This window comes from Hemicordylus capensis, chromosome 5 (assembly GCF_027244095.1).
Source record: "Hemicordylus capensis ecotype Gifberg chromosome 5, rHemCap1.1.pri, whole genome shotgun sequence".
Classification (NCBI taxonomy): Eukaryota; Metazoa; Chordata; class Lepidosauria; order Squamata; family Cordylidae; genus Hemicordylus; species Hemicordylus capensis.
In genome coordinates this window covers 82,825,396-82,897,484 of record NC_069661.1, presented here as the reverse complement: position 1 = coordinate 82,897,484, position 72,089 = coordinate 82,825,396, and the positions used below count along the sequence as shown (strand labels likewise).

The window sequence follows — 72,089 nt, the reverse complement described above, 5'->3', positions numbered from 1 at the left end:
CTATCTCACGATATCATCTGATTCTAAGGAGCCAGTGAATGTTCTGAAATAGGGCCTGAACCTGGTGATGGGCTAGATATAGACAAAAAAGCCTCTTAATCTAGCCTCTGACTTGCTACTAGGAGAGTCAATTGTTGAACCTCTTCTAGATGGGATTGTACTGCCTCTAAAAAGGTGAATACACAGTTTGGGGGTTCTCCTGGATCCATCTTTGTTCCTGGATGTCTGGGAGTACCTTTGAAAAACTTTGGCTTGTGCTCTAGCTTTGACTCCTCCTTGAGAAGGCAGATCTGGCTACTTGCCATATCAAGGTTGGACTATTACAATTCACTCTACATTGGGATGATCTTGGAAGTATTCAGAAAGTTCAGTTAGTGCAGAATGCAGTGACTAGGCTGCTTTTTCTGTCTGTGTCAAAATTACTCCGAGAAACCATATTACTCCGATCCTAAAAGACATGCACTGGCTGCCAAGTAGTTCCTGGGTGCAACTCAAGGTGCTGGTTATTAAGTTATAAACAGCTTGAGATCCAGATACCTTAAGACCCTAGGGATGTGTGAACCAGTTTTACGTCGAACTGGTTTGATGTAGAACCGGTTTGGTTTGACGGTTCTAGGCCAGACTGAAACCCACACACCCCAGTTCAGTTTGGCCTAGATCCAAACCTCCCTGATGGTTCGGGGTGTTGGCTAAATTTCTGAAGTTATTTTTTGTTAACTTTATAATTGCTCTTCAAGGCAGTGGGGGGATCGTTGGAGGTTCCCCCTCCCCCTGCCAGCCTTCGAAATGTCTCCCTCGGGCCTTTTCAGCCTGTTTTTTGGCCCATTCGGGCCTTTGTAAAATGGCGTGGCGGCCAAAATGGCCACCACCGCACATTCACAAATGGCCTCTGTGAGGCCTAGCATGGCCCAAGGCCATTTGTGCATGTGTGGTGGCCATTTTTAAAGAAAAAACCGCTGCACATGCACAAATGGCCTCTGCAAGGCCCTAGGCCATGCCAGACCTCGCAGAGGCCATTTGTGCATGTGTGGCAGTTGCCATTTTGTCCACCGTGCCATTTTACGAAGGCCCGAACGGGCCAAAACATGAGCCCAAAAGGCCATTTTGAAGGCTGACGGGGGGAGGGGGAACCTCCTCAGACTCCCCACTCACCGCCTCGAAGAGCAATTTTAAGGTAATGTTTAAATATAACTTTAAAAATTTCGTGAACCTACCCAAACTGAACTGAGCCGGGGGAGTTTGGGGGGTGCCGGACCAAAATGGCCCAGTTGGGTTTGAGTGATGTCCAGACTCGAACCAAACTGGGCCAGGCAGTTCTGTGCACACACCTATAAGGGCCACCTATTTCAAAGTGATTCTACTTGCTCAACAATATCTATGTGGCAGCTCTGCTCTGTGTGCCTGAGCCTCTTGCTTGCTTATTTATTTATTTATTTATTTACTTACTTACTTACTTACTTACTTACTTACTTACTTAATACATTTCTATACTGCCCAAAACACAAATTCTCTGGGTGGTTTACAAAACAATAAAAACAGCCAATAAAAGATTAAAACATTTCAACAATTAAAATTTAAAAGTTCAAACTATTACAACACAGTTAAATCAATATCTAATTAAAAGCCTGGGTGAACAAATGCTTCTTGACTGCCCTTTTTAAAGTTGTAAGAGATGAGGAGGCTCTTATTTCAAAGGTTCTTATTCCAAAGCCTCAGGGCAGCACTGGAGAAGGCCCGTCCCCGAGTAGCAACCAGACGAGCCGGTGGCAACTGCAGATGAACCTCTCCAGATGATCTCAATGGGCTGTGTGGTTCATATTTGTCTTGCACATGGGACCGGGCTTTATGTGTGGTTTTCCCCAGGCTACTGAATTCTCTTGCTTGGGAAATCTATTCCCTTAACTGCTTCCTTACCTTGTGGAAACAACTGAAGGCTTTTTATTCAGGTACATCTTTGGATAATGGGTCTGTTGTATGCCTTCTTTGTGTGTATTTTATGTGCTTTAACATAATTTTATTTTTAACTCAATGTTATATTGGCTCATTTTATTATATTAATGTTTCATTATGCTGTAAAGTATCTTGAAGGTTTTTTTTCTTAACAAGAGGTGATATATAATAAAAAATAAAACAATAAATGGAAACTAAATTTCATTTTACTCATGTTATCTGAATATTTAACAATTTATCAAGGGAACAGACAAAGAAACCTAGTGGATATTATTTTGATGGATAGAATGATGCTGACAAGCAACTAGAAAAATAAAGAGAACAATGTGCCAGTAAAGTATGGCATAGTATTCTGATGGTGGGGGGGAAACCCACTTGCCAATATCCTAACTAATGAAGTGCAAATACTCTGTAAAGATGAGCTGCTGCTGCTGCTGCCACCGCCTAATACAACACCAGCCATTTACATGGTGTGTGTGTGTGTGTGTGTGCGCACGCGCATGTGCAAACAAGCAGATTTCAGTGACTTCTATTCCCTGAAAGCCTTCTGTAGCAGCTGAAAACATGTCCCTGAGAGCAACCATATTTGCAGGTGACACAAAGGCATTCCAGGGGTCATCTAAATTCCTCACCCCTCATGTGTACCAGAGCTGCATTAGTCAAGCCCATCACCAGCACCAACACATTTCATGCTGCACTCATGCTCAAAGAACCCACCCCTAGCTCCACCCCTCCCCATTTTCTTCATAGTCTCCCTCACTCTGAGGGGCTGCCAGGCAGAGGAGCTTACATGGGCTCCCTCTCCCCTAGCTACGCCCCTGTTATTACCTACTCAAACAAAACTAGCCTTTTGAAACAATATGATCTGGGACATTCACAATGGTTTAATAGAAGACATCTGGTTTACAAGACTGGTCTTTTGTGTTTAGAACAATTTTGGGAATATTTTTATTCATGTTCTTCATGTATATTTGTCTAGTAGTTTTATATTTGTAGTATTATGTAGTATTTTTGTAACATTTTATAAGGTTTATTGATTATTAAAATACATTTTATAGTGGACTAATCAATACCACTGGAGATTAAGCAAAATATATATCTATATTTCACTTCCCTACATAATTACTATTCAATTTTATTTTAAACTATTCTTCTACTGTGTCACAGAAGCTCCTGAATTAATTGAATTACTTATATATGGCATGATCAAATATACACAGTCTATCAGAGATGTACTTTCTATTGCAAATTCCCTTGCAGTCCTTCAATCAGACATTTTTGAACATGCACTTAAAATACCGTAGCTGCTCCCTTCAAGGTGATACTACCCGCAGAACTGGGAATATCACCAAGCATTCTTGGTGATACTCCCCCTTCCTATGTGTTGCAAAAAAACAGCAAGCATATTGACATCACACCAGTGGAAAACTGCCAGGGGCTGCTTTTTCCTGTCATGATATGCAGATTATACTATGGTAATGTGTGAATGAAGAGAAGAGGAAATTCCAAAATTTGCACTTATTGAGACCAAAGTATTTTAGCTTGATGATTCTTTTGGGGGGCAACCATGTAATTTTCATCAAGAACCAAAGAAAACAATGCAGCTTGCCATCTGTTAAAACAGGTCACCGGTTCAGTTACATAAGAACATTAGAACCACCCTGCTGGATCAGGCCCAAGGCCCATCTAGTCCAACATCCTGTTTCACACAGTGGCCCACCAGATGTCGCTGGAAGCCTACAGGCAGGAGTTGATGGCATGACCTCTTTCCTGCTGTTACTCCCCTGCAACTGGTACTCAGAGGCATCCTGCCTTTGAGGCTGGAGGAGGCCTGTAGGCCTCCGACTAGTAGCCATAGACCTCTCCTCCATGAAGTTATCTAAACCCCTCTTAAAGCCATCTAGGTTGTTGGCTGTTACCACATCTTGTGACAGAGAATTCCATAAGTTGATTATGGGGTGATTCTCACGATCAACAAAAATCGGGCTAGCAGAGGCTACCCCGATTTTTGTTACCACGTTTTGGCTACCCTGTAAGAACCACCAGGCTCGCAGCCAAACCCAGTGGTTCTTGAGCAGGTAACCCGCTCGAGAACCCCTGCTAAAAAGCAGGTTTGCCGAGCGAGCGCTCCAGCAAACCTGCTTTTTAGGATTGTGAGTAGCTGCAGCTCGCCTTCACGCCGCGCCTACTCATGAGTAGACTCCTGGCCGGGAGGCGAAAAGCTGCCTCCCGGCTCTGGGGGTCTCCCCAGTATGCCCTGTGCGCTCGTGCAGGGCATACTGGGGCTTGCGGGGGACACACGGCCCCCCGCTCCCCCCACCCCCAGCCGGCTCCGTCACGGAGCTGGCCATCGTGTGGGCGGCTGATCCGGCTGCCCAGGGCTCCCTGCCCACTCGTGAGTGGGGAGAGCGGGCTTAGCCCGCTCTTCCCGCTCACTGCCCCAAACCGGGTCTCACTGATCATGAGACCCGGTCCTATGTGTTGTGTGAAAAAGTACTTCAGTTTGTTGGTCCTAGATTTCCTGGCAATCAATTTCATGGGATGACCCCTGGTTCTAGTGTTATGGGAGAGGGAGAAGAATTTTTCTCTATCCACTTTCTCCACACCATGCACGATTTTATAGACCTCTATCATGTCTCTCCACTGTTGTCTTTTTTCTAAACTAAATAGCCTCTCAAAAGAATTATTCTACCTCAAATATATTGGGCCTTTGTAACATTGATTAAACATATAAATAAAAAATGGTCCTGGACAACCTTTCCTCCAACACAACTATGTGCAGGATGCATTCACATTTGTTTTTTATATTAACAGCCATACTATATGATCAGCAGACTCCTGTGTGATACATTGTTGGGCGAGACATGTGGATCCTAGTGCTGCACATGAGCACTGCCCTAGTCTGTGTTAAAATGTCTCAGACCTAACCCAAACTGTCTGGGGGAAATTGTCAACCATAGCTGAATCTCTTAAAAGAACTCCCCTTTGGCATTTAAAAAGAACTTACAGGGGCAAAGAGGAGACATTTTCGATCAGAAGCCGCAGCAAAAGGCAAGTAGCTAGGCAACTGTCTGCAGTGCTCTGCAGGAGTTAAAGGGGCATTGTGCCTGCTGTTCCAGGGGGACAGGGAGAGGGCTGGGGAGCAGCAGGTCCCGTCAGGCCCAGAGATTAAGGTGGGCACCCTCATTTGCAATTTCTCTGCTTTTAGAGTATGAGTGAAAATTGATTTTACCTTGTTGCTGTGGGGTCTTCAGAGCTAATAACTCTGGAAATAGTGGATCAAAATTTTGCAAACTAATGGTTATGCTTCAGCATATACCTGAATTTTAAAAAAATATTAAAGGGATATTAACACACACACACACACACACACACACACACACCCCTAGTAAAATGGCTTGCAGTTTGTAAGCAGGCTTCCCGTACCATAAAGTCTGGCCTTTATGTGCTTAAAGTGCCCAGGAAAACGGCCAATTTCACCCCCAAACCCTATCCTGTGCTTTTCAATGGGAGACTTTTCCAGGAACTTAATGAATTTCCCAGGGTTTCTTTTAGTAGTCTGGGCAAGGTTCAGAACCAATCTGCAAAAATGGTATGTTTCTATCTTTCTATCAGGCCAAAGCAGGGAGAGAGAGTGAGAGAGAGAATATATGTTATCTGAGGGGGGAAAAAACTAAACAACATTTAAATATCCTCCTTGTAGGGGTTGATATTTAAACTGCTGTATCTCAGCCATTTTTAAAGAGATACTCCCTGAGACTTGGAGGAGTGGCGTCTCTTGTCACCTACTTGGTGTCTGCAAATCGTCAGTTTGCAATTATTATTATTATTATTATTATTATTATTATTATTATTATTATTATTATTTTGATTTCTATACCACCCTTCCAAAAATAGCTCAGGGCAGTTTACAAAGAGAAACAATAAATAAATAAGATGGCTCCCTGTCCCCAAAGGGCTCACATTCTAAAACGAAACATAAGATAGACACCAGCAACAGTCACTGGAAGTACTGTGCTGGGGTGGATAGGGCCAGTTATTCTCCCCCTGCTAAATAAATAGAATCACCACGGTAAAAGGTGCCTCTTTGCCCAGTTAGCAGGGGTCACCTAGACCCCTGTATCACCTAGATTGGACAGATCACTTAGATCAGTGGTTCCCAACCTTGGGGCCTCCAGATGTTACTGAACTACAACTCCCATCTTTATTGTAGCTAGGGATAATGGGAGTTATAGTTCAGCAACAGCTGGAGGCAGAGATATGCAAGCCACTTTGACTTGAACTGTAGTCTGAATTGAACTGGCCAGATTCAGCCTGTCCGAGTTTGAACTGGACTGGCCCAAACTGGTTTGGGGGATATAATTGTAAAGGGGAATCCGGCAGGGATTCCCCTTTACAAGTAAAGGGGCATTCCCTATAGTAAGGGGGGGCAGGGGAGAAAGGGTACTTTGTACCTTTATTTTTCAGATGGCGGGGATGGTGGAGACGGAGGTGCAGACATTGATGTTGGTAGCAGAAGTTCCTCCAATGTCCACCACCACCAGTCTCCCGAAGTGCAGCCCAGACCAGCTGCATTGCTGGCAAAAGTGTGTGGAAACGCAAATGGCCTCCATGCATGCACAGAGGCCCTAACTGGGCTGCAGCCAGCCTAGGCTGCTCTTTGGTAGGCCAGTGGGGAGTGGGTGTGGAGGAGCCACCACTGAAACCATCCCTGACATCCCTGCTGCCTGAAAAATAAAGGTACAAAATACCCTTTCTCTCACCACCACCACTTACTATAGGGCATGAACCTTCTAAAGGGAAATCCTCTTTACAAGTATACCGCCTGAACCAGCCCAAAAACTGGATCGGCCTGTTTCAGTGGCCGAACCAGACCAGACCCAGTTCAGCCACACCTGGAACCTACGTGGGGCAAATTTGGTCCAAATTTGAATCAAACAGACCAAAACGGTTCTGTGCACACCCCTGTCTGGAGTTCTCCGGGTTGGGAACCACTGCTTTAGATGGTATGATTAACAGAATGTTCAGGATTTGTAATGGTGGATATGGAAACAACATCTTAACTATACTGTCACTACTATGCAAGTATAATTCATGTATCCTAATTCTTATGTTTTCACCTGTGAGCTGACAACATGCCCCAACTTACTTCCTAGATTATTGATCTAATAGAATCATCGGTTGATGTCCTGATCTGACAGCTATTCTTGCAGTTTCTATATATGGAAAATGCAAGATGACCTTCCAACCGTTTGCATTTTTTCATCTAATATTGATCCTGGCCACCTTTTCAGTGAGTACCAATTTTATTCCTTAAACAACCATGTTGTGTGTGTATGTATAACAGAGCAGATAGTGGTATGGGTGTACTGAATACCTATTTACCTGGTTGAGCAGTTGTTTACAGGGCTGCTAATGAATGCACACTTAAAACTTGCTGATCCTGTTACATGAGAACTGGAGTGGTGATATGTCTCTTATGAATCATAGAGTGTTTGGAGCAAAAATAGATCTATAACATTCCCTGTTGCTCCAATTACAATTTTGAAGAACTTCCTTTTATAGATATTTTGCTGGATTCTGCCTTTGGCATTCAAACACCAGTCCTTTATTAAGCCTTTTGAAGTGAAATATTTTAACTGTTCTTTCACCTCATGAGATTGTATTTTAAAAAGGGTCAGTTATTTAAGAAACCCAACTTATTTGAGGTTGGCTGGTAACTTCATGCAGCACAAAACATTTGTTTCCTATGGCTCCCTAAGTAACCTCTTAACAGAAGAAGGAATTAAATACTCATCTCAGTTGAAAAATATTGAAACACATTAGTGTGTAATAAATCCCAGTGAATTACCAATAGACATCCTTTTGAATCAAAACCAAAGCTTGTTATTTAAGATAGCACACCTCTTGAGACCCTGATCTTTAACAGACAATTTTGTAGAAAGTGCATCATTTGTTTAGGATTATAAGACTATTTTATTAATGCAATACCATATGTTATTAGGCTCAAGGTGGTATATCCTCATATTCTTTGATAAACAAATCTTGTACCTGGTACTTTCACATGCCTCCAGGGAAAGCCTCAAAATTACAAAAAATGTTGTAATGCCTGAAAGTCTATGTAATTCTTCAGAATATTATCCAGAAAACCAATACCTGATGGGACAGGGGGTGGGATTAAACATAACTTTTAAAGAGTTTATAATGGAATGGGGAAGTACTGCCTAAAATAAAACAAATTAATTTAATTAGCTTTTACATGACATTTTGCATGTTAAAATGCTACATTGAATCATATTAGTAAAATTTTCATACTAGTAAAATTGATGTGGTGAATACAGTGTGGAAAATAGGGGGAAAGAGAATAGCTGGCTAAAGGTTGCAACATAATGAGGTGATCCAAAAAGCGACAGGAAAATCAAGGCCACTGAAAGTGGTTGAGGCTGAAAAATGTAGATGTACTTTGCCTTTATGCTACCTCTGAATGTTGCAAATGAGTCATAAGTTTCAACAAAGTGCCTGTCATATAGCTGCTTCCTATGTAAATACAAAACATTCTTATGTTTGTTTAACTAAGCTTTATTCATAAACATTTTTCTCCTTCTCCTTTCTATCCCTTTTCTTTCTGAATCCACCCCCCAAACTCTCTATAGGATCCCCCGCTGGGACAAACATCTAATTAACAAAACATAAAGGATTGATAGACAGAATACAATACATTCCTTCCCTTTATCAAAAACAGAATTGAATTCATGTAAAATTGTCTGACAAAGCCTTCAAGTCTTTTAGGGGGTCTCATGTAATGTGCAATTTTCCTAAATCCTGGGGTCTCTGGCACAAGAGCTGTTAGTGATTTGTTTTCTGTTAAAGAAAATTGCCCATCACTTTAATTGGCCTCATTGGTGAGGTCAAAACTAGAGGCAAGATCGAATTCCCCTCCAGTTCCGAGATCAGACTCCTTTCCCTCTTTTCTCATAGCTTGTGTGCTTGAAAGTCTCGAACTGTTCCATTTCTTTCCATCATTGAATATGACAGAATCTCCTCAGATCTATCTATCTATCTATAATTCTCTAAGGGGTACCTATGGCTGGCTAATCTCATTCATGGCGGCTCTCACGGGAGTTCATGAGGAGAATCACTGTGGTAATTGGGCATTGGGAATTCCATATGCAGAGAGGTAGGAGGAGCCTGTGAGAGCAGAAGCACCATGGTGATTGGGCAATGGGGATTCCAAATGGATTCCAAATATAGATAGGGAGAAGATTAGATTGATTTTAGAGGAGAGGAATATAGATAGATAGATAGATAGATAGATAGATAGATGGCAGGGGTCTGCGAAAAGAGAGGTCTTGTGGGAGGGAGGAGCTCATTCAGGAGAAGGAGTCTGCAGCTGTGTGAATTAGATGAGGAAACCAGATGAACAAGATCTGTTTATTCAGAAAGGGAGAAAGAGAAAGAAAAAAGAAGGGAAGGGAAGAAAGACAGAGGGGAAGAGCGAGTGTAGCAGAAAGAAAGAAGGAAGGGTGAGGAACAGGCCTGAGCCTGTCAGCGGTCTGAGGAGAACGAGCAGCCATGGCTGTGGTGGCAGCAAGGAAGAGCCCAGTCAACCACTGCTGCTGTTTGAGGCTACCAAGGCCATTGCTGGAGGGAGGCAAGCAGGCAAGGGACAGACCTGGGCCTGTCAACAGCCTGAGGGGAACGAGTGGCCATGGCTATGGTGGCAGTGAGGAAGGTTCTGGTCAAACACTGCTGCTGCTGCTCTTGTGGGGAGAAGCAGGAGTGGGGCTCGCATGAAAGTGGATAGGGGGCTGCAGTTTGGCCAATAGGCTCCAGCACCGCTGCAGCTGTGACCAAGAGGGGTGATGGGAATAGAGTAAAGGGATGGATGAGTGACCAAGTGGGGTGAGAGGGATGGAAACAATGGGATGGAGAAGGAAGAGCAGGAGTGCGGCTCAGGTGAGGGTGGAGAGATCTCTGAGGTGAGTGGGGCTGTGGCAGGGGGTGATGGGAGCAATCAAGTACTAGCACACAGATGCTCTACATGGGTTAAGCTAGTTACTATTATAATCTACTGATAACAGTGTGTGTGTGTGTGTGTGTGTGTGTGTGTGTGTGTGTCGCGCGCGCAGAAGAAGAACCTCCTAAGACTATGCTTTATCCCAGGCCTCAGATTACCTCTCTTCAGCCCTGGTTGAGTTCTACAATCCCCCCCACTTGACAATCTTTTATCCAGTGTTCCAAATTTTTACATAAGTGTAGATCAGAGAGCATTTGCAATTGCATCCATAGCTTTATCTTTCCAAAGACAAAATTATAGCAAAGATATTTGGGTAGACATATGTGCAATCTTATCCAGCAGAGTAAGAAAACACTCAGTGTTGGACACAGCAATGCAGGGTAGCAGATTAATTGATGATTTGCAACAAGCTGTTGTGATTAGTGATGCTGCCAAAGTTCAAAAACACAGGCTCAGAATACCAATTTACCCTGGTCGCAATACACAAATTATTTTGAGGCAAGCTCCCTTGCCCCTGGAAATTTGTTTTCTGCTCATCATTCAAACTGAATTATGGATTTATGTGCCAATTTTGCACCTGCACAGTTTGCTTTCCTTAGACTAGGCACTTAAGAAGGCAGCTGCTATATTGGTATTTGTTGATTGTTGAAATTGATTTTAGGGGTAATGCCAGTAGTGGCTTACAACAACCCTACAAAGTAGTTGTCCAGCGAGGCTGGCTGTCCTTACCTCCGAGGATGGAGTGGTGAGAGGGCCCAAGGGGACAGGGACGGGTGGCAGCCAGGGAGAGACGGAGGAAAGACTGCCAACAGGCAGGGACTCCACTGCAATGGAGGAGGAGCAGAACCCTGATAAGGCCGAAGGGGAGGTGTGTGAGGATAACATCAGTAGCATGCCTCCCAAAGGGAGGGGGTCTGAGCAGATGGAGGGATAAGGGAGGGAGAGGTATTGACAACAGCTGTAAAGGGTAGTCAATTACCATAATTGGGGGCGGACATGCATAGCCTGTGAGGAGATATATAAGGAGCCGGCTGGGGATGAGAGGCAGGCTGGTGGAGGGTGTCGGGGCCCCCCAGAGAGGGGCAGACACAAGGAGCAAGCAACCTGGCACAGAGGAGGCACAGGGTGACGCTCAACCCTCTCCCTGTCCCTGCTCTGAGGCTGGACCCAATAAGCTTAGTCAGGCTGGGTAAAGGAGACAGGGACATGTAGCTGGACAGTAGTCTATAATGCTTGCACTCAGATACCATCCCATATCAGCCAGCCACAGGACAGTCTTCCCATATTATTCCCAATTGCAATATCTGCATCAACCAGTCCTGGCCCACTACCAAGATCCCACACTGCCAATTACCTGGATTTGACACTTGAGAACTGGGCCAAAACTGAAACAGGCACAGTCATCACCTATCTGGTGGGTAAAACTGCTGATGTCTGCCCTATTGATGCTGTAGTGAACCCAATATTCTCTGGTACATACATGTTTGTAAGCATGGATTTTTAGTCTAAACAGTTCCATACCTTATATAAGGTCACAAAGTGTATATAGATAATAAGCATGGAGCTGCAGCCAAACAAGGGGATTGTCATCATTAGGGATGTGCAAAAGATTTCGGGCACAGATCGATCTGTGCCCAAAATGAGCAATTTTGGGTGATTCGGGGCCAAACCGAATCACCCTCGATGTCCCCCGATATTTTTCGGGGCCGAGCTGAATCACCCGAATTTCGGGGCAAAAAAATTCGGGTGATTCGGCTCATGACCGATTTTGGGGGATTTTTTGAAGTTTTAGTGACTTTGGGGCAGTTCGGGTGCATAGAATGGGATCTGGGCAAAAATAGTGGGGTGGGGTGGTAGTGCCTAATGGGTGCAGGCTACCACCCCAATTTCAGGGGGATAGGGCAAAGGGCTGATTTTTGGGAAATTTCTGAAGTTTTCGTGTCTTTGGGGCAGATTGGGGCAGAAAGTGGGGCCTGGGGCAGAATAGTGGGGTGGGGTGGTAGTGACTAATGGGTGGAGGCCACCACCCCAATTTAAGGGGGATTGAACAAAGGGCTGATTTTTTGGGAAATTTTGAAGTTTCTGTGTCTTTGGGGCAGTTTGGGGGCAGAAAGTGTATCTGCCCCAAAAGGGTGGGGTGGGGTGGTGGTGCCTAATGGGTGGAGGCTACCATCCCAATTTCAGGGGGATTAGGCAGAGGGCTGATTTTTTGGGAATTTTTGAAGTTTTGGTGTCTTTGGGGCTATCATTGAATGAGAATTCACACCTCAGAAAATAAGGGAATAACATCCCTTCAGAAAAACTTCTGAGGTGTGTATTCTCATTCAATGATACCAAATGAGATTTTTTTCAATAAAAGAACTCTCATGACCCCACTTTCACTTTTTCACACTCTCATTTACTATGAATATCAATCTAGCACACTGCACCTTATGAAGAAAAACCTCAGAAATTCACCTAAATCCTGCCCTCTGCCCAATCACTCTGAAATTGGGGATGGGTGGTAGCCTGCACCCATTAGACACTATCTACCAGCCCACCCCCACTCTTTTGGGGCAAATCCACTTTCTGCCCCCAATCTGCCCCAAAGACACCAAAACTTCAAAAATTCCCCAAAAATCAGCCCTCTGCCCAATCCCCCTGAAATTAGGGTGGAAGCCTCCACCCATTAGGCACTACCACCCCACCCCACCCTTTTGGGGCAGATACACTTTCTGCCCCCAAACTGCCCCAAAGACACCAAAACTTCAGAAATTCCCCAAAAATCAGCCCTTTGCCCAATCCCCCTGAAATTGTGGTGGTAGCCTGCACCCATTAGGCACTACCACCCCACCCCACTCTTTTTGCCCAGATCCCATGCTATGCCCCCGAACTGCCCCAAAGTCACTAAAACTTCAAAAATTCCCCAAAAATCAGCCCTTTGCCCAATCCCCCTGAAATTGGGGTGGTAGCTTCCACCCATTGGGCACTACCACCCCACCCTAAAATTTTTCCCCTGGACCCTTCCCCCCCAAATCGATTCAGATTCGGATTCGGATTGAATCCGAATCTGAAACGAATCAAGGGTGATTCGGGTGGCCCATATTCGGGCACAAAACAGAACAGGGGTGATTCAGTTTGGGTCCTGAACCTAATCACCGAAAATCCTAATTGCACACCCCTAGTCACCATGTTTGATGCACATGGAAGGAAAGTAAACATCACATAGCTGCTTAGACAATTATTTTTCTTCCTCCACCCGTGCCTCCTAATAACCAAGTAGCATTGGGGGAATATGTATGCATCCCAGAAAGGAACTGTACATACATGAACAATAATTACAAATCAATTTAGAATTTAGAATTCTAAAGAAATGTTTTTAGTATTCTCCATTGCCTCTCATAATTGTGATTTGAGTCAGGGGGCTTTTGCCCATCTCTAGCTGTGATGCAGTATTCTCAGACTTGCCCTGTTTCCTCATTTAAATAATTCAGAATTGACTTCTAACCCCTGTGATTTTGGAATAGCCTTTGCTTTGATTGAGTGAGGCAGTTCTCGTAATAGTGCTGTAATAGCTTTTGTTGACTGTAATTAGGTCTAATATTAAACCCATGTTTTAAACTGAATAAATCTTTTCATTCCAATGTGTACTCTATAGCTAGGGAAATGCTGTAATTTTTTTCTGGTTTTCTGATATGTATGAAGAATATCATAAAAGGTGATGGTTGTGAATAAGAGTATGTGGGCTGAAGACAACAACAACAATAATAATAATAAACCCACAAAAAAAAAATCCTCCCCCAAAACCAACCACCTCTACTGCTGAACTGCATAATATTTCCACGAAAAGACTGATTTGGAAAGAAAATTTTGAAGTCAAATTAATGCTAAAACTTACCATTGTATACATACTCTGTTTTCACTTACCTCCCCTATTCACTTACCTCCCCTATCAAACCTATTTCTTCTATCTGATGCATTTTAATATTGTTTAGTGTTTTGTTCCAGATTTTCCCTACTCTTTTAGCATCTACAACTTTGTAGTCACCAGGGAATTCTCTGTGTACACAAGATTCCTCCACATCTGTCGATTTTATTACAGATCCAAATGTAAAATCTAGTGCTCATAAACATTATGCGGATTTGTGAGTGACAATCCCTGGAGGGCTTCAGGTCCATAAACTAATGAGACATCAATATAGCAGGGAAGAGTTGTTTTTTATGTAATGTGCATAATGCGCTCCAAACTTGTTTGTCATTAAAGAAAACGTACAGCTTTCCTCCTGCACTGTATACTTTACGTTTTTGGAATATAATGATCATCCTTACAAAAAAAATTCGATTTTGTAATTCTAGGATGAGAAAATTTGATATTTCCCAAGATGTTTTGTTGGAGTATGAAACCTTTCTCAGGTAAGGAACACTGCAAATTCCAATGAAGCATTAGTGACATATGAGAAAAACAGACCCATCAGCATAATGAAAGCCATACACATTTCTGTGAACTTAGTCCAGTCATGTCATAAGGTAGTTGCAATGTGGTAGCATAGTTAACTGCCACAGTTAGCAATGGAACCACCTTTGCCTGCAGTTAATAAAAGAATGGAGGTTGACTCTGAAGATGTCACAGTTGGGTTATTGTCATATTCCAGTTATTGTCATATTCCTTTACTATGTTTTTATAACGATGTTCTATTCTATTCTTCTGTTGTGCTGGTCATAGGCTGTAATAAACCTTGAACTGAACTATATTATGTGATAATTCTTGTTGCCCCATTTATCATTCTACCCAAGCAACCAGTAATAATCCAGCAGCCTGTTCATATGCTTAAACTAAAGATAACAGCCTGTTCATATGCTTTAACTGAAGACACTTAAATACAAACATATGTTGAATGACCAAAAACAAATGTTCATGAGTTTTAGTCATTTATTTTAAACAGGGTTTTTAAGATAGTACATATTTTTCCAGAAATAACTTACTTGCTGTGAACTGTAGTACTCCTTATTGAGTAGTCAAGTAAAGAAATATAATTCATTGTGGCCCATAGGGTAACACAATGTTTGCTTGGATTGTATATTGGGTTGTTCCCTGCTCTCATGGATGAAGAACTAATGATGACGTGTTTACTCCTATTATAATCCAAATGTTTGGAAATCATATCTGATAGTCTAAAAACTTATCTCCCTGAATAATACAGATATGTGTGTGTCTTGCTGCTGCTGCAAAAACAGCTTGTTTGGGTGCTGCAAACAGCAACTCTATATGAAGACAAGTAAGTTTATGATTTTAAATTGTTTAAAGGTTTTTATTTTTAATCTGTTTTATGTTCTTGTAAACCACCCAGGGACAGAATTTGGGGTGGTATACAAATTTGGAAAAACAAACAAACAGCTTATCTTTTTAATTTCAGTGGGACTTCACTGAGTAAATGTAGCCAGGATATCAGTCACTGTCCTTTAAATATTAGAGGTTTTTAAATCTAAGTAATAATCTACAGAGGAGATGAAAAGAACAATGAAAATACTACAAAGGGTGTTCCTCCAACAAATCTTCATTATCTATTTATTAGCAACACCTATGCATATATTCACACTTTGAAACAGTGTTGAGGTGAAGAGAAGAATAAACTGGGGAAGAAAGGTGGCTTCTTAGTCATAAGCCACTAATAAGTTACTAAGCAAACCATTGTAGCAGGGTTTATTCTAATGTGCACATTTTGTGCATTGGGAAAAACTTTTGTGCAGTTGGGAATCTAGGAATTTAATAAGGAGCAGAGTTGTAGAAATAGATGATAAAATAATAAAAGAAATAGAAAATTAAGATATTATTTCCTTTCAATCTTTATAACTTTATATCAATAATATATTATTGGCAATAACCACTTGACTAGTTAAAATCATTTATTAACTCAGTGAATTCTATATATAAACAGTTAAACTGTGAATGATGTGTCAGTAGGTGGTGCATGAGGTATATCAGCTAGCAAAGCTCCTATAGGTGGTGTTGCATTGTTGGATGGTCTACTACGCCAGCTTTGCAGAAGGCCTGGTTTTGCACCAGCAGTCTTAGACTGATCCCTCCCCGCAAAAGTTGTATAGTTTATTTACTAAAAGGAATTTTTGGGTAGGAATGAAATTCAAGGGGTACAACTGACGGACCATATGATAGCAGAACAACTAAATATACATATGAATACCACACAGGACAGGCCTTGTGATTGTCTCACCCTAGCCAGTAACAAACTCTTTCTAAAGACAAAGAGGCTTAGAGAAAGATTGGCTTCTTTACAGGCGCGTAACAATGATAGGGCAAGGGGAGACAGTTGTCTGGGGGCCCCACTGCCTGGAGGGGCACCCCAGAGACACCTCATGTGACTCCCCATTGCCCCCTGCCCAGCCCCATAGCCTCTCAGCCACTTGCCCTCTTCGCCGTCTCTCCTGCTTGTTCTGCTGGCCGCAATCGAAGCAGCAGGCAAGCGGCCAAGAGCTCCTTTTCTCCCGCCTCTCAGCTGATCGGCGGGTGGGCGGGGCTTCCACGGAGGCCTCCGTGTAGGCCGCAGTGAAGCCTGAACTCGAGTAGGGCCCAAGCAAGCCAGGAAGGAGGACGAGGCAGCCAGAGTGTTCTCTGCAGCAGAAGAGCCCTTGCTGCACTGCTTAACCCAGACCAGCATTTGCCAGGTAGAGTGTGAACTCCTTTTTGTGGTTACCTTTCCCGCCCCCCCCCCATATATAGGGATCTGCTTGCCATAGGGCTTGGATATGGGGGGGGGGGAGGAGGGACCGAGAAGTCTCTGAATATTTATTTTGAAACAGCTTGGAAAATTTGCTGACTTAAAAAAAACTATCTAAAAAGTCCTATAAGTGGCTTGTTTCATGGCAGAAAATTGCAAAAACTTCTGGAACAGTATTTTATTAATTTTATTTATTCATTCATCCTTACCCATAAAAGCCTTGGGCGTGCGTCCGTGCCGCCCGTGTCTTTTTCGCCCGATCTGGGCATGCGCGGAGCGCATGCCCAGATCGGGCGAAAAAGATACGGCCGCCCAGAGACGGGCGGCCATGTTGGACCAGGCGGTGGCCGCGGCGGAGCGACTGGCTCCGATGGCGGCCGCCGCCGTTACGGCGAGAGGGCCGGGAGGAGCAGAAGCGGCGGGCCAAGGAGAAGCGGCCGCCGCCAACGGCAGGAGGAGAGTGTGGCCGAGGCGGCGGCAGAGCCGCGGCCTCGGCCAAAGGTAGTTGTGGCCGCGGTGGGGCGACTGGCCCCGTTGGCGGCGGCTGCGACGCCACCGAGAGTGCGGGTGAGGCGGTGGCGGGGCGACTAGCCCCGATGGTGGCCGCGGCCTCAGCAAGAGGTGGCAGTAGCTCCCCTTAAGGCTAGCGCCCGTTATTACAACGGGCTAAAAATTACTAGTTCATTCATAAATGCACTTATGTTCAAGTTGTTTTGCAACCCAGAAGGTCTGAGTGAGAACTGTGAAGCATGTGTGGTGCTTTTATTTTATTTTTCTTGTGTGTGAACTGCTCCCCAATAACTTGCAGGGACTTCAGGGTCAATCTGGCCAACATGTGAATGCAGCACCTCCATTCCAGAGGAGATGTGTCTTAAAGGGCTTTAAAAGCCTCCTGTGAAAAACCTCCTGCAATCAAACTTGACTGAATTTGTTCAGAATTCTGAGAAAACAAACATAGGCTCACCCTGCATGGTTGAAAGTCTCCTTTGCTAATCTGCAGCGAGGGGCCCATTTTAATAATTCATCTTTCTAGTGTGTTCTAGGCATTAAAAGTAATACAAATGTATAGTACTCAATGTATATCACTATATATTGTGATGTGTGTGTGTGTATTCAGTGAAATGTATTTGCAGGCAGCATACTTATTTTGGAATATCAGACTTAAATCCTTGGGGGCCTGGGGTGTGCGGAGGCCCTGGACTTTGGGGGGGGGGCCCATTTTAAAATCTTGTCTCTGGGCCCACTCCAACCTTGCTACGCCCCTGCTTCTTTAGCAACCTATTATGGACTCCAGCAACTCCTCAGCAGCAGCCCCTGAACTGACCTCTTCAAGTCTTTCAGCAGACAGCTCAAAAGACAGGTCAGGCTCACTCCACTTCCAGGTCGTTGTGTAGGCTTCTTGTCTTCCTCCTTTACTCTTCTATCTTCTCCCAACTACAACTGAGCAGCTACAGTGCAGTATGTGTCATACTACAATTCCCAGGGTCCTTTGTGGCCTTGTTGTTTCTCTCTAACTGCATTCATTTTGTTCCTCCTTCATTCTCTCTAAGAAATGTAGAATTCTTGAAAAACACTCTTGGATTCTTGAAAAATCACATCATTGGACTTTCAGAAATTTCAGTTCAGCACAGGTCCTTCACCAGGTAACAAGGTCATTCACAAAAGTGAAAACTGTGTTTTACCCAGGTTTGGGAGCTGTGTGTGTTCCCGGTTTTTGCTTGTGGGGGTGCAAACAACTAGGCAGGAAAAGGGAGAAGTGAGTTTTTTGAGGAGGGGGGAAGTGAAGAGAAAGGAGAGTTGTTGTTGTTGTTGTTGTTGTTTGTTGTTGTTACAGTGTGGCTGATGTATCTCACTCGGTTTTGCTTCTCTGGTAATCTGTAGAGTTGTCTGCATTCCCCTGCCTCCTAACTCAGAGAGGCCTTTTTCACTAGCAGCCAAACCTGGGCTTGGCTGCCTGTGAGAACTGCTGGAATTCACACTGGAATTCACACTGTGCTGACACAGAGATGGGCTCCTAGAGTGCTGTACCCTGGTGGGAATCCCCCAGTGTACAATGCTTGGTGCATGGTGCACTGTGGGATTCATGGAGGCCAGGACAAATCTGTTTACCAGTGCTGCCAGGAGTAACATAGTCATCCATGCAGCTGCCGGCAGCACTGGTTGTATGCAGAAGGTTCCAAGTTTTTTCTGAAATCCCACTGTAACCCACCGAAATCAATGGGAATGTATTTGTTTTGTTATGTTCAAAATACATTACAAAATGTATATATTTGTTTTGTTATCATGTGCCAATGTCTCAAGAATAACTTCCCAGGTAGCAAGATCCTGTACAGCACTGAGAGATTACAACATCAATATTACCAATTGGTAAATACAAAGGAGGCTCTGTTCTTTCCTTTTCCTAAATGTAGACAATTTAGCTTGAATTATGTGAATGAATTAAAAAGAATTACCCCATACAGTAGCAGTACTAAGGTAAAACAAAATCTTTTTGAAGACATTTCTGATACCTTAAGAAGATAAAACTTCAGCATGAACTGCAGGGCAGCCCTGATGGAGAAAAATTTAAGAATATGGAGCAGAGTTGTTTGTGCATAAACAACACTTTTGAAAAGTTGAGAAGAGAGATGAAGAAGACAGGAGAGGAAGAAAGAAGGAAAAATGGAGCAACCTGAAAGGTAGATGATATCAGTTGTCTAGTGTATTTTTTTAATTAAGGATAGAACAAGATATTCAGTGGAATCCTAGGCCAGGGAACAGAGATGCTCTTACCCCTGGACTTCTGGGCAGAAGTCCAGGACCTCCACACACCCTGGGGCCCCCCAAATCCTCTTTAGTCTGTCTTGGGTGGTGTGGTCACTGTGCTGCTGTGTGTTGAAATGTTTCTGCTAATGCATATTTGCATTTTATATTCTTACATTATTGTGAGTTCAGTTGCTGTCGGTGCCCTCAAGAACCCATGTGTTAAAAATACTTTGTGTGTCATGGTATGTTTGTGTAGGGGAATAAGGCTTAATTTGTGGAGGGTGGGCCTCCAAAGGCCTTTAGATCCAGGCTCCAAAATTACCTAGGTGCACCTCTGCCAGGGAATCTGGGATTCCACTGATGGCGACAACTGGGCGGGGAGGAACTACTGACAACAACTGGGAGGACCATAAAAAGGGGGAAAGTGCACAGAGCTTTGTCCTACATGTTAGATTTCTGAACAAAGTTTAAAATATATATATACTGACACTTCTATTTAATCATTAACAGAAGGGGAACTGCTCTTTAAATATGTTATTACTCTATGTTGACTGAGGATGATAATTTTAAAAAGCACTCTGAATATATGAAAAGTCACTTTCTTTCAAATGTAAGGAAAGGAGGACATGTGTGAACTATCACACAGCCATTAAATACACTGGGTGACTCTGAGCCCACTTATCTCTTAGCCTAACCCACCTCACAGAGTTTACATAAGCATATACACAATGCTGGGCTTCTTGGTGGAAGAGTGGGATATAAATGTAAATAAATAAATAGTTGTCTGGGGCACTTGCCTCCCTCTGGCACTACTTATGACGCCACCAAATAAGTGTGAGACTGCAGCACTATAGCACAATTTTGAGTAGATGTGGGCAGTTTGTTGTGTTTTACCTCTTCTGCCTAGTTGTGGCTCATGATGCAGTTTTGTGGAGAGAGAAAACTCCACCGCACACTGCCTTGCGGGTGAGAGGGGGGTATAGTTGTCACATGGCGGCACTGTCACAAAGGCAGTCAAAACGAATAGAAGAAATGAAGGTGTTTAATGAATCCTCATAAGGATTCATTGAGGAAACATTATTAATATACACCAAAGGATCAAAACACTTGAAAAATAGTGACCACACATTTTGCTCCATAACTCCAATTCTACAAGGGCTAGAGCTTAGTTTTTAAAACAAATGAAAGCTGGGAATCTGGGGAAATTAATGGGAGGGATCTGAATCTCAAATTAATTTGAATCAAATCAGGCACAATTCGATTTGGACCCGAATCTAGCCAATTGACTACAGGTGATTTGTTTTGTCTCCAAATCACTGAATCAGCTAGATTCGGGTACAAATCTATTTGTACCTGAATTGATTTGCACATCCCTAAAGTTTACAATAAAAAGCTGATCAACAGGATTACAGGATGGTAATGTTGAACTGATGAGCCTCTGGAAGAAGGAAGGTCTAATACAGATTGAAGAGTGTAATTATAAGGAAAATAATTAATTGTAGAATTGTCAGTTTCATTGTGTTAAAAAAAGTAAAGGTTCATTAATATAGTAGCAATATAAGCTACCAAGATATATGTCCAATGGTACTGTTGCATTTTTGTAACATCATTTGTTATAAGATGTGTTGTGTTCACAAGTGGTCTCTCCATATTGTTGAGCAGTCATATTTTACATGTGTTCATTAGGTCGTCTCTCAAATAAAATTATGCAAGTCAATAATAGATGTTAGGTCCCTGATAAAACTTGCTATTCATAATATGCTGAACTAGAATATCCTATTTTATTCTTTAACTAGGGAAGTAAATGGCAGTTGGCACTGTCCAAATATTTATTATTAAGCCTTTTATATTTACATCTTGCATGTTAAAATGTCCTCTGTTCTCTGTGTGTGGGAGCTGGAATCTGTATCTCTTATCTAAACTAATGCACAGTGAGTTAGGAACCTGCTTTTTAATGAAATAAAAATAAGAAAAATAATTTTTCAACACGGCCTGTGTGTGTGTGTATCAGTCAGTATATAAATATAACACAACATAACACTTTTTAAAATAAGGTTTGTTTCTGAATATTTCACTGTTCTTGTTACCCTTAATTCAGTCTTCATGTGTATATGAAGACTATGTACAGGTAACAAAAGCAGTGACATGAGTACATTTTTATGGTTGTTACATAGGTGTTGTAGTTTGGCCACAATCTAAGAGTAGTTTTTGGTATGTCCATGGCTAGCATATACTAGTGGGGCTTTCTTGACCTTTGATAAGTCGCAACTTAGGCATTAGGGCTGGGCAATTTTATTTTAAAAAATTCAAATTATACTGAGCACGAAGAGTTACACACAAGTGGCTTGTGAATTTGGGACATAATAGGCTTGTTCTCATGACCAGAAGCTGGGTAGGAGTCACACTGGCAAAGTGGGACCGCCGGCGGCCTGTGTGCGGCCGCGGCGGCGGCCCCGCTGACCCTGCCCCCGCGTCTGAAGTCAGACGTGGGGGCTAGCCATGCCCCTGCGTCGGATGTCAGGCGCAGGGGTGTGGTCTGGCTGAACGGAGCCTTGAGGCTGCATTCGGGACCAGTCTGGGAGAGTTGCTGTTTAACAGCTGAAGGGGCAGCGCGGCCCCTTCGGCATTTACACGAAGGCCGGCGCTGTTTCGCAGCGCAGACCAGGAGCAGCTCTTCCCTGCAGGGAAGAAACACTCCTGGGCTGCTCTGCAAAAGCAGCACCAGCCTTTGGAGCTCCTTAGGCTGGTGCTGCGTTCTCAGCGCACAACCAGGAGAGGCTCTTCCCTGCCTTTGCCTCCAAACTCTGTATATTAAGCAGATATTCTAAAATAGAAAGTTGTCAGCAAGGCATATCAATGATTTGTTGGGGGCGGGCATTAATGTTTAGTGGAGTTTGCCTCGACATATAACAGGGCTATTATTGTCAGCTGGCCCCAGAAGTAGTGTGCTGGACAGGCAGAGTAGGAATATTTTAAACTAGCTGGCCCAGGTGCAAAGCATCTGTGCCTCTTGTTCTCCCCCCTCCTTCCCCCCCATCCTCGGCTCTTCCCCATCCCTCTTGGCTCTCCCCCCATTTCATTCCCCTTCCCTCGTTCTTCGCCCTCCACCCTCCTCTCCCCTTCCTTCCCCCTCAGCTCTTCCTCTGTTCTCGGCCCATTTCGGCTTCCGCTTTTCCTCTTCCAACGCTGCTTCTCTCTCCACTGCCACTTTCCCGCCCCTCTCCACTTCATTCCCCGTTCACCCCTGTGTTTTCCTGCCTCCCCAGCCACCACTTTACCCAGCACCACTTCCTCTTGGCTGGCCATCCATTAGCCTGCCCGTTCGCTTACCCCACCCCCCCACAGTTTGCACCCGAACTCTTGTGAGAGCTGCCATGCAAGGGATTAGTGACGGGTCCGTTAAAGATAATTATATATATTTAGAAGATAATATGTAAATAAATAATAAATAGTTGAAGTCCTTCATCATTATGTATTCTTCCTCCTTTGAAACATATGTAATGTGTTTCGGGAAAGCATCATTTGCCTCATCTCCCTGGTGTGGTGGTCTGTAGTAGGCTCCAGCTAGTATGTTCTTATTTCACACTCCATTTATTTCACCCCGGATGCAGTTGAGTGGGCTACCATGTTCACTTCTTTGTATACAGGTGTACACAGATTTGACACAACCATGTTATTCTTCCTCTTTTCTGTTGCATCCTTCTTTTTGGAATAAGGAATATCCTTCAACTGAAATATTCTAATCTTAGGACTCATCCCAGAAAGTCTGTTATAACTATCAAGTCCTATTTACTTCCTGTACTAGGAGTTCAAATTCAGTTTCTGTATTTCACTGTGCAGGGGCAAAGCCTCAGGCGAAGTGGGCCAGAGTCCTCGTCTTGGGCCACTCCTTTGTATTTTGGGCCCTCAAGTGGGTGCAAGGCACAGATCCAGGAATGCAATTGGGCCTAGCGCAATGGGCCTCCATCGAGTGATGCGGGCGGCAGGGAATGTGAAGGGCCCAGCTGCTGCCGATGCTGTGGGAGTACCTGGAGGGGAATCCGGCACCGGATATCCTGCTCTTGCATTTCGGGGGGAATGACCTAATCAGTCAGTCAGGCATTTCACTGTCATAACAGATCATGCAGGACCTGGGGGTGGTCTTAGCTTGGTGCCCTAGCATGGTCCTCCTTTGGTCTGACATCACACAGAGCAGGGTGTGGAAGGGGCCCACAAGCAGAACAAGGTGGATAGGGCAAGGTGAGGGGTTAAAGCGGCAATGGCTCGCTTCCTGGCCACTAGAAGCGGTGGATGTATTCCGCATGATGATATCGTATTTTCTCAGTCCGCCCTTTATCGGGGTGATGGGGTCCACCTATCGGCCACGGGCATGAGGCTTTTTATCGACGATTTGAGGCTGAGATTGGCAAAGGTGATATTGGGCCTGTGGGGTGCGGGGCATTAAGCTAGGCTAACGCCCGCTGTGGCAGGTACAGTGCAGTGAGGAACAGCTAAGGAAATGGGTGTGGCACCTTAGGTAAGCTTGTAAGTCAAGGAGGAGGAGCAGATCCCTTGAGGCTTGACAGATCAGGGATGCTGCTTAACTCCTATGCAGACAACATCCTTTCCGTTTGGCTGTGCAGCATCGGAGGGGTGACGTTTGATAGTCAAAACCTGACCTTAGGTCGGCGAAGAAGGGTGCCTCCGCTTTAGAGCGGAGAAGCGGCCTGGAGCCAAGGTGCTATCGCCATGGTCGTTTAGGTGATGGCGGCCATGGCTGTGGCCAGCCAGCTAGCTACCACACTGTAGGGGGATGAACCAATCCCAGCAAATATGCCTGTACAATACAGCTATGCCTCAATAAAGATTTGGCTGATTACACCATGACAACGTCTCTGCGTCTCCTTGGTTCTGGGGGCAACAAGCCATTTATATTGTGCTTCATTGTCTCTGCTTGTGAAATTTTGTAGGCAACTGCACAGCTCTCCCAATTTCTCTTGTAGCACACAAATCTCTCTCATTAGCACTTGCCTTTGTACTTAGTCTCCACAGGATTAGGCTTCATAGGCTTTTCCCAAACACAAACTAGCTTTTCCCAGTTAAAGTAAAGTTGTGCTGTTCAGTCGGTGTCGATTCCTGGCAACCACAGAGTCATGTGGTTTTCTTTGGTAGAATACAGGAAGGATTTACCATTGCCATCTGCCGTGCAGTGTGAGATGATGCCTTTCAGCATCTTCCTATAGCACTGCTACCTGATATAGGTGTTTCCCATAGTCTGGGAAACATACCAGCAGGGATTTGAAACAGCAACCTCTTGCTCTCTAGGCAAGTTACTTCCCCGCTGTGCCATTAGGTGGCTAGGTGGCTCTTAAAGGTAAAGGTAAAGTGTGCTGTCAAATCAATTTCGACTCCTGACACCCACAGTGCCCTGTGGTTTTCTTTTGGTAGAATACAGGAGGGGTTCACCATTGCCTCCTCCCACACAGTGTGAGATGATGACTTTCAGCTTCTTTCTATATCGCTGCTGCCCAATATAGTACCAGCGGGGATTCAAACCGGCAAACTTCTGTTTGTTAGTCAAGCATTTCCCCACTGTGCCATTAGGCGGCTCTTAGACACCATCTATTTCCTGACAATAGCCCTTCCTTAAGGTAGCTTAGATCATGGCCTCAGAAACTAAATACATTTTTCATCCACTTGACGCACTCTTCTCACTCTTTGTAGCCCTCTATTTTTATAGGAAGTATTGATCAAAATACCACCTGAAACCCGGTCATTTGCCTTTCTTCCGAGAATCTCATAGTTTGATGTGATACATTCAGAGCTGTGACTGGGAATCTCATCCATTCCCATATGGATAAGCAAAAAGGGATAGGGCATATGTAGGACTCTTTTTACACCTTTTGAATGTGCAGAAGTTCGGGTGGGAACAGTAGGTATGACGCTGCTTCTCCCTACAATATGTTCACTAAACTCAGTGTTGCTGTCTGAACAACAGAAGCCCAGAAATAGCATTATAGACATATGGTAACTACACAGCCTACAGTGGGAGCACAGCCAAGACATATGTGGAAGAAATCAGGGTGGATATAGATCCATAAATATTTTCTCAGTAAGTCTGGTAAAGGCCACTTGACCCACCTAGATAGCTCAAAGAAACACTGGGCTTGTTCTCAAAACCATATGGGGATGGCCTGGAGAGAAGGCACACTCTTACCTCATGTCTCCCAGATGACCATAGTCTCCTTTGGGTGCTGCAGCTTGTGGGCCTACATAGACAACACAGCAGCATTCCCCATTGCTAAAATTGAAAGTCGGGGCTTCCACGTATCCTACAATGCATTGCAGGAGCAGTGGAGAGGCAGCCTTCAGTATAGCAGAAGCTTTTATCTCCCTGACCCTGCTTTCCACAAAACACTGTGATAAATGTGGTCACCAGCAGCCTGGGAACAGTTTAAGTCATGCTGGCTGCACAGATAACTAACCCCAAAAGGTAGGAGAGCTCTTTTTTTTGTCCTACCTCACTTTTAACCTGTTTAGTGAATCTGGTATGCCCAAGTTTGGAACAGTTGGGTTGAGAGGCCTCTCGGAGTCCCAGACAACCACAAATTCCTTGGTTAACCTCCTCCTACCCAGGAATCTATGGTCATGAGAACAACCATACTGTTTTAAAAGGAAAAGGCATGCATTAGGGTGGGTGTGGGTTGTTGTGACCTCTCTCTTCTATAGCATTCCACCATTAGGACACTATTAAGTGACTTGTCTGTCCATAAAATAAGTTTGTTGAGGCTTCTTATATGGTGACCAAAAGCCTGGAAGGAATGACATTGTCTGATAAAGAGCATCTCTGATCTAGCCACTGCACAATAGCCAACTTCTCTAGACTCATTTGTTAAGCTATAATTAGCTTATTCTTTGCTCAAAGACTTGCTTAATTAAATCAATTTAGTTTTTCTTTCTTATATGATGTGTAGGCAAATGCAAAGTAATCTGTTCTGACAGAGGGTCAAATTCCGACTTCCCCCATCACCACACACACACGCACATACACACAAATTCAGAAGCCTGTGCTCAGTAAATATCAGGCATACAGCCTGATTCTATGCAAGTTTATTTGGAGGCGGGTTCTGTTGAAGTCAATGGGATTTTCTCACAACAGTGAATAAGATACAAGCCTTCACCGTCTATCCTAACTCTACCTCACAGTTTAAGAGTGGGTGTCGTTAGGACAGAGATTCAAATACATGCAACCCGTATTCCCCACCATTTATTATAATTACATAGAGCCCAAGCGCTCACTATTAAGACACTCCAAGCTAACAGCTAATATGATTAGTTCCTATACTTCTAGGCAGCAATCTCCTTGCAGCAATGTTTTATCACATCTGCAGCCTTAGGATAATTGGAACCAAATTGCTGACAGTTTTTTGCACACATACCTAGCTTCCTCTCTCCCAAACAGATACACAGACAAAAGACTTTCCATTTCACCACCAAAGTCGGAATATGTTTTCAAATGTCCATATGTTTGCCACCAGTGTTGCTATTGGTTTTCAAACTGAAAAGCCACACATTGGAACAGAACATACAGGTTTCTTGTTTGGAGTTTGGAGTTAAGACTTGGGGAGAAAACAAATTCAGTTCTGGTTCTGTTCAATGGTTAGGATAAAGTCGTTAAAAACATTGGTTAGAACTCCAAGAATGCTAAAATGCTCTCTGATGTGCTTTCTAGATGGAACAAAGGGAAGGAAACTATGTTACACAATAGTTCATGAAGATTTTAGCTGTGCCATCAACTGCATAAGGGTCTAATTTCTTAAGTCAATTGCTACCATAAATTCCTTAGTACATGCAGGCCCATTACATCTAGAGAAGGGGGAAATTAAAGTCAGACTGAACACCACAGTGGCATTTTGAGGTTATTGTTGCAATTAAGGAGGTGCCATTGCAGCCCAGAAAATGCTGATTGATTTGCACTACAGTGCCAGTTTCCAAAGTGCAGAAGAACCTATTCAAAAGCAAGTCTACCAGGGAGTCACAAAGATAGCGATCTCGATTACTTGTGGGTATCTGGATAATTTTATGGTACTCCAAATTGCAAGTGCACAATAAGCATTTCAAGGACAGCCAACACAGTCCTATTGCAAATACTACTTAGCTTTGTTTCAAGCACAGAACACTTTTAAAAAATTGCTCTCAGCTCGGTTGAATAAGTTAGTATTGCAAGTTTGTATTTGACGTGATGAGATAATTATTACAGTTGCTGTGTACTAAGACAGCATTGGCAGGCCTTAGGTTATTAATTTTCCTGGTATTAGTCAGATCTTTAAAGGTGTCGTTACGTTTCCTAGATACACCGATGAACAAACAGGGATCTCAATTTCTCTTTCTTCTTGTATGTATTCAATCTACTGTGAGCTTTCTGTTTATTTTGCAGGTTGCAGGTATAGCCTTCCAACAGTCTTTTACAGTCATGTGCATGCCATATTTACATTGGTGAGATAGGAAGCAAAATGTAGCTTGTGTTGGCAATGTCACTGATTAGAACATTGGAAATCTTCAGAATGAATAAAGCCAGAATGATCTGGGAGGGATTATGGGTACCGTAAACCAGGTCCATAACCTTGATGTTTCTGGAGCAGCTAAGGAAAGATTCAGCAAACTATAGGGTACCATTACCTGAGAGGGTAAGTGGTAGAAGCTATGACTTGTCCCCTTAGCTAAGCATGGTCCACCCTGGTTGCATATGAAAGGGAGACTAGGAGTTAGGGATGTGCACAGAACTAGCTGGCCCAGTTCAGTTTGAGTCCGGACCGGACTCAAACCAGACTGGGCCAGTTCGGTCCAGCACCCCCTCAACTCCCCCCCCCATTTGGTTCGGTCTGGGGGTGGTGGTTTGCGGACATTTTATATAAAAAAATAAAACTTTTGTTTACCTTCGCCCCTTTGGGGGAGTTCTTGAAAAGGGTGGGGGGGAAGCGAGGAGGTTCTCCCTCCGCCCGTCGGCCTTCCTTGTAGCCCAAGCCGGCCTGTTCAGCCAGCTCTTTGGCCTGTTCAGGCCTTCCCCTTCTGGTGCAGCAGCCATTTTGGAGGCTGCCGTGCCTGCAGTAGGCCTCTGCATGACCCAGGCCATGCAGAGGCCAATTGTGCAGGTGTGGCTGCTTCCAAAATGGCCACCGCACTGGAGGGGGGAGGCCCAAACGGGCTGAAGAGCTGGCCAAATGGGCTGGTTTGGGCTGCAAGGAAGGGCGGGGGAGGGGAAATTCCTCCCCACCGCTTCCAAGAACTAGACCCCGCCCACCGCCGCCTCCAACAAGACACCGAAGGGAGTAAGGTAAAAAATTGTTATTATTATTTCTTGTTTACACAGTCAGACAGGTGTTTTTGACTGGTTTGTTTTATACAGACATCGAGTCCTTCCCAAGGACCTGGGATGGCTGAATTTTATTATCAGTGTTGTTGCTGTTATTATTATAGATATCGTCGCAGAATATAGGCTGTTCCCAGTAAAGTTGCTTTTTGTAATTGGCTGATGGTGATTTCGGTGGCCCCTATGGTTGAGGTGCTCTTCAAGGTCTTTTGGAATTGCACCCAGGACGCCGATTACTACTGGGATTACTTTGGTCTTTTTCTGCCACAGCCTTTCAATTTCAATTTGTAGATCTTTGCATGTTGTGATTTTTTTCTATGTCTTTTTCTTCTATTCTGCTATCCCCTGGTATTGCTATGTCGATTATTTTAACTTGTTTTTCTTTCTTCTCGACTACAGTTATATCCGGTGTATCGTGTGGCAGATGTTTGTCTATTTGAAGTCGGAAGTCCCATAATATATTAATTTTTTCATTTTCGGCAACGTTTTCAATTTTATGGTCCCACTAATTTTTGGCTACAGGTAGCTTGTATTTTTTGCAGATGTTCCAGAGTATCATCCCTGCTACCTTGTCGTGCCTTTGTTTGTAGTCAGTCTGTGCGATATTTTTACAACAGCTGATTAGGTGTTCCACTGTTTCATCTGCTTCTTTACAAAGGTGGCACTTGCTGTTTGTTGTGGATTTTTTGACTTTTGCTCTTATTGTATTTCTTCTTAGTGCCTGTTCTTGTGCAGCCAGTATTAAATCCTCTGTTTCTTTGTTCTAGTTGCCTTTCTTGAGCCATTGCCAGGTCTTGGTGATGTCTGATTTTCCACTTATATTGTGCAAATTTTGGCCATGCAGTGGCTTATTTTTCCATTTTTCTGCTCGGTTCTTGACTTGTTCTTTCTTGTAGGCCTGCTTTGTTTCATTGGTGTTGAATAGTTTCTCGTTCTTGACCATTTGAAGTGCATCTTCTTCACTGTCCTTGATATATTCTTCAAGGCCTCTTTTCTCCTCCTCTACTGTTTGATGGACTTGCAGCATTCCTCTTCCACCTAAGCTGTGAGGGAGGTATAGCCTATCTACATCACTGCGGGGGTGCAGAGCATGATTGATGGTCATTATTTTCCTGGTCTTATGATCTAGTGTCTCTAGCTCTGCCTGGGTCCAGTCTATTATTTCTGCAGTGTATCTGATAACAGGTATAACCCAGGTGTTTATGGCTTGTATGGTGTTCCCGCCATTGAGTTTGGATTTTAGGATTGTTTTAACTCTCCTGATGTATTCACTTCCAATTTTTCTTTTAACTTCAGTGTGTGCAATGTTATCCTCCTGGAGAATGCCCAGGTATTTGTAATGTTCTTTCTCTTCCAGGTTCTTGATCTTGCTTCCATTGGGTAGTTCTATTCCTTCTGTTTTTCTTATTTTTCCTCTGTTCATTATTAATGCAGCACACTTGTCTAGTCTAAACTCCATTGCTACTTCACTACTGAATATACGGACAGTGTTTAGCAGTGATTTGATTTCTGACTTGGACTTTCCATACAACTTCAGATCGTCCATGTACACCAGATGTTTTACTTGATTTGATGTTTTATATGTTTGATATCTGAGTCCTGTTTTGTTTAGTATTTGTGAAAGGGGAGTCATGGCGATTACAAACATCAGAGGGGATAGTGAGTCCCCTTGGAAAATACCTCTTCTAATGCTAACCTGTCCAAGTGTCTCGCCATTGATTGTTAACTGTGTACTCCACGTGCTCATTGCTTTTTAAAATAAATATCTGAATGTTTTTGCTGACACCAGTTGTTTATAAATGTTTTAGTATCCATGTTTGAGGCGGTGAGTCGAAGGCTTCTTGTAGTCAATCCATGCAACATTTAGATTTGTTTTTCTTCTCTTGCAATTTTCTAAAATCATTTTGTCAATCAGCAGCTGGTCTTTTCTGCCTCTGGTGTAATAATAATTTATTATTATCATTTATTTATTTTTAAAAAGGTCCACAAACAGTTGGGGGGGCATTTGGTCCAGTGTCAGACCAAACGGGATGGTTCGATTCTACCCCAAACAAAACAGGTTCAACGTCAAACACGTTCCTAGTAGAAGTGTGAGCACTGTAAGATATTCTTCTTAGGGGATGGAGCCATTCTGTGAAGAGCAGAAGGTTTCAAGTTCCCTCCCTGGCTTCTCCAAGATAGAGCTGAGAGAGATTCCTACCTGCAAACTTGGAGAAGCCACTGCCAATCTGTGAAGACAATATTGAGCCAGATAGACCAATGGTCTGACTCAGTTTTTGACAGCGTCCTATGTTCCTATGTACGCCAGTGGTTCAATAGTGACTCCTAAGAACTGTAGCTTGGTATGCAGCACAACTAATCTATGACTTCACTCTGAAGAGATTTCTTTCCCTCCTAGGGGATTTCAGTACTTTAAGAACAGGCAGCAAGGAAATGAGATTAGGTGATGCCAAATCAGCTGTGAGGAAGAGGTGTCTGGTTAAACTGAAAGTGAGAATATGGCTGGCCTGCTAGATCAGTGTACTATAGTGGATGCAAAGACTTTAACTGGGGAAATCTGGGTTCAAATTCCTGCTTTACCATGAAGCTCACCAAGAAGCCTTTGATCTCAGTCTAACCTATCTCACAGTAGTTTTGAGGATCGAATGGGATACCCTATTGTTTCAAAGAACCATACTGCTTCTCTAGAGCAGGTGTTGGGTTCTACTGTAATAAGTCTTCCTCTGCTCCACCAGTGCTGCATATTTAGCTGTTTAAAAATAAAGCCCCAAATATTGCTTCATAAGCCAACAGGAGGTAGCACCATTTAAGGTGCACTAGTAATTCTGATTACCATGCCACACCAGCATTCCATACCTGCATAGTAAACATTTTGGACTTTTGTTCCCAATATACATACTTGGGGTAATTTGAAATATTAAAAACATAGTTGAGAAGTAGTATAGTTTTCTACCCACTTTTGAACTGAAGCATTTTATTCTGTAGGAAAAGGCTTTCTCATCATATGGGAATTATGGAGGTGTAGCTGTTAGTTCAGATCCAAGGATCTTGAATTTCATAATGTCAAGTACCATAAATCCAGGAACTTTTCTCGAAAATCCTTCTGATCAAATGGTTCTGCACTGAATACATATTAACTCTTATTCTCAACCCATTATTGATTGCTGAATGTTCTGTACCAACTTGATGTTGAGCTCAGCTGCTTCCCTATAATCTGCAAAACGCAGTGTAACTAACTAGGAGAACAGAATGAGAAGTTATTGAAATAGTTGTGTCTTTTTTCATCAACACATGCTGACAATAACTATATGTAGTACCCACTTTTAAGTGCTGGATCACTAAGTGGAAAGATGAGCAGGCTTGCACAGGAAGCAAAAGTTCCTCCTGAGAACTACAGAAGCTTGGATAACTTTTGTTACCATAGCTATGTATAAATTAAATTAAAACTGATATTTCTATGAGAGCAGGCTCATTCACCTTACATGTAACAGCCAGTATGTGCCAGGGGCTGTCTCATGAATTCACTCTTCTAATACCATACACATCCATATGTTCCTAAGTGTCCCATTAAATGGCAATAGATAAGATATATTTTGCTCTTGATGGACATTTATTCATTTCCTGACTCATATTCCTTTAGTAATTAACACACCACTTAGAATGACCAGCTTCAAAGCTAGCTTTTCCATTGGCTGATCCTAAATATGAAAGTGCTCCTCAGTTTAGCATCCAAGGTCCTTTTTAAAGGAAAAGATATTTCCCTCAAAAGTGCATTTTAAAGGAGAAAAGAGATAGCTTTTTCCATTAAAGGATAGTGAGAAATTGCCCATTCAGACAAGATGCTGTTCAGCATAATGTCTGACCCAGTTGTGGGTATACTGTCTTCTAATTAGTAATTAGGTTTTAGGTTTGAAACAAATATTCAGATATTAAGTTCTATATTCATACAGGTGTGTCTCCATTTTGTGTGAATTTAAGTACATGCATTCATTTAAAAAGTGAACCTTGGAACTGGGGACAGATAGGAAATGTACTAATATATGTGTTGATCATAATGTGTGAATAACTGTACATGAGTACAGTTCTGTACATGTGTACATTGTAGGGATGTGAAATTCAATTCACACCGAATGGAATCGATTCATGGATTTGACCACAAATCAAATTGCCACTTAAATTAAGGGGCTGATTCAAGGTCAAATTGAATGAGCCCCGATTTGGCACACATCGATTCACGAGATTTGTGCAGCCATTTTGGCAGCCCCCCCCCCCTTACTGATTGGTTTTCTGGCACTTGCTTCTGATTGACTTGAGATCTCCTTGCTTCTTAGTTGACTTGTTATTCAAATCAACTCTTGGCATGGGCAACTGTGCCCCTATTGGCTGGGAGGAGGGAGGGGGAACATTTTGGAAAGAATTTCAAAATGTTTTCACAGAGACTGGGAGGCAGAGAAAGAGAGAGAGCCCTCATGAAGAAGAGGATACATCCAGAGGAAGAAAGGAGGAAGAAAGATTTGATTTTGTGGTTTTCTTTTTTCAGCACTGAATATATGCTGTACTACCTATTGCTGAATCTCAAATTGAAAAAGGCGGGACAAAAAAGAGGAAATTTCACAATGTATTCAAAGGGAATAGGAGAAAGAGATAGCTCTTACATCAGGAGAGGAGGAAGGAATCAAGAAACGTTTGATTTTGTGGTTTCTTTTCTTTTTACAGTAGTGAATATAATGCTGTGCTATTGCTTGCTGCTACAAATACCTTGTTTTGCTGGATCTCAGATTGACAAACGCAGAACTTGGGTGCCTCCTTGTCTTCCTTGAGCTGTAGTTCGGTCTGTTTGTGAGATGGTGATGTGGCAGGAAATTGACAGTGGCAACTCAGCTCTTTGTCTCTGTGTGTAATATTTCTTAGTGATTGCTGTGATGGTGATTGCTCCATGTCTGGCTCTGAATAACTTGTGCTTCACTTCCTGCTCTGGTCAGCTCTGCAGTCTTCATTCTGCATTGCAAGGTGTACTCGGTCAAAATGTGGCTGAAGACATTCTGGTTGAGCTTATGGCTGTGCTTGCTGGCTGCTAAGGGTGCTGCTGTGCTGTGGCATCTGTTGCAAGTAGGGATGGAGTCATAATTGTGTGAGAGAGAGCAACTTGTGCCAGTGATGTTAGTGCAGCACAGGCACTGTACTTGGCACTAGATTCTGGGTCAGTTATTCTTTTTTTTGGCCACCTTTGGACTGTGTGTTGGTCAAAATGTGATGCCTGCACTCACATCCATCAGCCCGTGTGGGGCCCAGGGGAGCCGCCACTGGCCCTCTGCCACCACAGAGGAGCCGGGCTGATGGCAGGGGCTGGGGAGTACCTGCTAACATTACTACTTTGATTCCCCAACACCACCAGAATAGTAGTCCCTGCCTCCCCATCTCCAGACAACTCTAAACACATAATAGATTGATTTCACCCAAGACTACATAATCAAAGCTCTCTCAGCAGCAACTTCAAGTGCAATCATACAATAGCATGCTCTTCCCCAGCACTCAGTCCCATGACGAAGGCCTGGCACCAAAGGGTGGCTGGCTTCGGCATCTGCCTCCTGCCAGTTGCACCACTGGCTGTGGCACTGGCACTCCCTCCATCCTTATAAGCACCCAACAACTCACAGGTGTCTCCAAGATGGGGCTGATGCCCACAACGAAAGCAGCAAAGCAGTAGAATAACAGCTGAGCAGAGGTGGTCTTCTGGCTATCCAAGCTGTGCTGAAGGGGGCGGGGGGAGGCTGTGATATATCTCCAGGCCAGGTCCACGGAGACAAGCCCCCGTACCTTCTCTTCTCATCTACTCCCGTCCCTTTAGCAGATCAAATGGAAAGAAGCAATTATGATCAAGAGCTCCATGATGATACTATGGTGCATGGACATCTTCAGTTTTGCCTGGTGCCTAGACTGCTAAAAGGACTGGCTCATACTCATTGTAGTGAAGTGAAGTGACAGCTCTGGAGTGGAATAAGGAAATGTTTGCAAAGAGATAAGAGGCTGGGATGGGGAAGAATATTTTATCCAAGAAAATCATATTTGCTGACTGGAGGAAAAAGTTTTTGTGGATGCCCTTTAAACTTTGTCAGCACATCACTGTCTGCAATATAAGAAGTACGTTCCTAGTTTACACAATGCATGCTGTTTAAAATCCCTTCAAGAGGCTGATTACACTTGAAGAGGTCTGTAACCTCCAATGCTTTAATTGCTGAAAAAATAGCTTATGTAGTTAATTCTAAAAGGAGTGCAGATGTATATGTAGTGATAGCTTTGAGAAGGCAGCTGATTTGGTTGTAACGAGTGCTTTTTCATCAGTGCAAGGATGACATTTCTCATTTCCCCTCGGTAAGTCACTTCATGCCTTTTTAATCTGGTGTTATACAAAGGGAATTGTTTCAAGCTCTCTACATATACCACCCTGTATCCCACATAGGTGTGACTTCTAGCTCTCTTGTTTCTTAGTCAGTTGCTTTCTAATTCCTTTTGCTTTATTACATTGTACCATTTGACTTTATTGTCTTTCTCTTTTCTTGTGTCTGTAGCAGTTGAGATTTTAAAATTCTCTCTCTCTCTCTCTCTCTCTCTCTCTCTCTCTCCTGTACCCCATATGACCCTAATTTTTTGCTCCAGGCAGGGGCATAGCTAGGGGAGAGGGGGCCCGTGTTCATCCCCCTCTCTGGTGGCCCCCCAGAGTGATGGAGACAATGAAGAAAATAGGGAGGGATGGAGCTGGAGGGCGCTCAGGAGCCGGGGGCCCATGTTCTTTGAACCCTTTCGCTCAATTGTAGCTACGCCCCTGGCTCCAGGGCTCCATGCATCATCTTTTGCCATGACAATCTACTACTGCTCCACTTCAACACATTTAAATTGAGGGGAATTTCAAGCTTAGAATTTCAAACTGAGAATGATTCTACACACAAGGCTGACCAACAAATAAAAAAGTGTGGCAATTATTTTTGCTTTCTCCATTGTTTCTTTGTTACCTGTGTTTTTTATTATGTGATCTGCTCTTCAGGATGATAGGCGAATGGTGGCATATGTGGACAACAATATAGTACATCCAGACAAAGTTATGGCCAGAGGAGGCTATACTGAATCTAGACTTGGAAAAATTTGATTTTCGGCTCTGTGTCCTGCAGTCATTTTCTTGCACTAGAAATTGGAACAGTTTTCAAGGCATGGGAGTAACTAAAAACAAGAAGTCCCTTATTTAAACCCACAAGCCTGCCTTTTCCCAATTTTAGCCAAACATGTCCCCTGAAAATAGAAGCTAAGGAAGCCATCATAATAGTTAAGGAGGCTGGGCTATCTCTGTGTCCTGTAATTCAAACGCCAGCATCTGTTCTGAAGTGTGACAAGCAAAAGCCCAATTATCAAGAAATCCTCCCTGTATCCATTAATCACAGAGAACTGGAATGAGACTGCACCTGTTGGCTCCATCCCAGTGACAGCACTCTTACTGGTTACAGCACTCAGTGACTGCATATTCAGCATTTGTCTGCAAGAAGTAGAGATGCAAATGCAATCAAAATCCTAACTTAAGCTGCTTGTGTGCAACCAAAGGATGCATGTCCACAGAGATAGCATCCCTGTTTCTGAAGTATGGGTGCTTATGCATAAGGGCATTCTCACCAATCTCACTTTACCCTGGAAGTAAATGCATAAGGGCATTCTCACCAATCTCACTTTACCCTGGACAGCCATTATTATGCTTCTGAGAGCTGTGGAAATCTCAGAGGCAGAATTCTGCTTCTGAGGTAGATTGGTGAAAATCATCCACCCATATGCAAACACCCATGCTTCATGCAATTGCACCCATTCACTTGCATTGCAAGCATGCATCGTGTGGCTGCTTTGCAACTTTAGACAAGATGTCATCCAGGGGTCCCTTATTTTCTGACCAAACATGGTTCCAAACTGCATGAAGAAACTTGCTCAACTCTGTTCCTTGTAGACAAATGCTGCAGGGAGCATGGCCACCAGCGTTGCTTGCCTGCTTGCTTGCTTGCTTGCTTATTTATTTATTTATTTATTTATTCATTCATTCATTCATAAACCAACCAACCTATAGAGAGGCTCTTGGAGGTGTACAACCAGTTTAAAAAACATAAAAACAAACATCATTTAAAACACACCACTTAAAAAAATATAAAAAACATTTTAACACAATTGAAAACCAATCAAAATACTTAAAAACAATTTAAAAACCTTGGAAGGCCAAACAATTAGGTCTTTAGGGATCTCTTAAAGGCCAACAGTGAGCCTAAACTGCAGATATCTGCTGGGAATGCATTCCAGAGGCCAGGAACAGCAATAGAGAAGGCCCGGTTCTGAGTCACCACCAGGCGTGCTGATTACAAAAGCCCCTGCCATAATGGTCAGGCATTTCCCTGTGCAAACACCACTGTAGCCATGAATGGCAAGGTGAGTGGTTGAGTGATGCTCTGGGGCAGGACTTCCAAACCACTTTGGTGCTGTAACCATGTACAGAAGGTTTAATTTGCTTGTCTGAATTGTACTGTCTGTCAGTCACAGGTGCCAGTGTTGCACACTCCCTTCTGCACCTTTCTGAGACCTGAGGGAACACTTTATAGTAGCTCACATGTTCAAGTTCAAACTTAGTTAAGTTCAATCTTAAGATACTGAAGTTCCCAGTTCACTTCAAAGTCCTGAGTCCTACATAACTTTGACAGAGCAATAATCTCCCATTGTTTTTTTCCGGAGCATTGTATACAGAAACTAATTATCAGGTGAACTGGAAACCAGAGACAGGCAATTCTGTGCTACTGAAAACCTGAGCTGCTACTCTTTTGGAGAAATAAAACATTTATTATCACAAGTCAGAAAATATTTTGTATGCAAAAACTGGGGGGGGGGCATGCGCACGCATGCACACACACACACACACACACACACACACACACACACCAGAGTTTCCAATAAAAGCTGCTGAGAGATAGTATCCGCTGCTGCCTATGAAACAATGGAAGTGCCTTGGGTGTCTTTGTCAATCTTCTGCCTAAGGCCACTGTTATTGGAGAAATAAAGAAGTGTTAAAAGGAGTGACAGGCAGTTTACTCTAGAAGGATCTGGGAATGAGGAAAGGATTATTGGGAATCACATTTATTATAATCAGTCAGGTTCACAGCACTAGACAACAGAACAGGAAGAATGGAAACTTTTTCTTCCAGTGACAGAAAAATAAACAGGATAATTATGTTCTCTTTTGAAGAATTAAGGAAGCTTTTTGTTTCTGACAAATAATATAAAATCATACCACATGCTCTGTGCTGACATACTGTTTTCTGGAGGGCATTCAAAAAACTGTGGCACAAAGCTTTCCCCTGGTAGACCAATCATAGACAAATGAATAGAATCTTTTTTAAGATTCTGTATGTGTTCTTAGCATAAAATATCTATCTGAGAATATTGATTTAAATACTGGAACAGAATTCATGAAGCTATTCTCACAAGCAGCCTAAACCAGGCTAGGGCAGCTCAGCCTGTGCTAGGCTGCTCATGTGGCGTGCCCAGATCGCTCCTGATCCCAGCACCCCTGCCCCGCCTAACCCTACTTGTTGCCTCAGGCCGTTAGCTATGGTAAAGGGTGCAAGCGAGACTGAGGGATCCTCCTGCAGATTGTGAGATTTTGCAAGATTTAAGGATCCTCCTGCACTGAGGTGGATTCTTCAATGCACCATGCTCCTGGCGTGGTGCACTGAGGAATGCCGAAAGAATTTCTCCTCTGGCTCCCTGCTCTGCCACTCGCCATGGCTCCACTCGTGTCCATGGCAAGTGGAAGAGCAAACTGGGGAGGGTGATTGTGTGAAGGGAGGCAGCTCTCCCCTCACCCAGATAATTTGGTCATATGCACAACCTCAGTGTGTTTTCTTATCTTACTAGATTGAAGATGCAATAATAAAACTGACTCTAAGCCTCCCCCTGCAAATCATCAGTATGTTACTGTGTGGAGTGCAGATTGTGCTCCCACATGATATGCACTGTTTCAAGTAATGTGGATCTCTGGAGGCCGGGAAAATGAGTCACCTGGTGGAAGCCAAGTGAGTGCCAGAGCTGTGCCATCACTGTCTGCAGGCTGCTGGGAGAGCACCGCCACAACAGGAAGCTGCCTGGAGCAGAAGGATCCAAGAGTTGAACCTGCCAAGAGGAGGATCCAAGACAGTATTGGCCAAAAGCAGCACAGGGAGACTAGCCAAGGAGGTAGAGCAGCTGCAGTTCCCCACTTCATAGAAGCCCTTAATCAGGCAACCTCAGACTGCACAGAGGTTTCCCCCTGTGGGAGCTCTGGGACTTCTGAGACCCCAGGGTCAGGTCAAGCAGATATGACTCCCCTTCCATCCACTTAGATAGTTAAAGTCCTGACCTGGGCACTGATCCCACCAAGTTATGCCTCCAGATCATTCAGATTCCTAAAGTCAACACTTTATTCCAAAGAATATAACATCTTCCTGTCTACCTCTCCTGAAACCCATTCATCTATTGTTCTCTGCTACAGATTACCCAGTGGGTACTGATTTAGTGCCTTTTCACCCTATAAAACAGCCAACCACAAGTTCCCAAACTGTGCAGCCCCTGGGATTCATCCCAGGGCTGTGGCCCTCTGCTCCTTCACCAGTGGACCCCTTCTCTACTGAGGATCTGAACTCTTCCACCACCATGTCAGGACACATTGTAAAGCAAGCCTCCCTCTCTTCCCTCTGCTCCTGGGAAATTCCTCTTTTTCTCCCCAATTCCCCTTTCCTTCCCTGGAAGAGGGGGGGAGGGTGTGCGTGTGTAGGTTGTGGTACCACCAGACTAGGCTAGGAGGTTTCTTTTATTAGATCTATTTTCCACCAGTAAGGGTGGGGAGGGTACTCCTCCTCCCCTGATTAAGAGGGTAGCCCCAGTGTGGACCACCAATCCTGCTGGATCTGACCAAGATCATGTCACACTTATCTCAGATGGAAACTGTAGGGTCTGTCCTGGAATAGTATACTCTAGAGAGTGCTTTCCTGCAGAGGGCATAGGGTCGGGTCCTCTCCCTGAAGACAGAAGACATCTTTCTGTCTGCGTAATGTGGGAATCCCCAGTCCAACCTCTTACTTTGTACTCAAAATATACTTTTATTTGGACTTTTAAAACTGTGGTTGTGACTTCCTTGGTAAACTGCCTGTTTTATAACCGTACTTACATGGTCCCACAAGGGGATACCCCCCCCCAACAGTCTGCTATTTGTTGTCTATAGCTATTGCCCCACTTCATTTGATGGAGTTTTAGCCTACTAGGAGGGAAGAGTTGCTGCCTTTTGACTCACCATCCTGGCTTTTATCTGTGTCCCTCAGACACTCCTACTAGCACTGCTGCTTTCAGGCTTCCCTCCCAAAGCGTTGTCCCTGTGGTAGAATGAGAGGAAGCCTCAGAGTTGTACATGATATTGCAGAAATCTATTGGGCAGCTTTCCATGTTGTATAAAGTGTCTGCTAGATGAGAAGCAGATGGTGAAGTGTGGAATACGAGACATTGTTCTGACCCAGGAAGCACTCTGCAGGTGCATGGAAGAAAAGATGCTGGTTGTAACAGTAGTGCCCTTTGTGGCATTTTTCAGAGCACCAGGCAAATGAGAACATACCCAAGATGCCTCTGTGATATCTTCTCACTTGTCTATGTGTGTCTTTGTGTATGTGTACATGCGCATTGGGAGAGAAGCCTAAGAAAAGAACAATGAAATAAAAAACTCTCAGGTTTCCCTTCCAGTTAACCAGTACTGCTCTCCAAGCTAAATTAGAGGGTACTCCTCTATAACTGCAATGGGAGCTGGGGGTTTTGAGCCTAGAGGTCTGTTCCTGGCAAGAGATAAAAGCCTTTAAAAAACACAAATCAACACTTAGCTGAGGTAAACCTGTGCTCCAGTTGGAATAGTGTACTTACTCTTGCTGTGGTTTTGTGAACATTAAAAAAAGGGGAAAGCATCAGCTGTTAAAACCAGGCACTTCACGGTACAATGATGGCCTGTCCTGAGGCAGTCTAGTACAAAAGCTAATAGTAATAATCCTATTGCTCAGACTCAGATCTTTCACTACTGGCAAGTTGCTGAACCGAAAGCAAACTTCAAAACTAACAAATGTCTGTGAACTAAGAACATAAGAAGTGCCCTGCTGAATCAGAGCAAAGGCCTCTCTCTTCCATCTTAGTATTTCTCACAGTGGACAGTCATATCCTTACAGGAAGCCCATAAGTGGAACAGCCTTTCCCCAACATTATCTTCTAGCAGTTGTTCAGTGTCATAGGTAGACCGTTGTGTTGGTTTTGACTCCTGGTGACCAGGAGAATACAGGAAGGGTTTATCATTGCCTCCTCCTGCACAGTATAAGATGATGCCTTCCAGCATCTTCCATATTGCTGCTGCTTGATATACAGTAAGTGTTTCCCATGGTCTGGGAAACATACTAGCGGGGATTCGAACCAGCAACCTCTGGCTTGATAATCAAGTCATTTCCCCACTGCCACATTAGGTGGCTTGTTCAGTGTCATACGGCCTCTATATGGAGGTTCAGTCATGACTAATAGCTGCCAGTAGACCTTTCTTCTATGAATAGGCCCACAGAGAGGCTTCCAAACATAAGGTTAAGGAAAAGTTTTCTGAACATAACTCTAAAAATCTGCTTCTAGCTCAAGGTGCTTTCTGGCAATCTTCATATTTGTATTCACAGTTTAGTTTTCTTGTTTGTAATTGCTCTACATTATTCAAAACTTGCTCTACCTCATTCAAAACTATGAAATTAAGAATATGTGCATGGGAACAAAACTTGAGATGACTAAGCCAGAAATAGTGAGATGAGTTTATATGAGCACTGTGTAAGAAAAGGCAGCTAATCTATGGTTCAGTTTTTCTTTGAAAGCAGTATTCTGTTTTGATGAATGTGTTCTTGCCCTCCTTGATCCCTGTGGTTGGAGGCAGATTCATGAACAGTCTAAAATTGGAGTAAAAACTAATATAATCTCAGTCCAATTCTAAAATTTCAATTCGGTAAAAGTTTTAGGCCTTGACTTTATTAACAATTTGATATTGGGTAATTTAAGAAAAATATAGCCTTCAGATATACATATTCCCTGCAGAGTAACAACCAATCTGGCACCAACAGGAAAAGGTAATGAGAAGTGTAATTACCTAATATAAATGAGCTCGATAGTGCTTGCTTTCCATTTTTGAAAGTGCCACCTGTTTTCATTAGCATTTCTATACCTTGTATTTAAGTGGCATAGTACGTGGACCGGAATACACTTTTGTCAGCCTAAATGCTTATTCAAGGCATTCTTCTGGATTTTTCTTCTTCTATTTAATGACATAATGATGTCAACAAAACTCATCTCAACCAGTGTTGGTGTATTTTGTTTGTTGGCAACACTGAACACTGATTGTTACTTACTGCATAAATTATGCAAGAGGAAAGATAAAAAGTGATAATGTGTGGTCGTTTGGTTAATCAGTACAATTGACAGCTTGACAAATCTCCCTTGTCAAATGAAGCTGGAACACTTATTCCTCAAGCTCTTTACATTTCATGGCATTTTAATTTCCCCTTCAGAAACTGCAGTAACAACATGGTTTGCTTCTTGCATTGTAACTCAGCTGACAATTTAGGTGAACAGAATCTCCAATGCCCAAATCAGCATCATTACAATTAAAAAAAAGAAAAGAATTCATTCTAATTTGAATCTATGTGTACTTGCTGCACAGGTCCTCCTTCCAGGGGTGTAGCTATAATTGAGTGGATGGGTTCACAGACCAACCTGCCCCCCCAGCTCCTGAGGGCCCCCCAGCATTGCCCCTCCCTATTTTCTTCATTATCTCCCTCACTCTGAGGTGCCACCAGGGAAAGGGGTGAACACGGGCCCCATCTCCCCTAGCTACGCCCCTGCCTCCTTCTCAAGATGCTGGGAAAAAGTTTTACTACAGAGGCAGTGGATGAATACATAACATTTGACTTGGAGTCATTTATATGAAATGAACATTGGCACTGAAATATAAAACCCCAAAGAAAAGTAATCTTCTAGAGAGTCCAGCTTACCCCAGACAATTAAGATTCATGCTATTCACTATCACTGAAATTCATGGCATTTTCTCATGACTATGCTTTGATAGTTCTTCAAGCATTAAAATGCAAGCGTACAATAACAATACAGTAGTAGCACTTCAGCAATACTAGCATTTCAGCATTTAGTGAGATATTTGCTACTTCTGTTTCCTATTTGTATAGGCACTTAGGAAAGACTGTAATCTAGTGGGAGGGCAGCTGAAAACAATTAGATCTTTTTAAAAGTTTTGGCAATAGTGAATAACTTAATCTGTAAAGAATAATGGAATTGTGTGAAATGTTAGACATGTCAGATTTGAGAAACCAAACTAGTTAATCAGATATGTAATTTTGGAGGCATTGCTACATGTGTCATCAACCAACCAACCCATGTTTTTCTAAGAAACAGTAAGAAAGTTGCATTATAACATATTCAGACAAACATAGACAAGTATATAACATATTCAGAGACGGAGTATAACAAATCCAGACTAATAACTTCCACTGCACATCAAAAATGCATTCTAACCATCAACTATTTATGATTATAACTACGACCTAATAACTTGTTATTTACAATGTATGTTTGTATGTTTAAACAATATGAACCCCTCATCTTTACAAAAAGTCCCGGGGCCACTAATTTGTTGTTGAATCTTACTACATACCCCTTTTATAGCTGTTAGTTATCAGTTTAAAATATTATTTTGTCTCTGAGCACAAAACACTGGTGTGTCCATAATATGTGGCCTGTTTATTCTGTCTTCACAGAATAAATAGGTCTGCTGCTGCTGTCAGGGAGCCACCCATTTCCCTGTGGTGGAATCCCACAGAGCTGCATGAATGCATACAACCATCTTTTGGGTGGAGAAAGTCAGATGAGACTTTCCCACCTAATTGTCACTTGTTAGAAGAAAGGGCAATGATCACAATCCACCTGCAGGGGTTTGTGAAGCAGTTCTTATTCTATTATAACCATTGTGTATGAACTCTGGCAGACATATTGTCTAACAGACCACAAGTACAACTGGAGAAGCACTGACATCTCTGAAAAGTTCAATTAACTCAGTTCCACTACTTTCTAAACTGTGGGGGCAATTATTGACTACCTCAGCTTTCCCAGGAAGTGCTATGTCCCACTTAAAAATATGACTGTGTGCCCTCAGGGACATATTTTTGGGTGACAGAGAGGGCTTCTTGGGGAAGGGGAGATCATTGGAATCCCACGTGCCACAGAGACACACCTGCATCAGTGCAGCATGGAATTCTTCAGATGTACTGATATCATACCAGAGCTTCTCCTGTTGCACTGGTGCTTCATTAATCAGCACTCAGCTCCTGATTCTAATGTGCTGCTGTACTTTCTTCTGACACGATATATTCTGATATTGCATTATTAAAAACAGCCTTTGTATATATAAAGAAACATTTTATTCCAGTTTGTTCTTTACTTTATGTACGGAAGAATGTGGCTATGCAACTTGTGGTAGCTCTATCAATGATTAATGCTCAAGTATGCAGAGATGTGAATGATTCTTAAGTATATTGTTTGATTCTGTCAAATTTATTAGGCTTTTAAAAATAAGATTCCTGTAGAATCACATCTTCTGGGGTGGTCACTGACATTCGGACATTTTTAATTAACCTTACACAGCTATTTCTACCAACTTTGTAATTTTTTTTTTTAATCTTGGTATAATTCTAGATAGTTAATGTCTCTAAGAATAGATTATTTCATTTGACAAGTGATAGTATTAAACACGACTACTAAATTTGCATGCCCTAACCATATATTTCTATGAATCAAATAAATATAAATCATATATATAAATACATACATAAAATATGATAATTGAGAACAATCAAATTTCTGAAAATGGGTTTGTACTATTAGTTGCTTTGCATTCAGAATATTCAACTTCTATATACAACAGCCCCTTCAATGGTTAAGCTCATCTCATAGGATATATGTGAGATACAGGGAGCAATTATGTGTGCACCAGCTCTCCCAACCAGTAGGATTAACCAGCACATGATGCCACAAGAGAGTGCTAGAATTTTTTTCCTGCCGGCACAGAGACAAACCATGTGCTGTTGCCATTCCATTCCACATAACAAACCAATGGCTTGTCCTGGTATGCAGAGCCAGTCCGAGGCAATTTCAAGTGGTCTCCATGCTGTGGTATACAGAACCATGTCATGCAAGACTGTAGGGGCAATATTTTCTTTGGACTAGTTCAGGGGAAAGTACGAACTATTTAACCGGCTCTCTCAGTTAAAGAATTAGAGCCTAAAATCCCTGTCTCAAAACCGTCTTTGGAGGTTTGAAATTCACCACGGCATGTGTAGCAACCACACTGAGTGAAGTGGTGCCCTGTCGGTGGAACTCCTTCTCCATGGAGGTCTGCCTCCTATGTTTTCCTTTAAGTGCCAAGCTAAGTAGTTCTTTTCCAAGGCCATTTAATTTGTATTCCATTTTAATTTAAAATGAGTTGTTTTATTGTCCTAAATGCTGCTTTTTTCATGAGTGTTTTAGTTGCTGCTGTTATCTTTTTAATGTCTGCTATTTTTTATTATAATTGGATCACATTTTTATTGTATTATTATTTCTGAACACTATCTTGACATAAATACAATAAAATAAATTACGTAGATGAATAAAGGAGCCTTATTAGGATTAGTAACAGAAATGAATCTAGCCCTCTTCAGACACTAATTTAAAAGGACAATGATAATACCAATCATGGAATAGCCTGCCATCATGCTTACAGTGTTCGCTTCTTCAGACAAACACTGTAATAGTGATAAGTTCAGGAGTGGATGAGGAGAAATTATCGATGCACAAGGGGCAGGACTTCTGTTTCCACTTGAACAGTAAGTCTCCCTTCAGACAGATTGGCAAACTATGGGTCCAATGGACCCACAGTTCGCCTCTCCCCGACCCTGCACACTCCCAGATTATCACAATCGTCAGTCTGGGAGGTGGCAAAGGGGGCAGGACTGACTGTGTGGGCTTCCTCAAACCCTGAAAAGACAGCCTGCACCAGCCAATGGGATGGAAGCCCATGGGAGGAGTACTCTGGTTTGGGGTACAATCCCGATCTAGACATCATGGTGAAGAGAACGGACCATTGGTTGGGTGAGTGGAACTCACTACAGACTGAAGGTTCATTCCTAGTTTTGGGAGGCAGTTGGGTCTGTGAACCATGGTTCCGATCATTCTGACATCACAGGGTTGGGGGGCAACCTTAGCTGAGTTCACCTCAGGTTCCCCATTATGTCTGAAAGCAGGCCTATATCTAGTTATCCATCCTTTTAAATTAACATCTGAAGAGGATTTCTGTTACAGGCAAATCCAGAAATGTGGAAAAACCTGGACATCCACTGGCAAAATATTTGTTTTATTTGGTTATCTCTTGAAGTAATGCCGGGAAGTGAAGTGATTTTGGCTATGTCTCTGTCAATTTGTGATGTGCCCTACTAGGCAGTTATAAAAGTGCCTCATCAAATCCTGTTGTTGTTGTTGTTTCTCTGAAACAACATGCATGTATTCAAAGGGATATTTCACAGTAGGACATTTCAGTGTAGCTTTATAAAACTGAAGACAGCCGTATGTTTCAAGGTAGTGTCTAGGTAAGTTCGGTGTACTTCAACATGGAGACCACTTGAAATTCTCTTTGTATGACTGCTGCTCACCAAGCGAAGTCATTTCTAGGTGGCATGTAGTGGCGGGGGGGGGGGAATGAGGCATTTTAAAACTTGGCAAAATATACCTTGCAGTTTCTGTTCTTCAATCAAGAACGAGTTGAATGAAATAGCTAGTACTGAATGAAATTACTACTTACACAGAGCAAATAATTTATAACAATCAGGGCCTCTGGGTATATAGAAAATGGGAAAGAGACTGTACAGTTTGAAAAAGGTAACATTAGTGTCATGGCGAGATTAGATAGCTGCTAACAATTTAACAGCCAAGAGCTACCTTTATAAAGTTTTTCTTGGTTTCATTAATCTACATTGCAACAGAGAGGTTCAAGCAACAAGGGAATGCTATGAAGAATATGCAGACTATAACTGTTTCTGCCGCTGCTGCTGATACACTGTTGGGTTATCACTCTCTGTCACTTTCATCTATTTATACATTCAACATGCCCTATAGCAACTGCTACACTATGTTTAATCATATTTAACAGCTTGAATGTCAAAAAGCTGACTAGTTTTTAACTGCTCATTTTTACCTTCAACTATATGTAACTTTATTACTTCTGTCTCAAGCCCATTATTACCGCTGACAGATTTAGACAGTATCCTATGCCGTAGACTTGACATTGCTTCTCACGACCATGGGATACTAAAGTTAAGTAACTGATTTTATTACAGTAATAACCATCTGTTTACACCTTCTGATAATTTTCCCTATCAGAAGTTAATCTGATTTTCTAGACTAATATTTTTAAATGACTGGTCCTGGAAGCTATGGATGAAGATGATACTGTCAGAATCCACATTGGATGTGCATGATGGTAAACACTGAGATAGATCCAAACTAGTGTTGTGATGCTGTCATGACATGCTGTGGTACTAGCACAAGGATATTGCTTAAAGAATAGATTAGTCCTTGCACTAGCAGGAAATGTTGACAAGTTGCACAATAGGTTGCTCAGCCTTGTAGCTCAAACTTGTCTGTATCCCAGAGAAGGTACTCCACTTCATGGAGCTCTGCAAGCTTTTTCAGTGTGTGAAACTTCTCTTATTGCAGTAGCACCACACCAGTCTGGATATCAGCCACTGCTTTTCATAATTTCTCAGAATGCATCAAATCCCTCCTTAAAGCACCTTGTTACTTCAAATCTATGTAACAAGAATAGCTAACCTTAAAAAAAAAAAGAAATGAACAAAGAACTTTTCATTCTTTGCTTGTTGCAGCTTAACTGTTGGTACCACTTGTCTGTCCCAGATTTACAGGGTGGTCTTGGGCAAGTGGCAGCCTCTAACTGTAAAATGGGGATTACACTCATGCAACAGAATATCAAAATTGTGTTCAATCTATAAGTACATGACTATTTCCCTCCAGACCTTTTTTATTGCATAAATTCAAACATAAAAAGAGGGAATTGTAACAAAGAACATACATTGTCAGCGTATATACATTAGCTTCAGTGTTCTATACCCCCCTGTTTAAAATCCACACTTATATCCCAGACTTTCCCCCCAGTCTAATTAGATGTATAGAATTAGGGATATAGAACACTGAAGCTGACATATATGTGTCAAAACATCTGTTCTTTATTGCAATTCCCTCTTTTTATGTTTTAATTTACACAATTAAAAAGGTCTGGAGAGAAGTATTGTAGTAGATCCATCATCATGTGTATTGTGTCACCATTATATCAGCTATAAGCACATGTATATTTTATTTATTTATTTATTTGATTTATATATCACTCTTCCAAAAATGGCTCAGGATGATTTACATTAAAATAAAAACAATTAGAATCAATTAACAGTTAAAAACAAAAACTATAAAAACAACATCAACCCAATTAACAATTAAACATTTAAAATAGTTTAAAAACCCTGGAAGGCCAGGCCAAACAGATAGGTTTTAAGGGCTCTTCTGAAAACCAATAATGAATTCAAATTATGGATTTCTGCTGAGAATGCATTCCACAGCCCAGGAGGAGATACAAAAGAAGGCCTGTCTCTGAGTCACCACCAGACGTGCTGGTGGTAACTGAAGATGGACCTCCTCAGATGACCTTAACGTGCGGTGAGGATCATGCAGAAGAAGGCATTCTCTAAGATAACTCGGACCTAAGCCATTCAGGGCTTTAAAGGTAATAAACAGCACTTTCTATACTTCATAATTGTACAAAACAGCATACTGATAACACCCAGCACCAAATCTCCTGATGACCTCACCCAACAGTTTCATGTAGATATTAAAAAGCATTGGTGATAGAATGGAACCCTGAGGGACTCCATATAACAGCTCCTGTTTTGAGGAGCAGCTGTCACCAAGCTCCACTATCTGGAATCTACCCGAGAGATTGGAGCAGAACCACCGCAAAGTACAGTCCAACACATGCAGATTACTACCTTTCCCCTTAACACCTCTTCTACACTAAAACTCAGGTTAGTTTCAGAATTAATTAGGTAAAGTTATTAATTAGGTAAAAATAAAATTACAGATGTAACTTTCAGGGAGGTGAGGCAGTTAAATCACTAAAGACATTTGGGAGGATATTCCAGTAGTGAAGGTTAGATCAGAGTCATGAGAATTTCCTGTAAATGAAGATTATGGAGTGTTAAGAGCAAAGTTTGTAATAAGAATGAAGACAGAGAAAAGGTGTCTATAAGATATGTGTGCCTGAGCCAGTGAAATAGATGTTATAAAAATCAAGCTTTCATTCTTGACATCTTGTTGAAACCTTCTGGTTTTACTATTAATGTTCTAGGAAATTTATCACATTATATTATTTCAAAAAATCTTGTTATGTACATGGGGTAATGGAAAAGGTCAGTTTTCTATGAAGTCCAGCATTGAGAATCTTGTATAGCTCTGTATTATTATTTTATTATTTATGTAACATATTTCTATACTGCCCAAAACTTGCTTATGGGCAGTTTATAATTGAAATCAATTAAACATTAATATCACTAGCAGTTAAAACCCAATTAAAAATATTAAAACTATAAGTCTAATTAATGCCTGGGTAAATAAATACATCTTCAGTGCCTTCTTAAAAGTTGCCAGAGATTGGGAAGCTTTTATTTCAACAGGGAGCACATTCCAAAGTCCAGGGGAGGCAACAGAGAAGGCCCATCTCTGAGTAGCCACCAGACAAGCTGGTGGAAACCGCAAATGAACCTCTCCAGATGATCTGAATGGGCGATGGGGATCATAGTGAAGAAGATGTTCTCTTAAATACCAGTGGCGTAAGCTATTTAGTTATAGGTAATAACCAGCACCTTGTATTTTGTCTGGAAACTTATTGGTAGCCAGTGTAGCTCTTTCAACACAGAAGTAATATGGTCTCACCAACCTGGCCAGAACATTCTGTACCAACTGCAGTTTCTGGACTACGTACAAAGGCAGCCCCACAAAGAGCACATTGCAGTAGTCCAGCCTGGAGGTTATCAGCATATGTACCACCATTCTGTGATCATTCATCTCAAGAAATGGACGCAGCTGGCGTATCAGCCGAACCTGATAGAAAGCACCTCTGGCCACCACTTCAATCTGGGACACCAGGGAGAGCTTCGGATCCAGAAGCACCCCTAGTAACAGTCTGTGTTACTGTTCCTTCTGGAGGAGCATGACCCCATGCAGAACCGGCAGATCAAAATCATATCCTGAGTTCTGACCCCATACAATAAGTATCTCCGTCTTATTTGATTTCAGCCTCAGCTGGTTATCCCTCATCCAGCCCATCATCGCCTCCAGGCAGGCATTTAGGGAGGTTATGCCTTCTTCTGATGATGTTGACATGGAGAAATAGATTTGGGTGTTATCAGCGTATTGATAACAGCCTGTACCAAATCTCCTGATGATCTCTCCCAGTGGTTTCATATAGATGTTGAACAACATTGGAGACAATATGGATCCTTGAGGGGAACCATACAAAAGTTCAGATTTTGAAGAACAGTCTCCAAGAGAGTATATGGAATTGGCCCATGAGATAGGAGTGGAACCACTGCAAAGAAGTGCCTCCTATCCCCTCAGACGTTCCAGAAAGATACTATGGTCAATAGTATCAAAGGCCACTAAGAGATCCAAAAGGACCAACAGAGTCACACTCCCTCTGTCAATTCCCAATTGAAGATCATCGTTCAAGCTGACCAAAGCAGTCTCCACCCAATAGCCTGCCTAAAAGCCAGTTTGAAATGGGTCTAGGTAATCAGTTTCCTTCAAGACTGTCTGGAGCTGCGAGGCCACCACCTTCTCAATCAACCTCCCCAGCCATGGAAGGTTGGAGACAGGCCTTTAGTTGCTTAACTCTTAGGGATCCAAGGCAGGCTTCTTCAGAAGTGGTCTAATGATTGTTTCCTAAAACAACGAAGCATCTGCCTTTCCTCAGAGAAGCATTTATAATCTCTACCAGGCCCTCTACAACAGCCTCCCTGCCAGACAGTATAAGCCATGTTGGGCAAGGATCAAGAGGGCAGGTAGTAGGCTGCACCATTCCAAGCAGCTTGTCCACATCCTCAGGAGTCATGAACTGACTCCACTTGCACTCTTGTCTACCTCGTTCCTTCAGCCCCTGTAGTTCTTCCATATACCAAGGGGCCAGTTTCGATGTGTTTCGGAAAGGACACTTAGCAGCGATCGTATCCACAGTCCTGGTGAGTTAGTTTTTCTGATTCTCCACCAGAGTATTAACAGGGTCACCAGCAGAGCTAAATTCCTCCAAGGTTTCTTGGAATCCTTTTAGATCCAATAACCTTCTTGGGTGGACCATTCTAATGGGCCCCTCACCCCCATGCAGATGGAGTATGACTGTGAGTACAACCTTAACCAGATGGTGGTCCATCCATGACATTGGGGAAATCACAGGAATCACCACCGACAGAACACCACCCTGTTCAGAGTGAAAGATCACATCAAGCATGTGACTAGCAATATGCATCGGTCTCGAGACTACTTGGGATAGGCCTATCATTGTCATGGCCGCTATGAGCTCCTGAGCCACCCCTGACAAATTGGTCCCAAAGAAAACATTGAAGTCCCCCAGCACCAAAAGCCTAGGAGACTCCAACGCCAAGCCCGAGACCAAGTCCATCAGCTCATTTAGGGACTCTGCTGGGCAGTGGGCTGATCAGTACACCAACAGAAGTTTCAGTCTATCCCTGGTCCCCAAACTTAAGTACACACATTCAATATGCTTGGACACTTTGAAATGGATCCTGGCAAGGGAGTTGTTATTCTTATAGACTACAGCCACTCTACCTCCCCACCCATGCCCCCTCCCTTGCTCCTCAATAGAGTAACCTCGAGGGAGAATCTGGGACCAGACTGGGCCACCAGCCTCCCCCAAGTCTCTGTGATACATACCAGGTAGGCCCTTTCATCCAGAATCAGATCATGAATGATTTCAGGTTTATTCTAGACTAAACTGGCATTACAAAGGAGCCAGGCCAGGCTCTGTGGATGATTGGCATTGCTTTCTGAGATAAAAGAACTGTCAGGATAGCCAGAAGGGAAAATAGCAATTACCTTTCTGATTTCCTTTCCCTCTTCAATGCCTGCTGACAGGTCAACATTACTTCTTCTATTCCCCACCACCACTGGAATAGCTGCCGCATAATCAGTGGATATACCCCGTCTTCATCTCCAGACAGACCCAGGCACATTAAAACTAAACTCAGCCAGGATTTAAAAAGAAGCCAAATTAAAATACCCACCCACTTTTACACACCCATGAAGAATCCTGAGCCAGACAGTGTGGCCCTCCTCCTCATCACCCTTGAAGTGCTCCCGCTAAGGGGCAACCCTAATGCCACAGGAAGCGTTCTTATAAAGTCCCAGAGCTGGGCAGGTGGTACCAGGAACTGCCAAGTCACTCACCCTGCCCCCAGTCCTACACACACTCCCCACAGATGTTCCACAGAGGAAGCAGGCAGCAGTCCAACAGGGGAGGCAAGGAGCAGGTAAATGACCTCAGAGGAGCCAATGGCTCCTGTAATAACTCTGTTACAAATATACAGATTGACTGGTATTATGAACCTCTGTGATTCAAGTTAAAAACCATTTTTCTGTGTGCTGGTAGAAAGGAGTCAGTCAAGCCAGAGTAGACGTCAGTCAGATCTTCAGAACTGATAAATGAGCAGTATGGTTCTTCCAGGTCTGAATATGACTTTATATACAGGAATCAGGCTTTGATTCCTTGTAACATGACCTGACTATGAAATATTGGCCGCATTCATGTGTAACATGGAACTGCAGTTGAGTTCTGTGGATATTACCTCTTAAGGCGGGGAACCACAGTTGGGCTAGTTGGTGATGAAACCAAGGGTTCGGGATTTGAACTCCAATCAGAACCCTCGAGTTGTGAGTTTTGTCGCAACACCGAAACTCAGCCCATACCACAGGCTGCCTGGTTACATTCCACACGGCCTGTGGTATATCTGATTTCAGAACCGCAGGCTTCTGACCCAGGAACCAGAATTGAGGAAGGAACCTCAACTCTGGTGTGATTCTATGCGGGCTGTTCTTCAGTAAATAAGGAATCCTGCACAGCCATCTCCCCTGCCTCTGCAGTCTTGCTGACTGCAGAGAAATGGTGGAGGAAGACTCGACTTGAATCTGACAGATTGCAACATAGAGCACATCTAAAGATCTATGCTCAGGCAATACGTGTGGCAAAGAGGCAGTTCTTTTCTGCCCGTATTGCCTCTGTGAGTTCACATCCGGCAGAGTTGTTAAGGATTGTGAGGGGACTAGTATCTGCCTTCCCTCCCTTGAGCAAGAATTTGGAGCCATCAGTTACCCGCTGTGATGTGTTTAAAGAGTTTTTCGCAGATAAAATCTCTCGGATTTGGGCCGACCTAGATGGAGACTCCACAATTAATTTGATATCTGAGCTGGAGGTGCCCAACAACTCCTCTTATGTGGTTTGACTGGATCGGTTTCAGTCTGTGACTCCTTGGGATGTGGACAAGCTGCTTGGAGCGGTGAGGCCTACCACTTGTTCTCTTGACCCTTGTTCAACATGGCTTGTTCTATCTAGCAGGGAGGTTGTTGTAGACAGCTTGGTGGAAATCATAAATGCTTCTCTGAAGGAGGGCAGGATGCCTCCTTGTCTTAAGGAGGCAATCATTAAACCTCGTCTAAAGAAGCCTGCATTAGATCCCTCAGAGTTGAGCAATTATAGGCCTGTTTCCAACCTCCCATGGCTGGGCAAGGTAACTGAGAGGGTGGTGGCCTCTCAGCTCCAGGCGGTCTTGGAGGAAACTGATTATCTAGACCCATTTCAAACTGGTTTTTGGGTGGGGACTGCCTTGGTCAGCCTGATGGATGATCTCCAATTGGTAATTGACAGAGGAAGTGTGACTCTGTTGGCCTTTTGGATCTCTCGGCGGCTTTCGATACTATCAACCATAGTATCCTTCTGGAACGTCTGAGGGGATTGGGGGTGGGAGGCACTGTTTTAAAGTGGTTCCGCTCCTATCTCTCAGATAGATTCAAGATGGTGTCGATTGTTGCTCTTCAAAATCTGAGCTTAAGTGTGGTGTCCCTCAAGGCTCCGTACTTTCTCCAATGCTTTTTAACATCTACATGAAACCGCTGGGAGAGATCATCAGGGGATTTGGAGCTGGGTGTTACCAGTACACTGATGACACCCAGATCTACTTCTCCATGTCAACTTCTTCAGGAGCTGGCATATCCTCCCTAAATGCCTGCCTGGAAGCAGTAATGGGCTAGATGAGGGAGAATAAACTGAAGCTGAATCCAGATAAGATGGAGGTACTTATTGTGCAGGGTCAGAACTCTACAGATGATTTTGATCAACTTGTTCTAGATGGGGTCACACTTCCCCAAAAGGAACAGGTTTGCAGTCTGGGAGTACTTCTGGACTTACACCTCTCCCTGGTTTCTCAGGTTGAGGCGGTGGCCAGGGGTGCTTTCTATCAGCTCTGGCTGATACGCCAGCTGCGCCCATTTCTCGAGATCAATGAGCTCAAAACTGTGGTACATCTGTTGGTAACATCTGCTGGATTACTGCAATGCACTATATGTGGGGCTGCCCTTGTATGTAGTCCAGAAACTCCAGAATGTAGCAGCCAGGTTGGTCTGTGGGTCATCTCAGAGAGAACATATAACTCCTGTACTGAAGGAGCTACACTGGCTGCCGATATGTTTCCAGACAAAATACTTGACTTTTGTAATGCGCTCTATGTGGGGCTGCCTTTGTACATAGTCCAGAAACTTCAGTTGGTTCAGAACGTGGCAGCCAGGTTGGTCTCTGGTTCATTTCGGAAAGACCATGTTACTCCTTTACTGATGGAGTTACACTGGCTGCCAATAGGTTTCTGGACAAAATACAAAGTGCTAGTTATAACTTACAAAGCCCTAAATGGCTTAGGCCCTGGGTATTTAAGAGAGCGTCTTCTTCAGTACAATCCCCACGGCTCATTGAGATCATCTGAGGAGGTCCGTCTTCAGTTACCACCAATTTGTTCGTTGGCTACAAAGATACGGGCCTTCTTGGTCGCTGCCCTGAGATTGTGGAATGCTCTCCCTGCTGAGATACGATCCTCCCCATCTCTGGCAATTTCAAAAAAACACCTGAAAACCCATCTTTTCACCCAAACTTTCTCAGCTTCCTAATATTTTTGGGTTTAAATCTCTGGTTATTTTTAAATTGTTTAATTGTTTTTAAGTTTTTGTATATGTTTTTAACTGGTTTTATATTGTTGTAAACCGCCCAGAGATGAAAGTTTGGGGCGGTATACAAATTTGATTGATTGATAAACAAAGAAAGAAAGAAAGAAAGAAAGAAAGAAAGAAAGAAATAGCTCTCCTGAACATCTGAATTTGGACAGGAGAGTGGGGGGAGAGGACACGGACCCATGGTTCCACATTACATGTGAATGTCACCTTGTCAGACAGCTTTTGCCTTGCTGTGACCTTCTATTCTTGTCTCAAGTGTTGATGCTGGTTCCTCTTTTGACATCGCCCACTTTAGCAATAATGTTTTTTACTAGTATTCTTAATTTCAGCATTACTGAATTAAAGCAGGAAGTGGTTGCTGCATCATAAACTTATAGACTCTTGAGTATGAGGTAGGAATTGTTGTAGCCAGAAAAACAATAAAGTATTAATTGTACTGTTCTAGACATTTTCTTCTAGATACCTTCAGAGTTTCTGAGACTGAATAAATCATGGTTAATTACAGGACTGTCTTAGATGGTTTACTGCTCTCACAACTCATTTGCCTGCCAGTTTCCATTTCCATTTGCTTGTTTTTGCCCTGCTTCATTTTCTTCAGATGGACTTCTACAGTGCTGATTTGAAAGTGCCTCCTCATTTCAGGAGGCTTACCAGGGGTGGTGATGGGATCCTGAACGTCCTTTGTAATCTTTCTTGTAGAACATGCCTGTGTAGGCAATGGCAACAGCAGAACATGAAGGGCTGCTGCTGCTGCTTCTGCTCAAACAGATACAGCACTAAAGGAAGATTACATATTGTTGCCAAGATATCTGATAAGCACTCCAAAATCTATACACAACATTCTAGTAGCTCTGTTTTCTCTCTCCCCCTGCCTCAAGAATTTTACCACAAGCGATATTTCAACAAAAGCAATTGGCTCAAAGCTGATAATTGAGACCCTCTCCCTCTGGATCGAAACTCTTGTGGATCTGTCTCAGGGCTCTGTTCAATTCCATTGTTAACCCCTTTGAGACACACACTCCATCCTCTTGTGTGCTTGGTTGTCCACAGCTCAGAATTAGCATAGAGGCAGAAGACAGGCTCTGCTAGTTCTAAAGCAAAATGAGTTCCTCCACCATCCAAATTACCTGTCTGCTGCTGCAGTCCAGCTCTTCTTGTACTCTTGGTGGGTGGCGGGGCAGGGGGAGCGAAGGGGACCTTCTCTCCACACTCCAAATGCTTAAACTGGCTATAGAACAGTTGCATGTGCCAGTGCAATTGTGCTGCCAAGGACTGTTCAGAAGTGCTTATTGGGATTAAAACTGAATGCAGACAGACATCAATAAGAGTACAGTTGTGGTAGCAGCTCACAATCAGTAAGGAAAGTCAAACAAACTGAAATGGAATCAGAGTAACACCAGCAATTCATGGCAGAAGTGGAAGGATGGTCAGCAATGGACGACAGAGCCAGGAATAGGGCTAGTCAGCTGTGCCCGGCATTTCTGCATAATCCCAGCATTACATTGAGTACATGCAAAGGGGAGAATAGGATTGCATGTGTGATCCTGCTCCTCTTTACACAAATGTAATGTATATAATGAGTGAAGAAGGTGAATATTTGAGAGAGAAATGGTGCTGCTCACAAACAGAAGCTTTAAAAAATGTCATTGGTGGTTCAACTCATTTACTTCCAAGTTGTTCAGGCTGATGGCCTTTATGACCATTTCTCCACCACCAGGTTTGTTTTTAAAATCAACAGGCACATTCTTCATAAAGAAAACAGTTTCTAATATAAATGAACCGTCAGTATCCTGCCTCCAGCAATAAGTAATAATTAATGGCTTTCACATCATTCTGCACTAACATGACATAATCTGGAATAAGTTCATTTGACAATACTACTTTGGTATATTGTTACTAATGCATGTGTGGAAAGATTTCTTCTGATGGGGGATGGTGGAATTCAGCAGAACTAGTTTGGACTAGTTATATTCTGAATTGTCAATAATAATAAATCTAGGGATAGGAGGGCTTCCCCATTCCATCCCTTTGTATTTCTACTATAACTTTGCCCTGCATTCAGCTGATCCTGAATATCACTTGGACAAGAATAATTTCAAAATTAATTCTAGAAAGGATCATGTGCAGTTTGCTGCTACTTGCAGTTCCTTCTATCCAATCAATTTATTTACTTATTTATTTACTTCTTGTTAGATTTATATGCTTCCTTTCATAAAACTTACCCCAAGGTGCTTTGGGATATTACATTTCATTTGGGATAGTAGATCTCATTCACACTGATACTGATGCACACACATTCACTGATGCAACCCTCCAAAACAAAGATCTTGATGCAATCATAGGAATGATTGCATCAAGAACTTTTGTTCATGGTGCTTTTCTGGTGTGCATATGCAGTCCTGCACATAGTTAAAACACTACACAAAAGACTAGGGGTGTGCAATTTGGGTTTTTGGTGAATTGGCTCGGGACCCAAACCGAATCACCCCTGTTCTGTTCTGTGCCCGAATCTGAATCAATTCGGGTATGAAAAACGAGTCCCAGAGTCAAAATAGTGGGGTGTGGTGGTAGTGCCCAATGGTTGGAGGCTACCACCCAAATTTCAGGGGGATTGGGCAAAGGGCTGATTTTGGGGGATTTTTTGAAGTTTTAGTGTCTTTGGGGCAGATCGGGGGCATAGCATGGGATCTGGGCAAAAGGAGTGGGGTGGGGTGGTAGTGCCTAATGGTTGGAGGCTACCACCCCAATTTCAGAGTGATTGGGCAGAGTGTGGATTCTATGATAGCTAATGAGATTTTCAATGAAACACCATGAATCCACTCTAATTTGCTATCATACTCAGAATACCTCTGAAACAACAGCACCCTGTACCCCATGGGTTAGAAACCCATGGGGGTGGTTGGCACCCTATGTGCACTACACTACCACTCGCTCTGGGCCACCCCAGCACCCCCCAAGTGCACTTATGGGGCTGCTGAAAGCTCCATGCATACGCTATGAGGAAAAACCTTAAAGACGCATAAAATTTAACAATTCCCCCAAAATCAGCCCTCTGCCCAAATCCTTTGAAAAAATTCAGGTAGCTTCCTTGACCCTACCTGGAACTACCACCAACCCCACACTGCTCTATGCCACCCCTTTGCCCCCTGCGTGAAGCTATACATTTGCTGACACCTCAATGCTTCTCTATGGGGAAAAACCTTAAAGACGCGTAAACTTCAACAATTCCCCAAAAATCAGCCCTCTGCCCAATCACTCTGAAATTGGGGTGTAGCCTCCACCCATTAGGCACTACCACCCCAACCCACTCCTTTTGCCCATATACCATGCTATGCCCCCAAAACTGCCCCAAAGACACTAAAACTTCAAAAATTCCCCCAAAATCAGCCCTTTGCCCAATTCCCCTGAAATTTGGGTGGTAGCCTCCATCCATTAGGCACTACCACCCCACCCCACTATTTTGCCCCTGGGACCTAAAGTTCAAGCTGACATCACATCAGACCTTTTTGCAATAAAATCAATGGAGGCAAAAAGGTGGGAAATTCAAAGAGACATCAGCCTGAATTACCTGAATTTTTCGGGCCCGAATCAGGGGTGATTCGGCTCGGGCCCAAAAAATATTGAGGGACATCGGGGGTGATTCGGTTCGGACCCGAATCACCCAAAATTGCTCGTTTCGGGCACAGATCGATCTGTGCCCGGAATTTTTTGCACATCCCTACAAAAGACTGTCAATAAAACTGTACTAGGGTGAATAAATAATAACAGATTCTCAATTTTCCCTGCCACACTTGCAGGTGGCAAAAATGGGAATGAATTATCTAACACATAAAATAATAGTTGTGTCAAAGAAGAATATGAATTAGAATATCAGAAACCCAGGCAGCATTGCAGAAGATCCCACATGCTCCTTTGGGGTACTGTTTCCCACGTCAGGTCTCACTAAGGTGAATGTATGTATGTATTTGATTTGATTTGATTTCAATACCACCCTTCCAAAAATGGCTCAGGGCCATTTACATAGATAAATAATAAATAAATAAATAAATAAATAAGATGGATCCCCATCCCCAAAGGGCTCACAATCTAAAAAGAAACATGACAGACACCAGCAACAGTCACTGGAGGTACTGTGCTGGGGGTGGATAGGGCCAGTTACTCTCCCCTGCTAAATAAAGAGAATCACCACGTTAAAAGGTGCCTCTTTGCCAAGTTTTAATGTACTAATCTCAGAGATGGAGAATAGTTAGCCACAAATCCATGACAATGCTCCTGCTGCACATCCATGCATTGAGCACTTGTTGGCAAAAGGCAGTGCTGAACATGGAGATAGTTCTGCTATATGATTTGCAACCCTGAACGACCAGGGTGAAGGGAGTGTGATTTTCTGGGGCATTCCTGTCCCTTACATTCAATAAACATAGAGAGGGTAATATCTATACAAGTATAGTGAACTCAGATAGTGGCAGAAAGGGAGAAGAATGACTGCAGGATTACAGTGACAGGGAAAATGGAAATGAGTTCAGAATGCAATTTCTTAGTTGCACAGTGTGGTGCTGTTGATAGGCCAAATGAGTTTACAGTGGCACCTTAATTTTGCATTATTGTTTGAATGATTGTTGAATTATGTATCCCTACCTATTGCAGAGTTTGCACATGGTCATTCATATTTTGGTTTTAAATTATACAGAGAGGCCTTGGACAGAAAAAGGAGTCCTTTGCAAAATATTGAGACCAGAGTTGAGTCCCTACCTTGAACAGATGTGTAGAAAAAGAAAGTTTGGAAAATGAAGCTTCTTATGGAGCAATGACGGGTGGGGGGTGGGGGGAAAGCTGTGCCTTCTAAAATTCCTTCTTCTGCACGACTACTAGTGTATTATTTATAATTATTAGTGTTTTGTTAGATACTGTGCTTTTAAATCCTGGAGACATTTTTTCAGTCAAAGTAGTATCACTTGATATTGCATTAATTTAGTGATAATCAAGATCATGTACATTCACAGTTAGAACATAGTTTTAAACGCTCTTGTTGATGAGGTTGTTTCAGACAAATTATTTCTTTCTTCAAAATGTTGCTCTTTTAGAAGTAACTGTAATTTTTCTTTCTTTCTTGAGCTGGACACATACTTCGCTCACTAAATGAAGATTTATCACCCAGTTTCTCTATGTTGACTTATAGTCAGCTGCTGCTTTAAAAAAGAACAACAGAGTGATTCCATTTGTTCTTCTTAATTATCCTCAGCATCTTCTCAAGCCAATATAACTTCCTTGGGTTCACCACACAATGAAATCCAATGTAACCAAGTTGTTCCCATTGGCTCTCAGGAGATGATTAAAAGAAACAAATAATTATAGCACCAGTGACAAGAGGGTAATTACTAGACACCATGACGATGCAGGAGTAGGGAATTGACATTTGTACTCTTCGGTCTCTAGAGCAAGTGGCTGGAAGGCTTGTAGTAAACAATTACCAATTTTCTAATCACTTCAGTAGAAGTTTAAAACACACACACACACAGTTTTCATCTCTTGTGCTTGAGCTTTATGGACATCACAGAGTGTGTGAGTTGACTGATGCCCTTGGGCACTTTTAATTTGATAAGTAGCCATGTTACTTGCATTTGCTGAAACAGTTATGCAGACAGTGTATTAAATGTGTCCAATTTATTTAAAGCTGAACTTGGTACCTTCTAAAGTTCACTTTCTGGATTTACCCATTGTTTCTTAAATTGTGTTTACTTTCTGTGAGAAATACCCTTGTCGGTCACCAATATAATAGGTAGTAGTATACATCAGTTGATAAGTAGGGTTGTACATGCATTTCAGAGTAAGTGGAAGACGGAACCATATCAGGACAATTTGGTCCAATTTTGATTGTTATGAAATAAATGTTTATGAGGCCTGAGTGAGTCAAATGGCATGTGGATCCCATTCATTTTCATAAGAGGGAGAGGGCTTCCCCTGAGAGGGCAGTGTGGTGGGATTTTCTTTTTTAAAAGCTTTTTAAAATGGTAAAAGAATCATAAGAGCTCCTTCCAGCAGCTGTCTCCTGGCAGCTGATAACTTGCGCCAACAATTCCTGGAATAGTGCATCAGTTTTAGTGGTGGCCAGCATGTCCTTTTCCCATAATGCCCTAGACTGAGACCATGTCTGTGACATTGTGTATCTCTGTGTGTGTGGTGGTGGGGGGGGGGGGGTACGACATGGCAAGCTCAGATGGCAGTTGCTGGAAAAGGCCTAGCACTCTTTTTACAATTTTAAAACAGGTTTGTTAGTTTTTGTTTTGAGAAAAGGAAAGGAAAGACCAGCGTGTCAAACTATAACTTGACCTGAATCCCCAAAGCTGTTCAGAAAGCTTTCCACCACTGCAGTGAACTGGAATTGGAACCGGAACCGGAACCAAAGGTAAAGTTTCTTGTTTTGTGAACATAAGGTTGTGATAATAAAAGGTTAAAAATCAGTTCAATAATCAGGCACTCGGGGAGATGTGCCTGATTTTGAGAGGTGGTGGTGAGGACTTCACCTATATTTCTCAATGAATTGCCTATGAAAGCTTCCCTCCAAAGGCTAAAAGAAGCTTCAAGGGTGAGAAGTCTTTGCCAGAACTGTGGTGTGGAGGTAAACTGGTAAGTATTCCCTATGTGGACTGTAGTCTCATGCTGCTTGGAAGTCCCCAACAGCTGATGTTTTACTGCGAAAGAGAGATGGAATGACTAACGGCACTTCTTTTGATCCTAAAAAAAGCCAGAGCGTCTCTGAATCACAGTTTAGAATCACAGTTCCTTAATTTGAGTTTCTTTCTTCAGAACAATCATCATGCTACGCTGCTATAGTATGAGTGTAGTAGAAGAAGGAGCATATAAACAACAACATTGTTGCTGTTGCTGTCCTGAGACTCTGGAATGCACTTCCTTGTCAAGATGAGAGACTCCCCATCTCTGACAACTTTTAAAAAATCCTTAAAGACCTATATTTTCACCCAAGCTTTTAAACTTAATTGTAGTTTTAAACTGTTGTAAGGTTTTTATTTCTGTGTTTTAACTCACCCAGAGACGGAAGTTTGGGGCGGCATACAAATTTGATTTAAAAACCCCCCATTAATTTCAGTTATTTTCTTACAGATTTAAATCAATTATAGGTTTCTTATTCTGAGTAAAACACATCTAAACCAGTTTACAACTGCTTCAAAGGGCCAGTGAAGATGTGCACTGCTCAGCACACATGATAAGGTCAGGGAAGTGCAAAGAGCATGTCCACCTGACAGCACAGGAGGATATCCCCGATGGACATTTAGGATGTCCCTTAATTGTTAGAGGGAGATGTTCATCTGAATTGCTCGTCTACATGTGCATGTAGAGGCGCAATTCAGATGCACACACATACTCCATGCACAACTCTGGACTTTTATGTGCATCCCTAGTCCTTAATGCTTGTTTCAGGTGGTGCTCATCTGAACTAACTCAAAGAGTCTGAACAACTATTTAAAGTTAGTATCCAAACCAAAGTAAACTAGGGAATTCAAAAAATAGTGATGGAATGGAAAGAGAATGGAAGCCCAAATTTTTAATAGTTCAGTTCCCTGTGGGGAAAAATTTTAATTTTTCTGTTGTCCTATAAGATAAGTCCTTTCTCCCACTTCACTACAAAAAACAAATAGGATATGGAGATGGTTCATTTCAAATGAATGTGTCACTGTTTGAATCCTGGGAGATTGTCCTCTTCCTATCCGCCCACTCAGTGAAAAGGACAAAAGGATAGTAGCTCATTTGTTTAGTGCAAGGCTGCTCAACTTCAGCCCTCCTGCAGATGTTGGCCTACAACTCCCATATTGCCTGGCTATTGGCTAGGGATTATGGGAGTTGAAGTCCAAAAACAGCTGGGGGGCCGAAGTTGAGCAGGCCTGGCTAAGTGGATGATGCAGTTCCACTTACCAGTATCAGTGCAGTGTTGAGGGGGCCCTGGGATCAAGCCCTAAACTTGTTCTCTCGTATGTTTCCCCCCAAGCTAACCATGAATGGTGGGGTAGGGATCTCGGAGGCAACTGTGGGTATCCTCTTTTTTCACCCTTCCCCTTGGTGAATGTTTTTTGTGCAAAAACACCAGTGTTCTAGCAAAGAAACATGGGACTATGACTTTAAATGGCCTCCATGTACATGCGCAGAGGCCATTTAAAGGATAACCCAGTCCCAGTCAGAGTCAGTGTGAGCTGAGCAGCCAACCAGGTGGGCTGTCGGGAGAGATGGTCAGTGGGGTCTCGCCATCACTCCCAGCTCTGCAGTAGTACTACTGCTCCCACCAAGAGCAGTTCAAAGGTGCCTCCACACCTCTTTTTTTTTGGAAACAGCAACCAGCAGGCCACAGGGGGATGGCGGGTCAGGTTGCCACAGCCTCTCCACTGCTGTGCTCTCTGAACTTCAAATCAAAAGATACTGGGAGCCTCTGCATCTCTTTCTTTTTAAAAACAATGTCGAGAAAAGAGATTCTCCCCCCCCCCATATTAATCTCAAAAGAAATTAATTTGGATTAACATGAATCAAAACCAATTCAAATTGAATCGGGCCTATTTCAGGGAGTTTGGATTTGGTGTTGAATTGAAACCCCTTTCCTCCTATTTTCAATTTTTTGATTCATGCAAATCCCTAATCAGAGGTTCCAGTGCAAGGCTTTCCCTTAGCCACACACACCCCCGCCCTGCCACTCTCCACCACCAACATTGTACTGACACTGGCAAGTGGAACTGTATCATCTATTGAGGAGAATGAGGAATTTACTTCTGGATGGAAGTCGTTCATGCATGGAAATCATACTCCAGGAGTGTAGCTATAATTGACCAGACGGGTTCAAAGTACCCAGCACCCTCCAGCTCCTGAGGGGCCTCCAGTTCCACCCCTTCCTATTTTCTTCATTATCTCCTTCACTCTGAAGGGTTGTCAGGGAGAGGGGCAGACACGGGCCCCCTCTCCTCTAGCTACGCCCCTGTCATGCAGAAGTCTTTCAGTTAGAACAACTGAGGAGACTTTACTGAAAAACCCAAGGAGAAACACTCTGTGGAGTCTAAACAAATAATGCTCTTCTAGCAAATTAGTGAGGAACTTGAATTTTCATGAAAATGACTATGTCTATAGAAGCTTTATGAACTCAACGATAAATTCCTACTTGTTTCTTCTTGACATCCAACAAAACTGAAATGTGCTAAATAATTACTGAATCTTCCTGAACTTTTAAAAAAGTACATGAATTATAAAAATTATGATTGAAGGTACCTACCCACTCTCCACACACACAAAAGCCCTTACTCAGAAATGCAAATCTACTTAAACTTCATGAATTTTGAATTCCAATAGAACACTTCTAGAGTAATTATGACTGCCAATTGATTTTGTTACTATGAAGACAATCAAAGTGCATGCCTAATTAATTTGTCTGACTATTTACAATAAATTGTTATCTGTGTTGGCGCACAGAGTCGAAGCAAATATGCATGAGAAAAACATTTTTCAAGAAGACACTCTTGGAAGAAATTAATAACTATAAGAGGTCTTTCTCCCTTTAACAATATGAACGAGAGGAGTGGTCCAAAAACATTACAGCTCTTCCTTCACAATAATCAGCTTCATTCAACAGCCATTGTTCCACCTGAAGCACTGAGGCATATGCCCATATGTTGATTAATGTCTGCATCATATTGATCTTGGATAGCTGAGCAGAACAGGATCACACTGTACAGTAAACTTCAAATTGATTCTTAATAGAATCATTTCCAAAGTAATTCAACACTGATTTATTCATGAATCTATGGAAGCTTTTTTTTTTAAACTGTAGCTTTGAAATGTAAGCTACAATGCATTGTGAAATTAGTCTTTAGCCAGATATGCGTTTAGACAGTATTTTATTTTAACCCTTCATGTTGAGAATTGGGATTCTCTCCTGAGTGATACATAGTACCAACCTGATACAAATTATATTGCTTTTGGCGCATTACACCAGCTTCTGAAAGTAGTAAATGTGTAAGAAAAGAGATGTGGAATAGATTGTTCAAAAGGAGACGATAAGGCATGAACAGAGAGCTAAAAGAGAGTTCTGTGTTTTTGAGCCAGTTCAGTTGAACACCTCCATGCAACCCCAAAAGTGATAATGTTGGGGCAGCTGGCACAAACGTATCCACCCCAATGTCATTAAAGTATGTACTGACAAGTTCTTGTCACATCCTTTAATTGTGTGTGTGGTGTGATCATGCAAACCACCCCTCTACACTCACTGCAAAATGATGTTTAAACAGGGTTTTGCAGCCCATGTAGAGGGTTGATTGGGATTATCACTCCTCACACACGATTAAAGGATTTGCTGAGAACTTGTTGACACATCCTTTAATGATGTTGGGGTGGGCATGGTTTTGGTACATCCCCACCTTAATCAAGTGTAGTGGGACAGAGGGGGCCATGTTCTAGGGATGTGCACAAAACTGAAAAAGCTGTTACCTTAGAAGTGCTGCTGCTGGTTGCTGCAGCGGCTTTGGGGGAGGGCACCAACCCCACCCTTGCTGGTGTTCCCCAGCATAGCCTGGGCCAGTTCGGGGCTGATTCAGGCCTCTGAACAGGCATGGAGGTCACTAAAATGGCTACCTTTATTTTTCCATTTTAATATCTTCTTCCATTTTACATTCTTCTGTTTCTTCAGCATGTTGAGGGCTTGTTATTAAGAGATGGAGTCATCATACAATCAAAAACTGTGTTCTACCTAGGTTTGGTAGCTGTGTATTCCCAAATTTCCAGTTGTATTTAAGCAAGTTAGGAGGAATTGTGTGGAAGCAAGGTAGGAGGAAAACCTGGGTAGCATTTCCTCCTACGTTGCTTCCACCCAATCTCTTCTACCCAGGTTTTTTCTCCTACCTTGCTTTCACACAACCAATAACCAGGAGCACACACAGCTACTGTCATAATAGCTGTCAAAATGTATGACTATTAAAATGTATGATCAAAATGTATGATCATATTAAAATACAGTAGATTCTTGAGTAGGCTATATTGTAACTTTAAAAAGTGATGTTACCAGTAAGTAAGTGATAATTAATGACTGACACTACTTTCCCAATAGATCAGTCATTGCTAATGGAACAGTTGCAATTGATTTCAATAGGATTTGCCTCCAAGTTGCAGTGTCAGCCTCTGAAACACACTCTTAAACTAGTGTACTGCTTTGGACCATCATGACAGAGTGAACTCTCTGGGAAAAAAATCACTTATGTTGCTTCTTTGCTGCTACAAATATAATACTGTGATTTATTTGTTTTTAACCACAGAAAACCTTAAAGAATTGTAACAGCAATTTCTAAATGTTACACAGCAATCCCAGTAATGGATGCTAGAGATTACTCATTACAAGGATGAACTTCTAGAATGAAGCTACAACCAACAGAAGGATCCAGTGCAGAGAAAATTATTCCTATTATTATGTAACCTGAAATTCCTGCCGGTGCATTCTAAAGCAGTTTTTTAAAAAATGCAGCTGATCTGCCTCCCTGCCCATTCCTCTACTGGTTCCTGGCTTGGTCCATTCTCTTCTCCCCTGCTTGCCAGCATAGCCTGATGATGTCACCAAACTGGCACAATCAGACTGTGCAGATGCCAGTGAGATCAGGCCTGCCTTAAAGGGGCTGCATCTTCTCGCTTGGATTGTGGCAGCACACCTCAGAACTGCCTGGTGGCATAAGCAAATGGCTGGTGGAGTCCCCAGTGTGGGGAGGGGTGGTTGTGGGGAAGGTAGCTGGTGGCCGCCAAACATCCATGGCTCCAGGCATCCCCCCAATGCTCAATTGTAACAATGTATGTGGTGTTTGGGATGAAAACTAGCTTGGAATGGCATGCAAGGAGAAAAGGTGAATCCTCTGCCTCTGCTTCAGAACTTTTAAACAAACATGCAGGATCTCAAGGTTGATGGTTGCTGACAAGCCTTGATGAAAAGTGGTGTCGAATACTTTGCTGTGTGTTATAGGTAATACTCTAATGGCTTAGGAGATGGCTATCTGTATATATGTCCTCTATATACAGTACCTCCCTATATGCGACATCTTTCATTTGTGGTCCTCCCCCCGCCCCACTTACATGTCCAACCTATCTGAAGTTCAGAAGGCTTCTCCTAGAAAAAAAGCCTTCACAGTGGGGGCACCAGTTCTTTGGCATGGACCCCCAGGAGTCTTCTCTGTAGAAGAAACGCTATGAAATCTCATTTTCTGTCAAGGCCACTGAGACTTGGGAGTCTAGAACCATGTCTGGGAAGAAATAGATGCTGACTTCTAGGGATGTGCAAACAGGTTCAATGGCAAACTGGTTCGGTTTGACAGTTTGGCGTCAAACTGAACCCTGTTTAGTCTGACCCCAGACCAAACCTCCTTGGCTATTCGGGGGGGGTGGTGCGAGTCTGTTTTTTTTTTAAATGACCTCAGCCATGCAGAAGCCCATTGTGCATGTGTGGCGGCCTCCAAAATGACCGCCGTGTAGGGGGGAAAGGCCAGAATGCCGGAACCAGGCAGTTTTTGCCACAAGGAAGGCCGATGGTGGATAACCTCTGCGGAACCCCCCTCCATGGCCTTGGAGAAGCCCCCCAGATGGGGTAAGTACTAGTATTTTTTTTAATTGACTCTCAACCCACCCTCCCGAACTTAACCGGGGGGGGGTTGATGGGGGGCAAAACTGAACTGGCTTGGTCCTGTTCAGGGCCATACGGTTTTGTGCATACCATTACTGACTTCCCTCTTTCCAAGGTGAGTTTCTGGGGAGGCAGCAGCTGCAGACTCTTTGTGAATATTCACATAAACTGCAAAGCCCTTGAGGTTTGATGTGCATTCTGTCAGAATATGTGTAAATTCTTGACCTTTGTTGAGGCTAGTAATGGGATGCCTATGTATATCTACCCTTAGAAAATTTCCCATTTTTAATAACGATTGAATCCTTATTTATAGTGAGATGAATCATAGTTTCTTTAGCAGAGCTTAACGCAATATATAATTGTTTTTGCACTCTGTCCCTCCATCTAGGGTTAAGCTCATGAGCCCAGAGTGAAGATATGTGCCACTGGCACTCTTGCCTTCCTTAGGCTATCTGTCAGCAAATGAGGAAAAATTGAGAGCAGTAGTGTACAGTTGTTTATGCATACAAATCCCATTATTGATAGTTATTTATTCATTGAGCAGTTAGTAAACATAGTATTTCACTATCTACATAGATGATGCCCATGACCACAGCTTCTTGAATTCTAACTTCTGTTAGGAGATATTCAAGTAACCTCCAAAAAAGATGTAAAATAGTATTTATATTGATAATTTATTTATATAGTATTTATATATTTCCAAGGGGAATATAATTATTTAGATACAGTATGATTTGTTGCTTGTGGAGCACTTAAAAACAAAGATTCCCCACCTACCTACACACAGTTCCGCACTGGATCCCAGATGTGAGCTGGAAGCAGTTTCTGATGATAATATTTTGCTGAAGGCTCTTAGAGGTGCAGCTGCTGTGTGGTTGGCAATGCCATCAGGAGGGCTCAGGTTGAGTAGCAGAAGCCCTAGCAATATAAACTATAATATAAAACCATAGTTTTCTAGGGAAGCACCAACAGTAGCACATGGTTGGAAATAATAATAATCATCATCATCATCTACAAATTGAAGATCTACAAATTGAAGATCTACAAATTGAAATTGAAAGGCTGTGGCAGAAAAAGACCAAAATAATCCCAGTGGTAATTGGCGCCCTGGGTGCAGTCCCAAAAGACCTTGAAGAGCACCTCAACACCATAGGGGCCACAGAAATCACCATCAGCCAATTACAAAAAGCAGCTTTACTGGGAACAGCCTATATTTTGCGACGATATCTATAATAACCAACAGTATTGATGATAAAATTCAGCCATCCCAGGTCCTTGGGAAGGACTCAATATCTGGATAAAACAAACCAGTCAATAACACCTGTCTGACTGTGTAAACAAGAAATAATAATAATAATTCAATTTCTATACCGCCCTTCCAAAAATGGCTCAGGGCGGTTTACACAGGCTCAGGGCGGTTTAACAATATGGCTCAGGGCGGTTTAACTATTTAGTCTAATAAAATCATGAGGCCAAGAAAGTGGTATGTGTGATTATTACTTGAGGGGCATTATTGCATGGTTTATTGTGTATGGATACTGAACCAAGGACATGTAATGCTTTCCCAGAGGCCTAGGGGGGAAAGCAAGGTCTTAATAGTTTTACTTATACTTTTACTTACTTTCCTTTTTATAATATTTTTAAGCATGGGAAATGCTGGCTATATTGCCCCACTGAGCAGAATTCCATTCAATTTAGAATACCCTTTTAGCTCTTTTCATGGTCCCAGGTCAGGTATACAGAGCATATACGCATACATTTTGTATACTCATAGGTTTGTGTACAGGGACATAGGCTGGGACAGGGGCAGTGGGTGTGACTCTGATACCTCCATGCATATTCACTACTTGTCCTCTGAGAAAGGCTATAAGGCTGTTTTCACGAGCAGCCTAACCCAGGCTAGGGTAGCCCAGCCTGGGTTAGTCTGCTTGTGTGCAGCACCAGGATCTGCATGGATTCCGGCGCTGCCTGCCCACCTAACCACTTTGAAGCCTGGCATTTAGCTGAGGTTAAGGGCACAGGTGCATCCTTAACCCCGGCCCCAAGATCCTGTGAAGCTATTCTCACAAGCGAGCAAAACCAGGCTAAGGGAACCCAGCCCAGTTTTGTTCACTCGTGAGAACCACCGGGCCTGAGGGATAGCCCAGTGGCTATATGGCGGAAAGCCCACCAAAGTAGCCATCCCCTTAAATGAGATTAACGGAGTGAGCGTGGTGCATTTCTGGGGCTCCTTATCCCTTGCATTCTAGAAAACACAATCCAGAATCTGGAGATGTCACCAGTCACCAAGAGTATAGCCACAATTGTAAAAGGAGGAAGAAAAGAAACACTACCTGGGTACACCTTTCAATGCAGATTTCAGTGCAGACCAGAGCAGTGACAGAAGCACAAGTTTCCTTAAGGCCAGACATGGAGTTCATCACAGCAATCACCAAGACAACACACACACACACACACACACACACACACACACACACACAGCTGCCACTGTCCATTTCTTGCCACTGTTCATTTCACAATCAAAGCAAACTATAATTCAAGGAAGACAGTCACCCACATCCTGCTTTGTCAGTCTGAGATCCAACAAAAACCAGATAGTTGTAGCAGCAACAGCACAGAATATTATACTCAGTACTGAGGAAAAAACTACAACATTAAACCTTCCTTCTTTTTTTAGATTGTGAGCCCTTTGGGGACATGGAGCCATCTTATTTATGTATTTATTATTTCTCTGTGAAAACTGCTTTGGAAACTTTTGTTGAAAAGTGGTATATAAATATTTGTTGTTGTTGTTCCTTCCATCCTGCCTGACAAAGAGAACCAGGAGGACAGAGCAGTGATGGCCTGGGCAGCTCAGCTCTGAGCTCAGCCGTCTGAAGACTCTGAACAGGATAGGAGGAGCAGGAAGAAATGTGAGCAGTACACTAAGATATTTCCCTTGTGGGATGGAGCTGCTCTGAGAAGAGCATCTGCATGCTTGCGTGTGTGCAGAATGTTCCAGGTTCCTTCCCTGGCATCTCCAGTCCCTTTGAATACATGTGGAAGCACCCTCATTTTGTGTTTCCCTCCCTTCCTCTCTCCAGCCAGTAGGGTCACAGTTGCCCATGACAACACTTGATTTGTATGACAACAAGTCAACCAAGAAGCAAGGAGATCATGAGCCAATCAGAAGTCAGTGCCAGAAAACCAATCAGCAAGAGGGAAAGAGACCTCCAAAATGATGCTCAGAATGTAGAAACATCAAAATTTCTAACAGGTAGACCAGTCCTCCAAGTGGAGGCGGTGATGTGCTAAGACCAGAGTGGAGGGCTGGTCTACCTACCAACTTCAATTGGTAGATCAGCTCTGCCCAGAAAAACAGCCCCATTTTGAGGCCTGTTTTTCCAGGGAGAGTTAGTCTACCAATTAGGGTTGGTGGGTGTAACAACTCTCCACTCTAGACAGCGTGTTAGCCCCCCTTGGAGTACTGGTCTATCATGTAGACCAGTTCTCCAATCCAGGCTGATGTGCTAAGTCCAGGGTGGTGAGCAGGTCTACCCACCAACTCCAATTGGTAGACAAGCTCTCGCCATAAAAATGGCACCCGAATCACTCAAATTGATTTGAGTGATTCAAGGTCAATTCATCAAAATAGTTGGCTAAGCTGGCTGTGCTGACAAATCGATTCAAGGATGTTGCAATTCACTTCAAGCTCAAATCAAATAACAAAATCCAATTCGTGCACATCTCTAGTAAGCAGTGCTTCCACAGTTTTCTCCATTGTCATGAATGTCTGTAATGCAGCCTTACACTTTAGCCACTATCTTTTCCTTCCTTCCTTCTTCCTTCCTTCCTTCCTTCCTTCCTTCCTTCCAAAAACACCTGATACTGTTGAAGTTGAGCTGTGAATCTTGACAGGAAAGAATATAAAGAAACATATGATGGAATTCAGCAATCCCAAAGCAGTTTCATAGATATGCATAAATAAATAAAATGGCTCCCTATCCCCAAAGGGCTCACAATCTATAAAAGGAATATGAGAGACACCAGCAACAGTCACCAGAGGGCTGCTGTACTGGGGATGGTTAGGGCTAAGTTATCTGCCCCTGCTAAATACAGAGAATCACCACTTTGAAAATGTGCCTCTCTGCTCAGTTAGCAGGGGACTAAACCTATAATGACTAAATATATTTC

General features: G+C 42.9%; 1 long non-coding RNA gene across 1 annotated transcript; it reads left to right on the top strand.

Annotated features, from left to right (window-relative positions):
- The first annotated feature begins 16,544 nt into the window (after nt 1–16,544).
- On the top strand, nt 16,545–69,249 carry LOC128326207 (uncharacterized). Its single transcript, XR_008307890.1, has 3 exons — nt 16,545–16,627; nt 61,538–61,676; nt 66,571–69,249. It is a non-coding gene; the product is annotated as an uncharacterized LOC128326207 (long non-coding RNA).
- The last annotated feature ends 2,840 nt before the right edge of the window (nt 69,250–72,089 follow it).